Source organism: Bos javanicus, chromosome 15 (genome assembly GCF_032452875.1).
Source record: "Bos javanicus breed banteng chromosome 15, ARS-OSU_banteng_1.0, whole genome shotgun sequence".
NCBI classification, from domain to species: domain Eukaryota; kingdom Metazoa; phylum Chordata; class Mammalia; order Artiodactyla; family Bovidae; genus Bos; species Bos javanicus.
In genome coordinates, this window is record NC_083882.1 from 82817168 (window position 1) to 82876022 (window position 58855).

The 58855-nt window shown below is 43.2% G+C and overlaps 1 long non-coding RNA gene and 1 pseudogene across 1 annotated transcript; both read right to left on the bottom strand.

The window, feature by feature from the left end:
• Positions 1-372: 372 nt before the first annotated feature.
• Positions 373-24615, bottom strand: LOC133227145 (uncharacterized). Its single transcript, XR_009729733.1, has 3 exons — positions 24018-24615; positions 20631-20741; positions 373-10249 (listed from the first exon to the last, which is right to left on the bottom strand). It is a non-coding gene; the product is annotated as an uncharacterized LOC133227145 (long non-coding RNA).
• Positions 24616-41862: 17247 nt separating this feature from the next.
• LOC133227146 (olfactory receptor 5AN6-like) lies at positions 41863-42999 on the bottom strand (annotated as a pseudogene).
• Between the last annotated feature and the right edge of the window lie 15856 nt (positions 43000-58855).

The window sequence follows — 58855 nt, forward strand, 5'->3', positions numbered from 1 at the left end:
TACGGATTTTGTGCATGTTCTCAGTCACTCAGTCACGTCCGACTCTTTGCAACTGTGTGGCCTGTGGCCTGTCAGGCTCCCCTATCCGTGGGACTTTTCAGACAAGAATAGTGGACCGACCGGGTGGCCATTTCCTCCTCCAGCAGATCTTCCCAGTCCAGGGATCGAACTCACATCTCCTGCATTGGCAGGTGGATTCTTTACCACTGAGCCTCCTGGGAAGCCCATATAGATTTACATGTAATGGAATACCGTGTTTTAGTTGCTAAGTTGTGTCTGACTCTTTGCGACCCCATGGACTGTAGCACCGGGCTCCTCCGTCCATGAAATTCTCCAGGCACGAACACTGGAGTGGGTTGCCATTTCCTCCTCCATATTTCCTAGTCATAAAAAAATGAAATAATGCCATTTTGCAACAACACTGATGGATCTAGAGATTATAGGAAGTGAAGTAAGTCAGACAGAGAGAGACAAAGATCATATGATTTCACTTATTTGTATAATCTAAAGAAAATACAAATAAACTTAACAGACTTGTGGTTGGCAAGGGGGAAGGGGGGTGAGGGAGTGATGGATTGGGAGTCTGGAGTTAGCAGATGTGCACTATTATGTATAGGAAGGATAAACAGCAAAGCCCTACTGTACAGCACAGGGAACTAGAGCAGTATACTGTGGTAAATCATAACGGAAAAGATGTGAAAAAGAATACATATATATGTGTCTGAGTCATTTTGCTGTATAGTCGAGATTAACACACCATTGTAAATCAACTACACTTTAATAAAATAAAATTTAAAAAACCTTGATGGTGTTCTGTAAACCCAGAAATATCACATTCTGGCTCTATTGATGCCTCAGTTATCATGCTCTGGGGAATTCACTTACACTCAAGTTCAGTTCAGTTCAGTTCAGTTGTGTCTGACTCTTTGTGACCCCATGAATCGCAGCACATCAGGCCTCCCTTTCCATCACCAACTCCCGGAGTCCACCCAAACTCATGTCCATTGAGTCAGTGATGCCATGCAACCATCTCATTCTCTGTCATCCCCTTCTCCTCCAGCCTTCAATCTTTCCCAGCATCAGGGTCTTTTCCACTGAGTCAACTCTTCGCATGAGGTGGCCAAAGTATTGGAGTTTCAGCTTCAACATCAATCCCTCCAATGAACACCCAGGACTGATCACCTTTAGGATGGACTGGTTGGATCTCCTTGCAGTCCAAGGGACTCTCAAGAGTCTTCTCCAACACCACAGTTCAAAAGCATCAATTCTTTGGCGCTCAGCTTTCTTCGCAGTCCAACTCTCACATCCATACATGACCACTGGAAAAGCCATAGCCTTGACTAGATGGACCTTTGTTGGCAAAGTAATGTCTCTACTTTTTAATATGCTGTCTAGGTTCGTCATAACTTTCCTTCCAAGGAGTAAGCATCTTTTAAGGGTTTAGTTTATGAGTCAGTTTCTGGGCTTCCCAGGTGGCTCAGTGGTAAAGAATCTGCCTGCCAGTGCAGGAGACACAGGAGATGTGGGTTCAATCCCTGGGTCACGAAGATCCCCTGGAGGAGGAAATGGCAACCCACTCCAGTATTCTTGCCTGGAAAATTCCATGGACAGGGAAGGTTAGTGGGCTACAGTCCATGGGGTCACAAAGAGTGACTGAGCAAACACACACCTGGTTTCTACTTGGCTAGAGAAGCAAGCCTCTGACCAGGTTATAAATTAATAGCTCAGTAGAGTGATCACAGATTTAGAATTAGAAAAGTTAGAACTGAATGCCCTTGAGTACTTCCAATAAGTTTGCAGAAATATTCATATACTTTTCTTAAAACTATCTCAGGGCTAGTTCATCAGAATCAGAAAACTCACTTATCCTGTTTTGAAGACATGCTGACAATTTCTTATTTTTTCTTTTGGCTGTAGTAGATCCTAATGGAATCTCACTCTTCTTCAATGAGAATACAAGTAAGGTGAATATAGATAACTCTACATTTAGGTGTTCCTATATCTCTAAACACCTAGTCATTGTCATTTACTTTTGGACCACCTTCTTCTTCATTTTTATTACAGCAAGAAGAAAAAATGAAATAGCTAAAAGAGCCCAAAAGAGTGAAATTACATCGCATTCATATGACAAAATATTTTGCAGCCATCATAATTGTATTTTCAAACAGTTTTAATAACATAAGAAATTCTTATGCCATAATGTTAAGAGGAAAAGCCATGACAAGCATTCAATATGATCTCAACTATGTACAAATATAATGAGGAATATACACCAACTGACCCATTGACAGTAGTTATATCTAGTAGGTAGGTTTTATGAATTATTTACTTCTTTCCACTCTTCTACATATTTTGAGTTTTCAACAATGAGCATGTTTTTACTCATTTAACAAAACTTCATTGAGAATCTACCAAGTCCCAAACACAAGGATGAGTAATCATTACTTTCGTATTCAGAAAAATAAGCAACAAATATATATTTAAAAACCAAAAGAAACCAAGTAGTTCCGGAATTTCCATACACCTGAGATGATCCAAAGCCTATGACTGTGTTTGCTACGCTCAAGGAAGTTCTCTTTTCAATTCACGGAGAAACAATGAAAGAAGAAGTGCAAATTTGGGAATTTCGGCTCAACTGAAATTTGCATGCCACCAGCAGGAATTGCTGCTCATAATGGTCAGGCAGGAGGAGGTGACCTCCAAGAGTCTGACCAGAACATTTCACCCATTTCTTTCTTGCTTTACTCTACTCACCAGTGATTTCTTCCACTTTGCTTGTACTGAAAGGCCCAGGCACCCCCATAAACTCTCCAGAAGGCTGCTCTCAAGGGCTTGTGCCTAAAAGCCAAACTTTAGTTTCTAAAAAGAAAAACGCAACTTTTCTACAAAAGTTGGGCACCTGCTTTGCAGCAGAGTGGTTTCACTTCCTACAAAAAGAGGCAAGAGGGAAGTCCCAGGTCCGCTTTCTTTCTCAGTGTGAGCACGTGCTTTCTGACACCAGCTCACACAGAGCCACACCATGACTCACTGTCTGAGGTTCAGTTCTGTGTGGGCTTGGAGCGGATCCAGGTGTCCCCTATTTCTGCATTTCACCTGCAGTCTGACAAACATTTGGCTGCGTTTGGAGTGACGACCCCCTTTCTTAGTTTTAGCAGAAATCTATGGATTATCAGGAGTCTGAAATCTGACAGTCAAATAGTCTAAATGGATCAAAGAGCTGTGACTTCTAAAGACTCTGGAATAAACCTGTTTCTGGAAAATCCAGGAGGAATTAGTCACAACGTGACAGTGTTTTCTTTTCTGAGCAGTTGACGGCTAACCTGGTGTTTTGGTCCTTGCTTTGTCAGCTCCTTCTCCTCAGAGACCGTTCTTCCCATCAGGACTGTTTGTGACCTGACCACAGTGGTTTCTTGATTCTTTTTCGTCAAACTTAATGCTCTTTTAAGAGTCTAGCTGACCAGGTGAGCCCTTGGAATCACTGCTTCCTTCTTTCTACCCTCCAAGCTAAGATCCAAGCTAAGGATCCAACCAGTCCATCCCAAAGGAGATCAGTCCTGGGTGTTCATTGGAAGGACTGATGATGAAGCTGAAACTCCAATACTTTGGCCACCTCATGTGAAGAGTTGACTCATTGGAAAAGACTCTGATGCTGGGAGGGATTGGGGGCAGGAGGAGAAGGGGACGACAGAGGATGAGATGGCTGGATGGCATCACCGACTCAACGGACATGAGTTTGAGTGAACTCTGGGCATTGGTGATGGACAGGGAGGCCTGGCCTGCTGCAGCCATGGGGTTGCAAAGAGTCAGACACAACTGAGCGACTGAACTGAACTGAACTGAACTGAAGCTAAGCTCCACTGGATTGAGCAGTTAAGACCAACCTTACTCCCCCTCTGATCAGTCCTCAAGTTTCCTAATGACACCAGTGTAATATGAAGAGCGCCTCTTGCATTCTCGTTCAGCTGAAGACAAACAGAGAGCCTTGTCCATCACAAATCAGAAACACCTGGGATTCCTCTCATGCTCTTGTTTCTTAGTCCCAGAGTCTTGCCTGTCATGTAACTGCCTCTTGGAGGAAGATTTGAGTGAAAGAAATGACTGGGTGGCATCTGGCCTCTCTGGGTTAACTGCTGGCAGGAATTCATATTTCTATATTTTTTTATTTTTGAATAATACAAACCCCATCTAACATTCAGTCTTTCCCTCTTTAGCTGCAGGATCTTCAGACAGATGTTGAGCAGAGATGAAGTGAAAATCGCCACCATTTTTCTTCCTGCTTGAAATAACCATGAAAGCAAGTGAGCTAGGGGAGGTGGTTCTGCATCATGGAATCACACGGAATCAGGAGCTTGGGGTCCTCTGATGAAATATTCCCATTGTCGTGACTACTTTTCTGTGATCTAAATACAAGATTAAGCACATGGGCTGGGCTGGGACTCTATTCAGTCTCTAGATTTTGTTGTGCTTTGTACAGTCACTCAAAATATCTCAACAGCTGTATGATGTATGTATATGTGAAATAGAGGTTTCAGAATTGAAATATAAGCAGCATCCTGGCTCCATAGGTGACTCAGGGCAAGCTCTGGAGTCTCCCTAAGCCTCCATGTCCTCAGCTGTGACGTCCGTCTATGCAGTAAATGAAGTTGTTAAGAGGACTGACTGAAACTCTCCATGTAAAGCTCTGTACATCCCAGCTAGAAGCTCCATGTGTATCAGCTTTCAGCTTTGCTGAGCTTGTTGCTGCAGTCTTCAGGCTGACTCTGCAGCTCAATTCTCGCAGAAGGGGAGTGGAAGAAAAGCCACCGTATTAGAGCACCTCAGGAGCCTTTTTTTCTTCTCACCCATTTGATAGCATTGATAGGGAAGTTATACTGACTCAGAGGGAGCACCTGAATCTTTTTTGTTAATATCCTGAACAAAGACATGCGTATCTTTAAGGAAAACAATCAAGTAGCCTTGCCACATAGATTAACGGCAGAGGTAAATCGGAGACAGTTGGAGGTTTTATCAAAGACTTCATCCCAGGAGTCTCTCAGAATGAGGTTCACAAGCTTTTCCTATAAATGGCCACCAGCTAGTGAATGGCTTAGGCTTTGCAGCCAAACGGTGTCTGTGACAACTACTCAACTTTGCCATCAGAGTGCGAACTACATGTGGATGATGCACAAATGTAGAGTGTGACTGTGCTCCAGTAAATCTCTACAGAAACAGGCGGAGGCTGGGTTTTTCCTGGGCTCCATAGCTTACTGACGTCTAATTTAGAATCCAAGAATTATGGAATCTCATGATTGGAAGGGACAAGCGCTCTCAGCCCAAGGCTTGAGCCTCCTCCAGTACTGTCTTGCAAACTGGTTATCCATCCTTTGCTTGGATGCTTCCAAGGCAGGGTGGCTCCCTACATACTATCTCTGCACAGCTCTGATTCTTAAAAAGCTGTTGCTTCAGCTGAGGCCAAATTGTTTCTGTGATCTCTGTGGCTGAGGTCATACTTCTGTGCTGTGGCCATCTTTGCGGCAATGCTGTATTCCAGATGCAAGTGAGGGAAGGTGGCTGACTTACATACTCACCAGCCTAGAGGTCCTGGAGGGGGTGACTATTTCTACCTTGTTTAAATGACAAAATGAGAATGGATAAAGACCATGCTCAATGCAAGGGTCCTAGTAGCTTCCTTCATTGTTGGATTGTGGGGAATTTCCGGGATTTCCAGGGCAAGCATCAGGATGGAGAGGGTACTTGGTGAGCTTCAGTTCAGCTCAGTTCAGTCACTCAGTCGTGTCTGACTCTTTGCAACCCCATGGACTGCAGCACACCAGGCTTCCCTGTCCATCACCAACTCCTGGAGTTTACTCAAACTCATGTCCATTGAGTCAGTGATGCCATCCAACCATCTCATCCTCTGTCGTCCCCTTCTCCTGCCTTCAATCTTTCCCAGCAACAGGGTCATTTCCAATGAGTCAGTTCTTCACATCAGGTGGCCAAAGTATTGGAGTTTCAGCTTCAACATCAGTCTTTCCAATGAATATTCCAGACTGATTTCCTTTAAGATGGACTGGTTGAATCCCCTTGCAGTCCAAGGGACTCTCAAGAGTCTTCTCCAACACCACAGTTCAAAAGCACCACAGTTTGGTGAACTTGGAAAAGCACATTTAACTTATAAGGAGAAAATATTTCATTATTCTTGCAACTTGTCCCCATAAATACCAGCCTTCCCTAGAAAAGCATCTGGCACCCACTAGGTAGTCAACAGATATTTGTTGGAAAGATTAACTGAAGAAATGGATAAATGTAAAAACTCTGCAATCTTGGGACTCTGTTAGCAAGATTCAAAAATAGTCAATGGTGGCTTCAAGGCCTAAGGTAATAGGAACAAAAGGACAAGACGTTCCATTTAGGAAGGACACCTAGTTTATATTTGAAGCTGACAATCCACATTCCAGAAGTAATTTTCTGCCTGAGGCCTGTCAAGACTGGGGCTAGACAGATGCGAAAGGGCAAACACTATACGAGTCCCACTTACATGAGGCGCTAAAACCAAGTAAGACCCTGGGGGGTGGCTTCTGGGAACCCCAGCTCTTCTGTGTCCCCCCGTTTCTTGATTGTAGGAAATAGGCTTCGGCCTCCAAGACCTACCTTGAGTTACAAAGGAACAAACTGTCCAAACAGTTGCTAATCAAGGAAGAGAGGGGATGGAGAGACAGGGAAGGAGCAGCCAAGAAACAGCAGTGCAGTCTGGGGCAGGGCCCTGGCTCTGACTCAAGGGCTGCACGCAGCGGTGTCTGTGAGCTCCTCTGCAGAACTAAAGCCCCCAACACGCAGAAGATGTTGACTATTTGATGAAGGGTTCTTCATTCCAGAGAGAAGGTCACAGTTTGATAACCTCTAGAACCACAGTAGAACAAGCTGGAATCAAGATTTCTGGGAGAAATATCAATCACCTCAGATATGCAGATGACACCACCCTTATGGCAGAAAGTGAAGAGGAACTCAAAAGCCTCTTGATGAAAGTGAAAGAGGAGAGTGAAAAAGTTGGCTTAAAGCTCAACATTCAGAAAACGAAGATCATGGCATCTGGTCCCATCACTTCATAGGAAATAGATGGGGAAACAGTGTCAGACTTTATCTTTTGAGGCTCCAAAATCACTGCAGATGGTGACTACAGCCATGAAATTAAAAGACACTTACTCCTTGGAAGAAAAGTTATGACCAACCTAGATAGCATATTCAAAAGCAGAGACATTACTTTGCCAACAAAGGTCCATGTAGTCAAGGCTATGGTTTTTCCAGTGGTCATGTATAGATGTGAGAGTTGGACTGTGAAGAAAGCTGAGCACCAAAGAATTGATGCTTTTGAACTGTGGTGTTGGAGAAGACTCTTGAGAGTCCCTTGGACTGCAAGGAGATCCAACCAGTCCATTCTGAAGGAGATCAGCCCTGGGTGTTGTTTGGCAGGAATGATGCTAAAGCTGAAACTCCAGTACTTTGGCCACCTCATGCAAAGAGTTGACTCATTGGATAAGACTGATGCTGGGAAGGTTGGGGGCAGAAGGAGAAGGGGAAGACAGAGGATGAGATTGCTGGATGGCATCACTGACTTGATGGACGTGAGTTTGAGTGAAATCTGGGAGATGGTGATGGACAGGGAGGCCTGGCGTGCTGCAATTCATGGAGTCGCAGAGTCAGACACGACTGAGTGATTGAACTGAACTGAACTGAGAACCACAGAAGCTCATCAGGAGACCATCTGAGGCCAGATTACAGGAGTGCAGGCCCTGCACACACCGTGATCCTTATCAGCAATCTTGCCCTTAAATCATCGCCAAGAAAAAGAAATGCAAAAAAGCAAAATGACTGTCTGTGGAGGGCTTACAAATAGCTGTGAAAAGAAGTGAAGTGAAAAGCAAACGAGAAAATGAAAGTTATACCCATTTGAATGCAGAGTTCCAAAGAGATAAGAAAGCCTTCCTCAGTGATCAATGCAAAGAAATAGAGGAAAACAACAGAATGGGAAAGACTAGAGACCTCTTCAAGAAAATTAGAGATACCAAGGGAACATTTCATGCAAAGATGGGCTCGATAAAGGACAGAAATGATATGGACCTAACAGAAGCAGAAGATATTAAGAAGAGGTGGCAAGAATACACAAAAGAACTGTACAAAAAAGATCTTCACGACACAGATAATCACGATGCTGTGATCACTCACCTAGAGCCAGACATCCTGGAATGTGAAGTCAAGTGGGCCTTAGGAAGCATCACTACAAACAAAGCTAGTGGAGGTGATGGAATTCCAGTTGAGCTATTTCAAATCCTGAAAGATGATGCTGTGAAAGTGCTGCACTCAGTAGGCCAGCAAATTTGGAAACCTCAGCCGTGGCCACAGGAGGGGAAAGGTCAGTTTTCATTGCTGTAAAACTCCTCATCAGATCCCCAGGTTGGTCGCTCAGTCGACGGGGCATTGACACCCTGTAGTCCCTGTTGTTTTTCTTTTCTGCTTCACCCAAAACTCTGTCTCTGAGATGCAATTTGGCACCAGTGCTCAGCGTCAGTACACAGAAGCAGTAAATTCATAAAGACATAAAGTAGAAAGGGACTGGGGCAGAGAGGAAAGAGGATGTGAGGCCGCAAGAAAATGTTGATGATGCACACTTATTTATTTGGGCTGTTGCAGAGACAAACTCAAATAGAAGAGTTGCCTTTTGAGGTGCAGGCCAAACTACAGCTAAAGGCAGTTACACAAACTTGAAGTCCACTGTCTGGGTGCTGGACAGTTCAGTTCAGTTCAGTCGCTCAGTTGGGTCTGACTCCTTGCAACCCCGTGGACTGCAGCACGCCAGGCCTCCCTGTCCATCACCAACTCCCAGAGTTTACTCAAACTCACATCCACTGAGTCGGTGATGCCATCCAACCATCTCATCCTCTGTCGTCCCCTTCTCCTCCTGCCCCCAATCCCTCCCAGCATCAGAGTCTTTTCCAATGAGTCAGTTCTTCGCATGAGGTGGCCAAAGTATTGCAGTTTCAGCTTCAGCATCAGTCCTTCCAATGAACACCCAGGACTGATCTCCTTTAGGATGGACTGGTTGGACAGTGGATGCTGTTTATTCAGACGGAACTACTCCACAAATTCTCCGGGCGAATTCTTGCCAGTCCTTAATATTTCAGTTTAAACATAATTTCCTTCTAAAGGCCTCCCAGAACCCACAGGCTTAGGTTGTACTAGGTGAATTTATCGCCTCTCTAGATATCTCCAGCTGCGTCAGCCGCCCCAGCCCTCCACTGCTTCCTCTGTGAAGAGCACTGGGTGGTCCTCCAAGGGCACTCAACCTCTCCCAGGAGGGGGTCCAGACTCTGCTGTGGTCTCCACCCACCCCATAAGAGGAAGGTTGCATGACTTAGCAGATGAAAATACGGGATGCCCAATTGCATTTAAATTTCAGGTAAACAAAAATAATTTTTTAGTAGAAGTATGTCTCATGCAACATTGGGGGCATATTTATACCAAGAAAAATATTCACTGTTTATCTCACATTCAAATTTGGGAGTTCACTGGCCGTCCAGGAGTTAAGACCCGGTGCTTTCACTGCCATAAGCCTGGGCTTCGATTTCTGGTCAGGGAACAAAGATCCTACAAGCCACATGGCCAAATAAATAAATTACTTAAAAAAACAATAAATGACATCTGAATTTGACTGAGTACTCTATTGTGTCTGGAGACTCTAAACACTATGGAGGACTTCTCTGGTGGTCCAGCATTTAAGACTCCACCTGCCAATACAGGGGACACGGGTTCAGTCACTGGTCCGGGAAGATGCCACAGGCCGTGGGACAACTAAGCCCGTGGCCACAGCTACTGAGCCCGTTAACTCTAGAGCCGGTGAGCACAGCGAGAGAAACTCATGCGCCACAACTGGAGAGTCGGTCCCACCTACCGCAGCCAGAGAAAGTCCAAGAGCAGCTTCAAAGACCCAGGACAGCCAGAAGCAGATAAATACATATTTAAAAAAAAATAAACAGTACTGAACCGAAGAGACTTTGGCTCCTTCTTCACTGTTGAACTCAAGTGAAGCCCTAGGCCGCCAGATGTGGGCGTGGCTCCTCCAGTAGTTGGTCAGAGGATGCTGGCAAACACAACCCAGAAATACAGAGGACTTCTGCAGTAGTGAACACTGACAGACAGGAGGAGCCGGGCACGTGAGCGGTTCCTCCTTTCTCCCTCCAGCGGACGACAGTGAAGACTGGTGGTTTCCTAGGCTCTGTCGGAAGACACGTACATGACTCAGCAACTGTCTGTGTCTTTCCTCAGACTGTGATCAGCTCAGGAATCTGAGTCAGGAGATAGATGGGCTCCCGATCAGACATTTACAGCTGGCCTCCTGTCCACATTTCATGGGGCGCGCAGACGGGGACTTCAGCCTGGATACTTACAACCGTTAGCATTTCCTGAGACAAGAGTTAGGTGGGGTCCCGTTAAGGCATTGACCATCAGCCTCCTGTTTGCCCTCTGACTGGGAAGTAACAGACACAGGGTAATTAGCTAGTCTCTGTCTCTTGTCAGCACCTTAGGTTAATAGTCACGGCAACAGCCACGACAAGGACAAAGAGGCACAACCCCGTCTGAGTAAAGGGTTAGGGATCTCCAATCCCTGCCCCTCGTTGGGAAAAGGAGATGCTGCACTTGTGCAGAAAGGCTCCCTGTGGGTCTAACGTCAAGGGATAACACCAGGCCATAATCAGCCTTGCTCCTCCCAGAAGCTTTCACTCCAAGACCCATCTTGGCTGTGGGTGGGGTGGGGGGGTGGCGGTGGTTGTGCACACCCAGGGGAGGGTCCCAGGTAGGTCAGTGTGGAAAGAGAAACCAGATAATTGGCTAACGGTAAACAAAGGCCCAGAAGGACTGACCTATGAAAATGACATAGCCGCCTCTTTACTGCACTCCTCACTGGGGGACACCCAGACTCTTTCTCTCTGGGTGTATATCTCTGCCTTGCTTCTGTCTCAGCTAAACAAACCATTTATCTGTGCGCTCTCCCATTTGTTGTTATGCTATATTTCTAACAGCTTACAGTTTCTGCCTCTGTGATAAATGCATTTTTCCCCAGGGGCAAAGAATACTGGAGTGGGTTGCCATTTCCTTCTCCAGGGGATCTTCCTGACCCAGGGATCAAACCTGGGTCTCCTGCATTGCAGGCAGATTCTTTACCAACTGAGCTACAAGGGAGGCACAGGCTACCTGGGTTCAGTTCCTGGGCAGGGACTTAAGATCTCACTTCATGCCACTGCTCACAGCTGCCTCGCTGAGATCAAACTCACCCCTTGATTTGCTCTGTCTCTTCTGCTGCCTTATCTCCTTTTTTCTTTTGACATTTGCTTCACTGGGATTGTACCTCACAGGGAAACATTAGTGAATGCAGAAAATTGATGAATATTAATGAAAAGACACTTGCTCCCTGGAAGAAAAGCTATGACCAACCTAGAGAGCACATTAAAAAGCAGAGACATTACTTTGCCAACAAAGGTCCATCTAGTCAAAGCTACGGTTTTTCCAGTGGTCATGTATGGATGTGAGAGTTGGACTATAAAGAAAGCTGAGCACTGAAGAATTGATGCTTTTGAATTGTGGTGTTGGAGAAGACTCTTGAGAGTCCCTTGGACTGCAAGAAGATCCAACCAGTCCATCATAAAGGAAATCAGTCCTGAATATTCATTGGAAGGACTGATGCTGAAGCTGAAACTTCAACACTTTGGCCACCTGATGTGAAGAACTGACTCATTGGAAAAGACCCTGACACTGGGAAAGATTGAAGACAGGAGAAGGGGATAATAGAGGATTAGATGGTTGGATGTCATCACCGACTCGATGAACATGTGTTTAAGTAAACTCTGGGAGCTGGTGATGGACAGGGAGGCCTGGCATGTTGCATCCATGGGGTCACAAAGAATCGGACATGACTGAGAGGCTGAACTGACTGATTAATGAATATTATATTGTTCCTCTATATGCTCCACAGAATCCCTTGCATTTATCACTATTTGAATGGATGCTTGTTCTCTCCTCTAGGTTAAACTGTGGACTTCCGTGGTATCTCATATGGTAAAGAAACTGCTTGCAGTGTAGGAGACCCACGTTCAGACCCTGGGTCAAGGAGATCCCCTGGAGAATGGGATGGCAGCCCATTCCAGTATCCTTGCTTGGAGAATTCCACGGACAGAGGAGACTGCCAGCTACAGTCCATGGGGTCGCAAAGAGCTGGACAAGACTGAGCAACCAACACTTTCACTTTCTAGTAAACTGTAAGCTCCTTATGGGAAGAGCCTGGATTTTATCTGTTCATCACTGTATTACTCAAGGCGAATGCTACATGTGGTACGTAGCAAAAGCCTAATTAATATATGTTACTACTGGGAGAATAGACAAGTGAATAAAGCCAACAAAGCTGCTAATATTTTGAGAACATTTCCCTGGTAAATCAGATCTTTTTAAAAATTTTTATTGTGATAATAGTCACATAAAACCTTCATGTTAGCCATATTTAACTGTACAATTCAGTACTAAGTCCCTTCACTTCCTACTTTGCTGTGCAGCTCTCTTCACCATCCATCTCCTGAATCTTCACCCTCCTGAACTGAAACTCTGTCAGCATTAAACACCAACACCCCATTTCCCCTCACCACCCCATCCCCGGACCCTGACACCTACCAATGTACTTCTCACTCTGGGCCTTCCTGGTGGTTCAGACAGTAAGCAATCTGTCTGCAGTGCAGGAGACCCAGGTTCAATCCCTGGGTTGGGAAGATGCCCTGGAGATGAGAATGACAACCCACTCCAGTATGCTTGTCCAGAGAATTCCATGGACAGAAGAGTCTGGCAGGCTATAGTCCATAGTGTGACAAAGAGTCAAACATGACTGAGCGACCAACACACACACACACACACACGCACGCACACACACACACACACTTTCTGATTCTATGAATTTGACCATTCTAGGTATGTCGTAGAAGTGGAATCGAACAGTACTTATCTGCACCTAATGTATATTGCAATGCATTTTAAGGTTACTGAGTGGTTGATAATGAATTTTCAAGCTGAAGCCAAATGATTATAGGATTTTTGTTTCGATTTGCATCAGTATCTTTGAGCACTTACTCAGCCTAGCTTGTACTGCTTATATTTCTTACTGCAAAGTTTACTTTGGCTTTCTGGTCTATAATTGTATCTTAGTGAGTTGGGGAGAGTGTAAGCCTAGTGTCTTGTGTAACACATGAATTATAAGAGCCCAGAGGGGATGTCCCTGTATGAGCTTCTGTCTTATTTATATCTGATCTGGTATGTAAAGCTCAGATCCTGCAGGACTGAACTCATACCTATTTCCACACCCGCCTTGGTCCCCATCCCTGCCAAGTGTGTGCATCTATGGAAGGTGGCCTGGAGGTACTTGGTCCTCACTTGTTCCTTTAACCACTCCCTAACCCTCCTACACAGTGTGCGAGGAGGGCTTGCCCAGAGGGTGGGGCAGAGGTTGAGGAAGAAGGAGCCAGGATCACAGAGCTGACTTGCCCCATCTGATAACAGGTCCACCAGCTGACAGTCAAGAGAAGGACTAAGGAAAATAGGGGAAGAATAGGTGGGGGGGGGGGGGGAAGAAAGGTCAGTATAATGCAAAGTGGAGATAGGAGGGGCTTATTGAAAAATTCTCATTATGAAAACACCAAACTTGAGTTTTGCTAATATAGGTCAGAGCCCTGATTTGGGGTTTTCCTAGGTCTTTTTTTATTTTTTCTCACTGTATTTCATGAGGGATCTTAGTTCCCCAACCAGGGATTGAACCTGTGCCCACTGTAGCAGAAGTGTGGCACCATCCTGACCACTGGACCACCAGAGAATTCCCTTCCTTGGTCTTAAGTAGGCCTTTCTGTCCTCCTTTCCTCCTGGTCTTCTCTTAGAACTAGGATTTTAGTTATTTATTTATTTTTAAATTTTCGACCACTCTGGGTGTCTGTTGCTGTGCACGGACTTCCGCTGGTCGTGGCTGTGGCTTCTCCTCATGGCAGCATCTCTTAGAGGCAAAGCATGGACTCTAGGGAGCGTGGACTCAGTAGTTGGGGCTCACAGGCTTAGTTGCACAGCGGCATGTGGAATCTTCCCAGACCAGGGCTCAAACTTGTGTCCCCTGCATTGGCAGGTGGATTCCTAACACTAGACCCCTAGGGAGGTCCCTTCCATTTCTATCTTGGCAAATTAGGGCAACGTGGGGCAGTAAAAGTAACCCAGGGTTAGAAATCTGGAGACTTGGATTCTATTCCTCATTCCGATCTAACCTGCTGGTGACCACAGACAAGTCAGTTCCCCTCTCTGAGTCACTGTTTCCCAACCTGTAAAATAAGAGGGTGTGTTGAACTCCTTTCCAGAGTCTGCATGAGTCTGCAATCCAGTCCCAGCCTGCCTCAACTTGAAAGCCGTGGCTGTGATCTTCAACTGGAAAAGTTGAAGAAGATTCTGTTCCGTGCTGGTCGCGGCATGTACGCTCACCCACATGTTGCTCCTGCTGATGCTTCCTCCTGGTGACTTGTTTCCCTGTGCGGCTTGTCATTTGTGACTCCTGGGCTCCTTTTCCACCGGGGCTTGCTGTGGGAGGCTGGTTTGCCTTGGTTTGTTCAGCTGCCCCTCCAAGATGGTCTTAACTTTGTCTCTGCTGAGGCCTTACAACCCGTGAACCAGTGTTTGTGTTAATTGCTTGGTTCGGAGTCTCTGTGACCTCAGACCTCACACCTGTGTCAACATAAGCCTGTTGCCACAGATCAGTTCGTAGGTTCTCTGACCTCGGGGAAGAGGCAGGCAGCCTAGTCATTTTCCATGGGCATGTGAGTGGAGGTTTCCTCACCCACAGGTGCAGGCAACCCTTCTTGACCCCCATGAGCACTGCACTCAGGACCAGTGGCCGACATGACCTCCCATGGCAGGTCATGACCCCAAAGCCCTGCTCTGAGGTCCGCATCTGGCTCAGAGAGTCCCCAAGCCACGAGGCTTCCGCACGCCTCCTGCTCGGATTTTGAGTTCTCTTCCCAGCACCCGTGGCTCGCCCTTTCCGGGTTTTCAGCTTCAGTCTTCGTGTTTGCAGAACAGCGCCTGTGCCCGTGTGCCTCGGGGAAGGGGAGTCCCCCGGGCGGGCTCAGCCAGCCCAGACCCCTCTTGCTGTGCCCGTTCGGCCCAGCTGCCTTTTCCATAGATCCAGGGGGCGGTGGCATGTACATTGCGGCAGGAGGGCTTGGGAGGCAAACTCTCCTGCTCTCACACCCCTTCCCCCAGGAAGAGAGCCCCTTCCCTGAGCCTGAGACCCTTCTCCAGAGCTAGCTCTCCTTCACAGGGGGAGTTGGGGGCCCAGGGGGACCTGCTTTCTCTCTCCCTGTGGTCCTCGGAGAAAGATGGAAAACAGCTTGCTCATCAAGTAGACAGAATAGACTGTCTCCTGAGAGTGGGCAGGGGCTGGGGACAGGGGCTGGGGTGGCGGGCGCCCTGCTGACGTGGAGAGAGGGCGAGAGGGCGAAAGCTGAGGTCCTGGGGAGAAGGGTTAGGCCAGCTCACAGGCAGTGCGATGCTGCTGCCGTTCAGTTGCGTCCAGCTCTTCGTGACCCCAAGGACTGCAGCACGCCAGGCTGCCGTCCCAGCTTCCCCTTCATTTCCTTCACATTCCCCTTCCCCCTTCCCCTTCACACACAAACCTGGTGTGTGGTGTGTGTGTGAGAGAGAGTGTGTTTGTGATTGTGTATGCATGCGAGCTTGTCTATGCGCATGGGTGAGTTGTGTGTGCGTATGTGAGTGTTTGTGTAACTGTGTATGTGTTTGTGACTGTGTATCTATGTGTGTATGTATTTGTTAGTGTGTATGTGTGTGTGTGAGTGTGTATGTGAATGTGTATATGTTTGTGTATGTTTGTTACTGTGTATCTATGTGTGTATGTGTTAGTGTGTATGTGTGAGTATGTGTGAGTGCATATGTGTTAGTGTGTATGTATGTGAATGTGTATAAGCATTAGTGTGTGTGTGTGTTTGTTACTGTGTATCTATGTGTGTATGTGTATGTGTGAGTGTGTATATGTTAGTGTGTGAGTATGTATGTGAACATGTATATGTATTAGTGTGTGTGTGTTTGTGACTGTGTATCTATGTATGTGTGAGTATGTGTGAGTGTGTATGTGTTAGTGCATGCGTATGTTTGTATCTGTGCGTGTTTGTGAATGCATATATGTGTTAGTGTGTATGTGTGTTTGTGAGTGTGTATGTGAGTGTGTGTGTGCATGTGTAGAGAGAAGTTCACGGTCAAGTCACAGGGAGTCAGAAGAGCTCAGGTGGAATCCTCACCTCGTCTTCTTGCAAACTGATGCTCCTCTCTGGACTCCCATTTCCTAATTCTAATTCTCCAAGTTAGAGGACTGTATTAGGTTTGTAGATTGTAAACGTGATTTTAGCAGTGGAGCCCTTACTTCCCAATGCAGGCCTTCATGGAAACTAGTCCACAGAATGTGTAAGAGAGCCGCCACCTCTGACAAGCAAGGACCAGCCTCCACACCCAGCGGCTTCATTTCCTTCATGGGGTCCCTGGAACATAGTCTGAAAACTGCCAGTTTGTGTACAATGTCTACAGTTTCTCCCAGCTGAGGTTTTATAACTCTGATTAGAAGGGGAAAAGTTCACAAGGCAGAGCTGAAGCAGCATGATTTTCCTGAAAACAGGAAGTCAGAGCTACCAAACTGTGAAGCCAGGGCTTTTAGACCACACCGCATTCTTTCTTAAGGAACCTTTCACCTCCTTTTGGGTGAATTGTTGACAGCAACGGCCAGCTGCTGTGTAGACATGGGAAGATTGCTGGGCTGAAAGGGAGCATTCTCAATAGCCAGCTGTGACTCATTTGCAAATTATTTCACCGCTTAGAGCCTCAGTTCTTTGTGAAAAGAGGGGAGTGGAACAAGCTAGTCCTCAGAGGTTACTGATGGCTAAGAATGTTCTGAGATGGAGAAAGTTATTAGTGTGTTCACAAAAATTGTGTGTTCAAGTGCTATGTTTCAGGCACCACTTGCTCTGCATGGGGATTATAGCCTAACAGGAGGACAGACACCGAACAATGATGCATTATGTGAAAAAGAAAGTACTGGCTGACAAGTGACCAGAGAGGAACATCTCAAGTTGGACCAGAGGGTCCGGGTGGTCTTCCAAGACAGAGGGAGATAGAGACAGAGTCACAGTGAAACACGCAGGTAGAAAGAGATAGAGAGACAGACACAGAAGAGAAGCAGAGAGACAGAATGAGGACAATGATGCAAAGGGCATCTGAGATGACTGCAGATTAGGGAGAGAAATTTGATTTCAGCTGAGGTTAGAGATATGTGTGACCCAGAGAACCAAGCGAATTCACTGTCTAATGCACCAGCCTGTGGGCAGAGCAAACTCTTTGGTCATCTTTCTACTCAACTTGGCTCCAAAATGTTTGAGCAAGCAGCTTGCACAAAATAACCCGAAATAACGGATTAAAAGAACGGTGGAAGAAAAAAGGAGAGATCAGAGCCAGGAGTAAGAATAAAAGTGCTCATCACAGTGACCTAAATTCTGGCTACAGACGTCACAGATTTTACTCAAAACTTGTCAGCGATCAAAGTAGAAAGAATTTGTGTTTCCATGTTCAGTGGGACAATTCACAGTGTTAATGAAATTATTACAGTAAAACTGTTGATAGGAAAGCCGTCAGAGTGTAAAATTCCTCTGGGGTCCTCCAGTATAAACCATTCATTGTGGATGTTGATACAATGTTGTCTGCTAAACTCTTCTTTAATCACTCTCTTTTGTCTGGCTTAATCCAGTGGGAGACTTAAAAGCATCAACCACCACCCGCCTTGCAGTAATATTATGCCCCTAACCCTGATATCCTGATACACTGCTGTCTAGACTGTTCTCCTCCGGAGCCTGCAGCACAACTGGTCCTTTCTTCACCTGAGTACAGAAAGTTAAAGTCTTAATCACTGAGTCGTGTTTGAGTCTTTGTGACCTCATGCACTGCAGCCCGCCAGGCTCCTCTCTCCATGGAATCCTCCAGGCAAGGATATTGGAATGGGTTGCCATTTCCTTCTCCAGGGGAATCTTCCCAACCCAGGGATTGAACCTGGAGTTTCCTACATTGCAGGCAGATTCTTTACCTTCTGAACCACCAGGGACCTTGGGTTGAAGCTTCATTACTACTGTTACCTTTGAAGAGCGTTGTTCATTCATATTAATTTAATTAATTCAATTTTAACATTTTGGTTTCTCCTCGTTTCACAGTTATTTGGGAATAAAGCCATTTATAAGATTGTTGCATTAACAAATCCACTTTTGAATAATACTTTTTGAATTGCTGTTTTAAAAATAAAGTTCCTGGTCTAGAACTCCTCATACAGAACTTCATGGTGGTCTTATTGAAACTAGTCCTAACTATTTAACAGAAGCCAGTCAGTCCTCCTTTCTATCATGCCCTGAAATCATGCCTGACTTGAGAAATTAGTCTTTTCTTTTTTTTTTTTAACAGAATTTGTTTTAATATTTTCTTCATCTCTGGATGATGCCAAGCACACGTGTGAGAATATGTATTCAATTAATGGACTTGGTATCATGTAGACATACACTTAAGATCTTAGCTTGTGTGCCTTCGGATATGTTACGTAACTTCCTTCCTGAGGCTTACATACTTTATCTCTTAGATAAAGATGATTAAAACCCGTCTCATACTTTGGTTGTAAGAATTAAAAAAAAAAATTGTGTATATCAGAGACTTTCTGTAGTATGTAAATGAGGACAATAAACAATCCTGTCTAACAGGGTCATTTCAAGGATTAAAAGAGTACATTTGAAGAAATATTGGGGAGGAAAAAATCAGTTTGATATTGATAGTGGTCACACTTCATCCAGGGTACGATACAGCTGTCCTATTACATTGCTGTCAGGAGGCTCCATTTGTAGCCACTCTAGAGAGAACTTGGCAGTTCTATAAAAACTTTTAAATATGCATGTCCTGTAGGCAGCAATTCAACTTCTCGGTTTTACCATAAAAGTGCATATTAGCAGGAAGGGTGTATACAAATGTGTATGTTGCAACACTCTTTGTCATAAATTAGCCAAAACTGGAAACTCCCTAAATGTCCAGGGAGGAATAGGTATGTAGATTCTGGTGTGTCAGTTCTACAACAGTGGAAAAGACTGAGGGAGAATTATATGTATAACATGGAAAGAGGTCCAGGAAGTAATGATTAAGTTTTTAAAAAATCAGCATATAGAAAAACCAATCAATACGAATTTCACTTATGTGACTACATATAGAGCCACATAAAACAGCACTATATATTTTTGACTGGTACATATAAGAATATTATTAAGCAGAAAAAGTATAAACTTACATGCCAGTATAAACCATAATTGCCTCTTGGGGAGTGCAGGAAGGGGTTGAAATGGAGGGTTACTGTTCAAAAGAAACATCTGGGACTTTCCTGGTGATCCAGTGGTTAAGACTTTGCCTCCCATTGAAGGTGGTACCAGTGTGATCCCTGGCTGGGGAGCTGGGATCCCACATACCTCCTGGCCAAAAATCCAAAAAGCACAGAACAGAAACAATATTGTAATAGACTAAATAAAGACTCTACCAAAGAATGATCCAGATCAAAAATATTTCTTTAAAAATAAAAGAAATATTCCCTTCCCTATGGTGTTCCAATATTTTTAAATGGAGAATCTCCACATATGTTATAGAGTTGGAATACAATTTTTAAAAGCTTTGGGAACAATGCCTGGCATATAATAAGCTTCTAATAAGTGTTCATTCCTTCCTTTGACATAAAATTTTTAAATCATCTGCCAAATGAATTGAGATTTATTCATTAATTAAGCAAATACTTATTAACACAGAGTTTGTCCCAGTCATATCCTATGCTTCAGGGACACAGTAGAGAGATGTTTACAACTTGAGTAGAAGACACATAAGTAAAAAAGAAAAACCTGCAGTCTCACAGGAGCTGATAGATGAAATAGAGGATGCTACGGGAATATACCACAGTAATGCGGAACTTCCTCTGAAGGAGTCAGAGACCAAGGAAGGCTTCACAGATGAACTTCAAAGTCATAGCCCCTCCTGTACATGTTGTTGCTATTTAGTCATTAAGTTGTGTCTGACTCTTGTGACCCCTTGGACTGTAGCCCACCAGGCTCCTCCGTCCTTCGGATTTCCCAGGCAAGAATACTGGAGTGGGTTGCCACTTCCTTCTCCAGGGGGTCTTCTTGAACCAAGGATCAAATCCCTGTCTATTGTATTGACAGCCAGATTCTCTACTGCTGAGCACCCAGGGGGCTCGTAGGAGCCCCCTCCTACGTATAAACTGCCAATAACCCAAGTGGTCAGAGAATGGATCAAATCCCAGCATGAATTAAAAGGACTGAGGCAGAAGAGTTATAGCCAAAGTTAAAGGAGCTTAAGGATGACTGTCATGGTTCACCATGATCTGTACCCACAAGCACTAAAGAAGCAAGACTTCATAAGTTTTGCTCTTTGCTCGAGAACTATCTTGTAAAATAGGATCAGAGACAAATTAAAATCCACATTCAGTTCTGCTGCAGACTTACTGAGTTAGCTTTCCTATCTCAGACCATGTCATAGTGTGGGGCCCCTTCCGAAGCAATTCGTGAAAACGACGGGAGGGTTATCTGAATCATGTTCCGGGCTGCAGTCAAACTCTGGAGAAACAATAGAAAAGATACAAATTCTAGTACATGAAGGGAAATTCAACTGGACATGAAGTGAAAACAGAGGGTAAGCCAAACATCCGCGCAGGGCCAAGAGTGAGAAGTGGCTTAGGGAACAGACGTGGAGTCAGAGCTGCTGGAGGCAGTCTCTCTCCTCTGACTCTGTCTCTTAAGTCAGGTCCCACCCAGTCACTCGGTGGTTTCAGCCGTGAGCATTAGCCACATGGCACTCTGATCTCCTTCAGAGCTTCTGCATTATCTTTGCTCTTTGCTCACTGTGACTTGCTCACAGCTTTGGATCTGCTGGTTTAGGTCCCTATTTCTAGCCCCAAGGAACCCTATGACCCTGCAGATGGGACCTTAATCTCTTTTCTTTTTAGACACACAGTCTACATGTATCTTATTGCTTTGCTGGCTCTGAGTAACCATTTCTAAACCCAACTCAGTGAGGGCTCTCAGGTTCCTAGTCTAGAGTCAGCCTTCCTGGTAAGGATCAACCTTTGGATAGATCAGTACCCAAAGAAAGGGGAAGAAAATGTTTGTTCCAAGTCATGAATGGATTGATATGAGTGGTACTTTGTAAAGAGGTCTCTAATGAATGTTCGTGGTCATAAGGCCATGCTCCAGCTGGCTCTAAGGTATCAGCCACACAGCACCTAAGGCCATAAAGCTAAGGGGTGTCACCAAAAATACCTGAACACAACCTAATTGTCCATTGACAGAGAAATGGATAAAGAAGATGTGGTGCACATATACACTGGAATATTACTCAGCCATCAAAAAGAATGAAATCATGCCATTTGCATCCAGCCACATGGATACTGTCACCCTGCTTATTTAACTTATATGCAGAGTACATCATGAGAAAGGCTGGGCTGGAAGAAGCACAAGCTGGAATCAAGATTGCCAGGAGAAATACCAGTAACCTCAGATATGCAGATGACACCACCCTTATGGCAGAAAGTGAAGAGGAACTCAAAAGCCTCTTGATGAAAGTGAAAGAGGAGAATGAAAAAGTTGGCTTAAAGCTCAACATTCAGAAAATGAAGATCATGGCATCTGGTCCCATCACTTCATAGGAAATAGATGGGGAAACAGTGGAAACAGTGTCAGACTTTATTTTTGGGGGCTCCAAATTCACTGCAGATGGTGATTGCAGCCATGAAATTAAAAGACGCTTATTCCTTGGAAGGAAAGTTATGACCAACCTAGATAGCATATTGAAAAGCAGAGACATTACTATGCCAACAAAGGTCCGTTTAGTCAAGGCTATGGTTTTTCCAATAGTCATGTATGGATGTGAGAGTTGGACTGTAAAGAAAGCTGAGCACCGAAGAATTGATGCTTTTGAACTGTGATGTTGGAGAAGATTCTTGAGAGTCCCATGAACTACAAGGAGATCCAACCAGTCCATTCTAAAGGAGATCAGTCCTGAGTGTTCTTTGGAAAGAATGATGCTAAAGCTGAAACTCCAGTACTTTGGCCACCTCATGCGAAGAGTTGTCTCATTGGAAAAGACTCTGATGCTGGGAGGGACTGGGGGCAGGAGGAGAAGGGGACAACAGAGGATGAGATGGCTGGATGGCATCACCAACTTGACGGACGTGAGTCTGAGTGAACTCCAGGAGTTGGTGATGGACAGGAAGGCCTGGCGTGCTGCGATTCATGGGGTCGCAAAGAGTCAGACACGACTGAGCGACTGAACTGAACTGAACTAACATGGATGCACCCACAAAGTGTCCTACTGAGTGAAGTAAGTCAGACAGAGAAGGAGAAATATTGTATGACATTCTTTATATGCGGAATCTAAAAAGAAATGATATAAACAAACTTCCAAAGTAAAAAATACATTATTTTCTATCACAAATAATCAAATGGAAACCCCATCAGTCTATGACCAGAAGAGTAAAAGGAATAAGCAAATCTTTGTGGGGCCTAATTATGCAGTAGACATGTAGGTTGGGAGTCATATCTGAAATAGCTCCTTTAACTTATTACTCAAATTCCTATTATGACTAATAATAAGTGGGCCACTTATTTTTTATGCCAAGGTACATATAGGAAAATTTAAATTGTTTTTTAATTCAAGGAACTATAAGACACAGAGTGAACATTGGCTTCTTTCCTTGAGTTTTTTCAAGGCATCTTTTATCTCCTTGTTTCTCAAACTGTATATGATGGGGTTCAGCTTTGGGACTCACAACTCCACAGAACAAGGACACCACCATATCTTGGCCCGGCGAGTAGCCAACACCGGAGTGGAGATATGCAAAGAGACCAGGGCCATAGAAGAGAGTCACTGTGATCAAATGAGAGGCACAGGTATTGAAAGCTTTTGTCCACCCTGGGGTTGAGCGGATCCTTGTGACAGCAGAGATGATGTAGCCATAGGAAACCAAGACAACAAGAGCTGATGTCCCGAACGAGCGAGGTCACTCCCTGGCTGAGGAAGGGGCTGAAACAAGACAAGACCAGCAAGGGTGGCAGGTCACAGAAAAAGTGGTGAATGACCCGTAGCCCACAGAATTGGAGCCCGGATACAGATCTGGTCTGCACCAGTCAGGTGAGGAGGCCTCCAGTGTATGCTGCGACGGCCATCCGCACACAGACGGGGGCGTCACGAGGGCTGCGCAGAGCGGGGAGGGCTGCGCAGAGCAGAGGGGGCTGCGCAGAGCGGGGAGGGCTGCGCAGAGCGGGGAGGGCTGCGCAGAGCAGGGGGGGGCTGCGCAGAGCAGAGGGCTGCAGGGCTGCGCATGGCGGCGAACCGATCGTCCACCATGGCTGCCAGGAAGCGGCACTCCGCGTCCCCATCCCGATGAAGAAGAAAAACTGGGCGGCACAGCCCATGAGGGAGATGGTCTTCTGCTCCCTGAAGAAGTCACAGAGCGTCTTAGGGGCTATGGAGGAGGTATACGAGAGGTCAATGAAGGACAAGTTACCGAGGAAGAAATACATGGGGGAGTGGAGGTGTGACTCCACCGCGATCAGGACGATAAGGCCCAGCTTCCACACCAGAGTCATGAAGAAGATCCCCAGAAACAGACTGAAAAGGATGACCTGAAGCTCGGGATGCTCTGAAAATCCCAAAAGGATGAAATGTGTCATCAGGTTGATGTTCTGGCCCAGGGCCAACTCTTCTCTCTGCTGCCTTCAGAGCCCCATGCGATTTCTGAGGCAATGAAAATCCAGGTAAAGAAACCATTTGGTTCTGTCATGGAATCCTAGACCCTCAGAGCCCGAAGAGACAGTGAAAGGCAAATGTCTTACCTCCACCCAATGCAGAAATCCCCTCTACAGCATTTGTTGGGTTTTTCCAAAAGATTATCATCACCCTCATCTCATTTGTTTATGCAAAAGTGACCGGCCTCAGAATAGACTGCCATGTTTGCATTATCTGGATCATCACCTTCACTGTCCACATCACAGCTTTATCAAAGACAGTTATTCATAGCACTGGGATTAAATACCACCACCCCCCCCCCTTTTTTTTTTTCAGTTGTTCTGAGCAATGCTATGACAAATTTAGACAACACATTAAAAAGTAGAGACATTACTTTACAGACAAAGGTCAGTATACTCAAAGCTATGCTTTTTCCAGTAGTCATGTACAGATGTGAGAGTTGGACCATAAAGAAAGCTGAGCAGCAAAGAATTGATGCTTTTGAACTGCGGTGTTGGAGGAGACTCTTGAGAGTCCCTTGGACTGCAAGGAGATCCAACCAGTCCATTCTAAAGGAGATCAGCCCTGGGTATTCTTTGGAAGGACTGATGCTGAAGCTGAAACTCCAATACTTTGGCCATCTGATGTGAAGAGCTGACTTATTTGAAAAGACCCTGATGCTGGGAAAGATTGAGGGCAGGACGAGAAGGGGAAGACAGAGGATGAGATGATTGGATGGCATCACTGACTCAATGGACATGAGTTTGAGCAAGCTCCAGGAGTTGGTGAGGGACAGAGAAGCCTTGTGTGCTGCAGTCTATGGGGTCAGAAAGAGCTGGACACGACTGAGCGACTGAACAACAAGCTTTGTGATTCGATTAATGAGCCACTCAGATTTATACTAGATTTTTTCTTTTTCGAAAATAAATTCCTAGAGAGGCAATTTTGTGTTTCTTATCATCATTGTCTGTTCTGACCAGGCTTTATGGAGTCAAAATGTTCTTTTTCCTTAAAGCAGAGCAATGAAGCACTTAGAGATGTGAAAAACTGGCTTCCCCTTTAGAAATTAAAGAAAGGGTAAGGAAAAAAAGCTCCATGCTGTGAAATGTTTACACTCAACATTATCAACACCGTGTGTTTGACAGAGAAATGAAGATGATGTAGAAAGTAATAAAACATTGCTATTAAGTTCAAAATATTCAACATATTGCATGAGACAGTCAGGAAATAAATGAATCACACCCCCATGCTTCAGGTGCGCAGAGAGCAGTGTTTGTCCAGTGCCCTGGGTCTGGGGCACAGCATCTGAGAGGCAATGTGTTTGAGGACTCCAACAATGAGGAAAGAGTCACCAGAATGAAAATTTTGTGTGTGAGTGGTTGACAGGTGGTTCGTTCAAGATCTTTGTGTTAAAAATGAAAAAAGCATTTGCAAAAGCACAGAGACCATAGCATTTGAGGAACGCTTAAAGTGTTAGCATGGCTGGAGCACAGAGTAATCAGAATTTAGAGAAGATAATTAAGTCTACCTTTGAGAGATGGCAGGGGCTGAACAAACTGTGAAAGGGCTTCAAAAGTGAAGATGATGAGGACATACATTGAAATGTTTCATATATATAATTGCATTTATTGGCTATATAATGGTACCTATTGCATATATAATGGCACATACTGTGTGTGTGTGTGTATATATATATATATATATATATATATATATATATATAATTGTATATATGGATTTACATGCTCATATTTAATTTCAACCTTCTCTCCACTTCTGGACTTCTGTCCCCTTTGCCCTGCTGTGTTCTTTTGATAAGAATTATCTCCTCTTCTGGGCTTCCCTGGTAGTTCAGATGGTAAAGAATCCACCTGCAATGAGGGAAACCTAGGTTTGATCCTTGGGTCAGGAAGATCTCCTGGAGGAAGGCATGGCAACCCACTCCAGTATTCTTGCCTGGAGAATCCCCACAGACAGAGGAGCCTGGCCGGCTATGGGGTCTCGAAGAGTCGGACACGACTGAGAGACTAAGCACATACACACACCTCACCTTCTACATAGCATATAGTTCATTGCTTTATTGACTACCAATGGTCTCTCTCCCTCCACAAGAATGTAAACTCAATGAAGTTTATGATTTTTTGGCATTTTTGTCTCTTTTGTTCATTGAAGTATCACAAGCACCTAGACCAGTGCTTGGCACATAGTACGTATTCAATATGTATTTGTTGAATAAATATCATGATAAGGAGTTTGACCTTTCCCCTACGGCCAAAAGAGAAAGCAAGAACATTTTATTTTTGCTTGTTTTTTAAATTTAACTTTTTTCTGTAAACAGGTAACTAGATGTCAAATACTAATTAACAATATAACTGAGAGCAGAGCAGAAGCAGTGGAGAAGGTGGATGAAAGTGAAAGAGGCTGAGAAGGAAGACTAGAAAGTTGCCTCCCAGGCAGCAAGAAAGCTGATGATCATTTGAATTAAACAGGTAGATGGAGAAACAAACCCACCCTGGAGATGTAATGACATCATTCATTCTGCAGTAAGGAACCACATCTAGCCCGACAACCAGTCTCCCTGCTTCAAGTCTCACATTTACAGTCATTGTCAAATGTATGTTTTAGCAAGTTTCATCCTGATTCTTGCTACTTCAGCCTCAAGGTTCTAAGATATCTAGTCTATTACATTTTTAGAGTGGGATACATGTCGACTGCCAATTATTTTATATGATTACTATGTTGATAACTTGGTTTCTTTGACCTGAATTATCTGAAGGTGAAGATAAAGAAATAGAGTACCTGACATACATTAAATTGCCTTATAATTATTTAACTAATATGCATATATATACACACTTATACACACACACATTAGTTTGTGTGATCTGAGAGTGACTATGTAGTTGTTTGGTATCAGAGGTGAAATTAGAACCTAAATCTCATTTTCCAGGAATAGCCCTTTCTGCTTTACCTTATTCTAAAACCTGGAGCTTCAGTGATCCCTAGAGAGAATCCAAGGAAACTTGATGATATTTTTACATTGTGGGCATACACATGCACATATTCATGAGTCTAGAATAGGCTAGAAACAAAATTGCTCATTTGAGTCCTGTTGCTCCTACCTTTTGGCTGTGTGACCTTGGGGAAAGATATTTGCCTTTCTGGATCTTAATCTTCCTATCCCCTGCCTATACAAGAAATTAACTCAGATCATTGTCTTCTACTCCACTTCCCTTCCTTCTTTCTTTCCATCTTAATTTCCATTAGTAAGTAGCAGAAACTTTTAAAAAATGAGATCTTCTGTAGAATTCCAGATTTATAAAATAGGTCTAGTCCAGCTCCTCTAGTTAAAGCCAGAGCAGTAGGGAAGAGCACCTTGCCCATTTTCAAGGGTCTTTCCAACCCTCCTATTCTGACATTCAAGGATTCACTGTGAACTATTTCTCAAGTAAGGCAAAGAGCAGACTCACCTAAAACTCCTTAAACTCTGAGTTTCAGTCAGATATCAAAGACCAGAAGCTTGTAGCAAGGATAAAACTCATCTCTGCTGGCACCTGGAGCATTGTGGTGTTGGTCAAAAAGATAAATGAAATTTGAATGTAGCTACTTTAAATTGGCCAAGGGAAGGACTCAACAGGACTCTAAAGCAAGACCCATACTCTCCAAGGTACCACTGGGTCTCTAGTTCAGGGGTATGACAGGTCCCAGAGAGAACCGATTAGCAACTTGGCTGCCCATCTGGGCTCAGAGAGAAAAAGGATGCCAGCTTTGGTTGGGTGGAATTGATTTCCATTGGCCCTGCTGCCATTATATTTCTAGTCCCTGATCCGGGTCCAATAGGGTTTTCCTAGAGATAGGGAAGCCAAGAGTGGCTTTTGGCTTCAAAATAGGTAACTATATCATCAACCACAGTCACCTTTGTGTAGCACCAATGTTTTACAGAACTTCTTCAATGTAAAAATATCTTTTGGATGACTCCAAGGGTTGGAGTTAGGACTGAATGGGTAAAACTGAAGGAGAGAAAGAGACAGAGAGACTAAAATGAAACAAATAGGATAGTCCAAAGGCAGAATGGATGCTTTGGAATGGAGTAAATTCTCCATCACTAGAAGTGAGTGAGAAGTAAGTGAGGAGAAGGCAGTGATGATCTCAGTTACACGTGCAATCTAAAAACAAGCGAACTCATAGAAACACAAATCAGATTGGTGGCTGCCAGAGGCAATGGGTGAAGGTGACCAAGGGATACAGATTTCCAGCAATAAGAGAAATAATTTCTGGAGATGTACATCATGGTGACTAAAGTTAAAAAAATGCATCATATATTTAACAGTTGCTAGGACAGTACATCTTAAAAGTTCTCCTCGCGAGAAAAATTGTGTAACTATGTGAGGTGATGTATCTTAACTACATAAACCTACGTGGTAATCAATTCACAGTATATGCATATACTGACCCATTATGGTGTACACCTTAAACTAATGCAAAGTTATATGTTATTTGTATCTTAATAAAACTGGAAAAAAATAAAATGAATAGGCTATGAGAGAGAGTATATTCCAGGTTATTCATTGGAAGGACTGATGCTGAAGCTGAAGCTCCAATACTTTGGCCACCTGATGAGCCAACTCACTGGAAAAGACCCTGATGCTGGGAAAGACTGAAGGCAAAAGGAGAAGGGGCAACAGAGGATGAGATGGTTAGACAGCATCACTGACTCAAGGGACACGAATCTGAGCAAACTCCAGGAGATAATGGAGAACAGAGGAGCCTGGCATGCTGCAGTCCATGGGTTGCATGGAGTTAGACATGACTTAGGGACTGAACAATAACAGTGAGAGGGACAGAGTGGATCTGAATTAGTTGACCTTGTTGTTGCTATTGCTGTTGCTAAGTCGCTTCAGTAGTGTCTGACTCTGTGTGACCCCATAGACAGCAGCCTACTGGGCACCTCCGTCCCTGGGATTCTCCAGGCAAGAACACTGGAGTGGGTTGCTGTTTCCTTCTCCAATGCATGAAAGTGAAAAGTGAAAGTGTCCAACTCTTTGCGACCCCATGGACTGCAGCCTACCAGGCGCCTCCGTCCATGAGAGTTTCCAGGCAAGAGTACTGGAGTGGGGTGCCCTTGCCTTCTCCGTAGTTGACTTTATTGGTTCTTTAAAATTCTAAACTCTATGATTTTGTACAATAAGGAGGAAGAGGAAAGAAGACCAACAGGTACTACCATTTTTGGCTGTGTGGATCGCACCTTTCATATCCTTTATTTTGTAACATCCTCATAATAGCTCCTAGTGAAAAACATTCTTAAATGCACTTTCAGGTGTGAAAATGGAATTTTGGAGAAGTGCCTGACAAGGTCATGCAGAGAGGCTGTGGTAAAGCTGGAATTTGTACTAAAGTCTTCCAGAATCCAAAGTCCATGTTCAGTCCTCCATACCCCATGGCTGCGCACCACACCCCGCCCCCATCCCTGCCCTGCCAACATGAGGGCTTGAAAAAATGGATGGCAATGGGGAAAGTCACCTGATAGACTTCATTAAAAAAAAAAAAAATCTATGTGCAGGGAGTTTAATGCAAAAATGATAGTTTGGTGTTTGACTAAGACCAGATTTCCTTCATGTCCATGTTTTGTTTATGGTTTATGGAATGTCCCACTTGGAAAGACCTGAAGTCTATTTGCGTATTTGGTAAAAAGAACACGCGGAAAAAAAAAAAAACCAGAAGGAAGTGGGTACTGTGCAAACCCACAGGGCCCTGTGGCCTCATTCGAGGGTTTGTGCAAGATGGCAGCTGCACCGTTTTTGCTGGCAGCTCTTCAAGCTGCATCCAGATGAGAAAAATCTGCTCCCTTTTCCTGTCTCCACTCCCAGACCCCACCCTCTGCTCTTTCTTCAGGGTCAAAACCTCCCACTGTGAAACAAAAAAATCACATGCCTTCCTGACATTCCCAGCTCTTGGCCTACGACCTACATTCTTGGGGACCCTCTAAAGCTTAATACTGGGGCAATGCAGTAGTTTGTATGTAGTTACTCTTTTCTAGATTAAAAAAAATATGTGAATAAAATCCCCAAACCCCTCTAGCCTCTTACTCCTCATTGCAGAGTGAAGGGTATAAGGATGAAATACTGGAAGACTGGCATTTTTAAAAAAATCCCTGCCTATCTCCCTCCCTCCTTTTCAAGGCAAAATTTCAGAAAGGACTCTCTCTTTTTTTGATACTTGCAGAATAAGCAGATCATCAGTAGAATCAAATCCTTCTTTTAAGGCATCTCCGTACCAGCCCCCTTTTGTCAGGCCATTTGAACCTGATTGTTCATGGTCTACCAAAGTCTTCCAACTGCCTTCTTTTTCCCTTCAGACTGTCTCTAGTTCACCCTTTCCTCCTTAACCTGAAGAAGGGCCTCCATAAACACAGGTCCAATCATGTCATGCCTTGTCCATGGAATATTCATCAGTACTGCTGTTCATTAATAGCCTGATGACATTCAAGTTTCTTAGCCTGATCCTCAAAGCCCTTACTACCCAGCGATGCTTGGGGAACCTGTCCTGGAAGTCAAAGAAAAGTATGAATGAAAGGCCTTTGGATGGGGCAAGAAGAAAGTGGTGGTCTTCCAGCACAATCTCAGGAGCCTATCAATCCCAGATGGGGTGTCTAGAGTGGGGTTCCAGAGGGGCTATGAGTAAAGCCATGTGAGGAAACGAATGAGACCCCATTTTAGCAGCAAGAGAAGAGAAAGGAATGGGAAACAGGAGCCACAGCTGGCAATGTCAAGGGAAAGAATTCTCAAGGTGGGGAAACTGGAACAGATTTGCAGACTGAAGGAAAGACCTTCGAGAGGAATTCTCCACAGCAGTCGTCCTCAGTCAGGGCTGCTCACAGAACAGCTGTTCATGGGCAGAACCAAAATTTAAGCCTGTGCCTCCAATCATGAGAAACACAGAAAGGCTGGACGAGAACCACAGAGGCAAGCATGATGGGAGGAACAGGGAACCCAGAATCAGGAAGGGAGGGACTTAAACAGGGAAGAGGTGGCACAAAGGAGACTATGTAGGACTTTATGTTTTTGCTTAAAACTGGCCTTGTCTGCCTTTGCCCATAATTGTTTTAGCTCATTAAAAATAACATGCATGCACGCGTGTGTGCCTCCTCAGCTGTGTCCAACTCTTTGCATCCCCATGAACTACTGCCTGCCAGGCTCCTCTGTCCCTGGAAATTTCCAGGTAAGAACACTGGAGCAGGTTCCCATTTCCTTCTCTAGGGGCTCTTCTGGACCCAGGGATTGAGCCTGCAGTCTCATGCATCTCCTTCATTGGCAGGCAGGCTCTTTACAGCTGAGCCACCAGGAAGCCCCAAAAATAACATGCAAGTTTATTTTGGGGGGATCCAGGGTAAAGGGAGAAGGTATTCTCTGAAATCCATTATGCAGTCTTAGAATAGACCTATAAACCAGCATGGTAAAACCTAGAAAATAGTTGCCTAACTCCATGTGTCAGGCAGATGTGGCCCTTCAGACACACACAGCATCTATTGTCTATTCTTTTAGAGACTCTGATCCTGTTTGGAGCGCTGGCAAGGATGGAGGCTCTTCTGGGAAGCCACATTGCTGTGGTATCCCCTGCTGAGACAGCGCACCCCCAGACTTCCCTAAAGAAGTTTTTCTGGGACACAGAACTCACACAAGCATGGAGCCACTAGAAATCATGCATCCAATTAACTGTGTATTGCCACGTGGAGTTGTCCCTTAAAAACAGACCTTAAAATGACCCAGAGCTGATGTTGCTTGGCAAACGTACAACCTCTCTGAATTTGCTTGAGTTTAAAAGTAGCAGTTTGTCAGTGGGCTGAATTTCAAGGAGCAAAGACAGCTGGGATTGGATTCAGGCAGTCAGGTTGATAGATGTTCTCTGGAGAGGGCTCTCCAGCTGGAGCGCAGATGGTGGGAAAGGCCTCATCTATGAAGCCATAAAAAAGCCAGATGAATAAGGAACATTTTAGGCTACGTGGATGTTGATGGTTTGGAGAGGGGAGAGGAAAAGAGGAGACAGTAGGACATCAAGTATCTATTTATTTTACTGAATCATTCATTGATCTTGAAAATCTAAAATTGTTCTTCATTCTCTCTACCAGAACATAGAAAGCCTATTAAAAAGCAAAGACATCACTTTGCTGACAAAGATCCATCTAGTCAAAGCTATGGTTTTTCCAGTAGTCATGTACAGATGTGAGAGGTGGACCCTAAAAAAAGGCTAAGCACCAAAGAACTGATGCCTTCAAACTGTGGTGTTAGAGAAGACTCTTGAGAGTCCCTTGGACTGCAAGGAGATCCAACCAGTCCATCCTAAAGGAAATCACACCTGAATATTCACTGGAAGGACTGATGCTGTAGCTAAAGCTCCAACACTTTGACCATCTGATGCAAAGAGCTGACTCATTGGAAAAGACCCCAATGCTGGGAAAGATTGAAGGTGGGAGGAGAAGGGGATGACAAAGGATGAGATGGTTGGATGGCATCACTGACTGGATGGACATGAGTTTGAGCAAGCTCCAGGAAAATAGTGAAGGACGAGGGAGTTTGGTGTGCTGCAGTCCATGGGGTCGCAAAGAGTCGGACATGACTTAGCCACTGAACTACAGCAACTCTCCATCGGATGTGGCAGAGAGAAAGATAGAGAGAAATACCAACAGGCTGCCCCTGTGCACTGCCTCTATTATATTTTTGATTGAAGTCTCAAGATATCACTCTTCTCAAGCTGATCACTGATGTGTTTGGGCAGTCAGTTTAAGGGCAACCACACATGGCTAGGAATGGCAAGAAAGGACCTATTACTCACTCATTTGTTACCTCTTCTCAGGACCAAATTTTGAACTCAGTAGTGCTTGGAGTATTTCTGGATTGACTTCACCTCACTCTGATTCTTCCATTCTTCTGCACGCTCCTTAAGCCAACACTATGGTGCTGGACTCTTGTGAGTCCCTTGGACTGCAAGGAGATCAAACCAGTCCATCCTAAAGGAGATCAGTCCTGAATATTTGTTGGAAGGACTGATGCTGAAGCTGAAACTCCATTACTTTGGCCACCTGATGCGAAGAGCTGACTTATTGGAAAAGACCCTGATGCTGGGGAAGATTGAAGGCAGGAGGAGAAGGGAACGACAAAGGATGAGATGGTTGGATGGCATCACCGACTGGATGGACATGAGTTTGAGGAAGCTCTGGGAGTTGGTGATGGACAGGGAAGCCTGGCATGCTGCAGTCCATGGGGTCGCAAAGAGTCAGACAGGACTGAGTGACTGAACTGAGCTGATCAAGGACAACCAGAAAGATAAGTCAGATGGTTTTCAGGTTGATGCCTTGACATTGCCTAGCTGCACTCTGTCTTGACCTCTAGATCTCCACTGACTTCCACCTCTAGGCCACCCCAGTAGCACCATGTGGCAGCCCCAACCTAGACCTCACCATAATGGGAGACCACTAAGTTTTCTAATCTCAAAGCCTAAATTCCCCTTGACCAAAACTTCCTGTTTTCTACTGGGCAACTCTCAGCGAACCTATTCGTCGTGACTTCTTGTTCCTTAAACCCTGCCAGGTTCTTCAGTCCATCACTCTGGCTCTAAGATGTTCCTACGACCACTCCTTGTGGTTTCCTTCTTTTTTTTCCCCTGTACTATTCTCAGTCATAGGTTGCTGATGAGATCAGCTATCTAAATGAGTACAGTTCAGTTCAGTCACTAAGTTGTGTATGACTCTTTGTGACCCCATGGACTGCAGCATGCCAGGCCTCCCTGTCCATCACCAACTCCCAGAGTTTACTCAAACTCATGTCTACAGAGTCAGTGATGCCATCCAACCATCTCATCCTTTGTCATACCCTTCTCCTCTGGCCCTCAGTCTCTCCCAGCATCAGGGTCTTTTCCAATGAGTCAGCTCTTCACATCAGGTGGCCAAAGTATTGGAGTTTCAGCTTCATCATCAGTCTTTCCAATGAATATTCAGGGCTGATAGGATGGACTGGTTGGATCTCCTTGCAGTCCAAGGGACTCTCAAGAGTTTTCTCCAACACCACAGTTCAAAAGCATTCGGTGCTCAGCTTTCTTTAATGAGTACAGATGAACCTATTTGCAGGGCTGGAATAGAGTCTCAGATGTAGAGAACGAACATTTGGAAATGGGGGGGAGGGGGGGTTGGGACGAGTTGGGAGACTAGGACTGACGTGCATACACTGCCTTGTATAAAGTAGACAGCTGGTGGGGACCTTCTGAAAAGCTCAGGGGGCTCTGGTCAGTGCTTTGTGATGACCTACAGGGTGGGATGGCGGGTGGGGAGGAAAGCCAGGACTCATAGGAATACATAGAGCTGACTCACTTCATCGTACAGCAGAAGGGAACGCAACACTATAAAGCAATTAGACTCCAATAAAAATAAATCAAATCTAAAAATAAAAAATAAATGAGATCTACAACCCCACAAAGCTGTTCGCGGCTGCATAAAATCCTTCCCAAGTCTTTTGTTGACCCGCTGTCTTATTCCCCACAGCCAGCCCAGGGCAGCCTTTCTTGTTACCTTTGACTGGGTGTGGATTCTCCTTGTTCTAAACTTCCAGAGCTGCTACTTACTAATCCTGCATGGCACCGTCGCTTTCTGACTCAGATAACAGTTATGCGTCTACTTGTATTACTTCTGTTTGAGGTCCCTCAGGGTTTAAGCTCCTCTGCATCCCAGTGCCCGGCGCCAAACAAATGCTCAGTGACTGTTTTCTGAATTGAAAGGGACAATTTTTCTACACGGGAACTTTTAAAGCTTCATCAGGGTATCAGCTGCAAAGCTCAGAGGTGGGTAGTTTTCCAGAGAAGCAAACTAAAATGTAAATGAGGATGTTAGTTTCTCATTGTTGTGTAAATGAATTAACATAAATTTAGCAGCTTAAAATTATAGGCCTAGTATATTACCTCTCAGTTCTGTAGGTCAGAACCTGGGCACAATGTGCCTGGGTTCTTTGCTTATTGTCTTCCTCCTGAACAGGGTGGGAGAAGATATTGGATTTGTTTGTTTGTTTTTTTAGCTCTACCCACCAAATGGCAACCCACTCCAGTATTCTTGTCTAGAGAATCCCCATGGACAGAGGAGTCTGGGGGGCTAGAATCTATGGGGTCGCCAAGAGTTGAGCATGACTAAGCGACTGAGCAGGCACACACCTCTTCAAGTAGAGTGTCCCCGTTTCTTGCATCTTATGAAGGAGGGTGGGAGATGCTTCAACATCCCTTTTGCCGATGAGAGGTAATAGGTTGAAGTTGCTTAGAAAGGTTTTGTTGCTTTGTTCAAGGAGGAATTTTCTCATAGTGAGAATTTCTTACCTTCATTCACAGGTATAAGAGACTGAGAGGTTGTGGACCCTTGGGGTGAAGAAGAAGTATTCAAGAGAAGTATAAATGTCTCCTTTTCATACTTTCGAAAAGGAGACATTATGAAAAGAAATATCATATACTGGGAGAAATATCAATAACCTCAGATATGCAGATGACACCACCCTTATTGCAGAAAGTGAAGAGGAACTAAAAAAGCCTCTTGATGAAAGTGAAAGTGGAGAGTGAAAAAGTTGGCTTAAAGCTCAACATTCAGAAAACGAAGATCATGGCATCCGGTCCCATCACTTCATGGGAAATGGATGGGGAAACAGTGGAAATAGTGGCTGACTTTATTTTCTTGCGTTCCAAAATCACTGCAGATGGTGACTGCAGCCATGAAATTAAAAGATGTTTACTCCTTGGAAGGAAAGTTATGACCAACCTAGATAGCATATTCAAAAGCAGAGACATTACTTTGCCAACAAAGGTTCGTCTAGTCAAGACTATGGTTTCTCCTGTGGTCATGTATGGATGTGAGAGTTGGACTGTGAAGAAGGCTGAGTGCTGAAGAATTGATGCTTTTGAACTGTGGTGTTGGAGAAGACTCTTGAGAGTCCCTTGGACTGCAAGGAGATCCAACCAGTCCATTCTGAAGGAGATCAGCCCTGGGATTTCTTTGGAAGGAATGATGCTAAAGCTGAAACTCTAGTACTTTGGCCACCTCATGCGAAGAGTTGATTCATTGGAAAAGACTCTGATGCTGGGAGGGATTGGGGGCAGGAGGAGAAGGGGATGACAGAGGATGAGATGGCTGGATGGCATCACTGACTCGATGGATGTCAGTCTCAGTAAACTCCGGGAGTTGGTGATGGACGGGGAGGCCTGGTGTGCTGTGGTTCATGGGGTCGCAAAGAGTCAGACATGACTGAGCGACTGATCTGATCTGATAAATGTCTCCTAGACACAAAGCAGAGGTGGATGTGTTTAGCCTGTCTCAGACATGTGTGCCAAGATATTTGAAGAGATAATTCCAGCTAAAGTAGCAACTATTGGGAGACACAGTATCCTATTTGAACCACTGCAGGAGAAGGGGTAGTTTTCTGTCCCCTTGGGTATATACATATACATATATATATACTTACTTAGATGTTCCTATTTAGAAAGTGAAAGTTGCTCAGTGGTGTCCGACTCTTTGCGACTCCATGGATTATATAGTCAGTGGAATTCTCCAGGCCAGAATACTGGAGTGGGTAGCTGTTCCCTTCTCCAGGGGATCTTCCCAAAGCAGGGATCAAACCCAGGTTTCCCACATTGCAGGCGGATTCTCTAACAGCTGAACCAGCTAGGAAGCCCAAGAATACTGGAGTGGGTAGCTTATCCCTTCTCCAGGAGATCTTCCCAACCCAGGAATCGAACTGGGTCTCCTGCATTGCTGGCAGATTCTTTACCAGCTGTGCTACTAGGAAAGCCATATCGGATTCACGTAGCTGTACAGCAGAAGCTAACAAGACATTGCAAAGCAACTATACCCCAGTAAGAATTAATGAAAAATTCTGTTCCCTTGGATGATGTAGTTGCACACGCATGCCCTGTCCCTTGTCTGTTGCCCGTTTCCTGGGTCATCTTTACAAACATGTGCTGAGGTCCTGCTTTTTCATCTGTAAAATGAGGGCCTCAAAGCCAAGCTGTCATGAAGACAAACGTCTGTGGATACAAACTGTAAGCAGTTACACTGATGTCAGCATCCTCACTCTCTGCCCAGGTCAGTCTGCTGCTCTCCTGGTCTTACATTAAGACCTCCGTAACAGCAGAGTCTTGAGATGGATCGCCCTCTACTGGTTAATGACAGCCTAACAAGACATCTCGGCTGGTGGCTTAAGTAGTGAAGAATCCACCTGCCAATCAATTCGGAAAATAAGGGTTTGATCCCTGGGTAGGGAAGATCTCTTGGGGAAGCCTAGCCCTCCAGGCTACTCTGTCCATGGGATTCTCCAGACAAGAATTCTGGAGTGGGTAGCCATTTCCTTCTCCAGATCTTACTGACGGAGGAATCAAACCTCAGAAGGGCAATTTCTTTTGTATGGCCGCTTTACTCAGAAACAGAGGTAGGTTAGTATTTTGCTTGATTTTAAAATTTTTCTTAGGACCTTTAATTTCTCTGCCCACTCGCTTTTTCTCTTTCATTACCAAATCTTTAAGGAATACCCACCACAGAGTGTCTTCCCAAGAATGTCGCCTTTGGTCATGTGTACTTCCCAGCCTCTTTCTTCAAAAAACAAGCAAACAAAATACAGCCTTACTGAGGTTTATGGGAATAATTTCCCACATTATAAAATTCAGCCTTTTAAAGCATGCAGTTCAGTGACTTTCAGTATATCCACTGAGATTTCCAACCATCCCCACAATCTCATTTTAGAATATTTTCATCAAATATGTTCATGTATATTCACTAGGATTCACCTCCCATTCCTCTCCATCCCCTTATCCCTAGGCAACCACTAATCTGTTTTCCTTCTTATAGATCTGCTCGTTCTGAAAATTTCACTGAAGCAGAACCATACAGTACGCAATCCGTGGTAACGGTTCTTTCAACTTGTCAAGGTGTTTCCAAGGTCATCTACGTGGCAGCACGTTGTCAGTACCTCACTCCTTTTTGTGGCCAATTAATATTCCACTGCATGGATATATCAACCCCCTTTCGCTTTTTTTGAAACATCATTGACATAATATACTCGTTTCAGTGGTACAGCATAATGATTCAACATTTGTGGTGAAGGGCTCACCACAGCATCTAGTTAACATCGAAGACCACATAGCTACAGATTAATTTTCTTATGATGAAAACTTTTTTAATGTTTTTAATTTATTTCCCGTTGACTGTTTGGGGTGTTTGTTGCTGTGTGGGCTCTGTCCAGCTGCAGCAAGTGGATGCCACTCTCCAGTTGAGGTCCGCCGGCTTCCCACTGCAGTGGCTTCTCTCATTGCAGAGCAGGCTCTAGGGTTCGTGGACTTCAGTAGCTGTGGCACATGGGCTCAGTTGCCCCATGGCATGTGGCATCTTCCCGGACCAGGGATCAAACCCATGTCTGCTGCACTGGCAGGTGGATTCTTTACCACTGGGCCATCGGGGAAATCTATGATGAAAACTTTTAACATTTATTCTGTTAACAATACTTTCAAGCATACAGTGCAGTAATATAGTCACCATGCTGTGCTCTCTCCCCTCTCTTTCTCTCTCCAGTCGCTCAGTTGTGTCCGACTCTGCCACCCCATGGACTGAAGCCCGCCAGGCTCCTCTGTCCGTGGGATTCTGCAGGCAAGGAGACTGGAAAGGGTTGCCATTCCCTCCTCCAGATGCTGTGCTCTACATTCCCATAATTTATTTATTTTATAAGTGGAATTTCGTACTTTTCAATTCTCCTTACCCGTTTGCCTACTCCCCACCTCCTGGCTCAGCAACACCAATCTACTGTATGTTTCTGCAAGGTCACTTGTTTTTGAGTCCCCACAGTGAGACCACATGTGCTTGTCTTTCTCTGACTTACTCGCTCAGCACGTGCCTTCATGCTCCTCCCGTGTTGTGGCAAATGGCAATCCTCTGCCTTTTAATTCCCCAGTTTTCAGTGCTCAGAGTCACCGGGTCTCTGACCTGTTCTCAGTTATTTCTCTCTTTGAAGAGGGACTATCTCTTTTGAGGGTAGATTTAATCTGTGTCTCACGGTAGCTACTCCTAACTGCCTTATCTTCTTTACCAATAAGGCCAATATCTGTAGTCTGCCAGGCTGCCCTGTCCATACATTTTCCAGGCAAGAGTCCTTAAACGTGTTGCCATTTGCTCCTCAAGGGGATCTTCCTGACCCAGGGATCGAACTTGCATCTCTTGCACCTCCCGCATTGGCAGGCGGATTCTTTACCACTGCGCCACCTGGGAAGTCCGACTGATACTGAATCTGTGTTTCGCCATAGCTAGTCCTACCTGACTTATCCTCTTTACCCATAGTGCCAGCATCTGAAGATGCTGCAGATCTGTTTATAGGGACTATTCTCCCCCCTGCCAGCTCTCAGTGTTGGGGGTTTGACTCTATATAGAGGTCTGTGCTTGTGCTTTATTTTTCCCCTGAACTGCTCTCTTTGTTCTTGAACGTAACCTGTGGGATCCTTGCCAGTTTATCCTGAGGGTGTAGCCTTCCAGTTCACCCGGGACATGAGCTGAGTCTTCTGAACCCTCAGCAGCCACGCAGTCCACACGGCAGAAGTCAGGGCCCAGCTCTCAGCGGGCTCTCCAAGGTGAAAGCTATTTTTAGTGCTTGTTTACTTTCCTGGGTTCCTGGTTTCACTTCATCTGAGGGCTTAGCTTATTCCTCCTTTTCATTAAGTTAACTGGAAGTTCATTTAAAAGATGATTTTTATTTCAAATTCAGTGTTTCAGTTGTTTCACTTACAAGGGTAATTCAGCACATTGCCAGACACAGAAATCCTCAGTAAGCCTCATTCTCCTGATCTTTAAAGATATTTTCAGCTCCCCTTCCTATCCTTGACCAGCCGTGTATAATTTATCTTTGTATTGAGACAGTTGCCGTTCCTGACTTTGTCATAGTTTTGACATGACTGACCATTAGGTCTTATTTCTTTCTGTACTTTAAGATTTGTGCAACCTGCTTTTCTTCAGAAAGTTGTTTAGGAGAATTATCTGAGCTTGGGTTTCAGATTTTCTCCTAAGAATCTGGAGAGAATTTGCATTTGCTTTTGATTGGTACTTGGGGGTACTAACAAGCTGAGGTTGCTCTAAAATTAATTCTCAGGTAAGGCTGCTTTATCTACACTGGTTGTGTAAATTCAGACCACAAACCTCCCTGAGAGTCTGTGATTACAAAGCCTCAGAAAGTTAAGATCTCTTTTTCCTGAGATAGGATTTTTTTTTTCCCTTAATTTCCTCTCCTACCAAAGTCTAGTCTGCTGGACTCTCGTATGGATGTCTGGGTCTCCAATTAAATTCACCCTGAGAGTTTGGGCTTGGTCTCTCTCTCTCTCCCCAAGTCTCTCTTGTGTGCTTGTCAAAACACAGGCCAATTTGTAGTGACATGGATTGTCACACTAAATGAAGAAGTATGTCAGACAGAGAAGGAAAAATATCATATGACATTTCTTACATGCATAATCTAAAAAGAAATGATACAAATGAGCATGCTTACAAAACAGAAAGAGACTCACAGACTTAGATAAAGAATTCATGGTTGCCAAGGAAAGGGCAGATGGTGGGGGATAGTTAGGGAGTTTGGGATGGACATGTACATGCTGGGGTACGTATTTGAAAGGGATAACCAAGCACCTACCGTATAACACGGGAAACTGTGCTCAGTGTTATCTGGCAGCCTGGGTGGGAGGAGAGTTTGGGGGAGAATGGATACATGTGAATGTATGGCTGAGTCCCTTTGCTGTTCACCTGAAACTATCACCATCTTCTCAACTGGCTGGCTATACGCCAGTAAAAAGTAAAAGCAAACAAGCCAAATATTACTAGAGTTCAGCAAATTCCCCAATGTGAAAGTCATATTCAGGGCTGCCTTTACTCTCAGGATTCCTGATTGTTCTTTAGATTTGAAAGTTGGAGATTTCCTTTTCCTTCTTTGCCTGCTCATAAGTGTATTTAAAAATATTTTCTAAAACCATTCTGTCCAGTGTCTTTAGCTGTTTTACAGTGATGGGTACATCTATACCATCCAATCTGCCATAATAACAGAAATGCAATCTTTCAATTGGGCTTCCCTCGTGACTCAGTTGGTAAAGAATCAGCATGCATGTGGGAGACCTGGGTTCAATCCCTGGGTTGGGAGGATCCCCTGGAGAAGGGTAAGGTTATCCACTCCAGTATTCTGGCCTGGAGAATACCATGGACTGTATAGTCCATGGGGTGACAAAGAGTCGGACACGACTGAGCGACTTTCACTTTCAATCTTTTCAAGCTACTTCAGAATTCAAATGATCACTTCTTTTCTTTGTATTTTAGCTCTCCCAGGTCAGCATAAAGTGAAGTGAAGTCACTCAGTCGTGTCCGACTCTCAGCGACCCCATACACTGCAGCCTACCAGGCTCATCCGTCCATGGGATTTTCCAGGCAAGAGTACTGGAGTGGGTTGCCATTGCCTTCTCCGTCAGCATAGTAGCATGGAAATCCCCTTGTTCGTTCAACTGTTGACGTTAGGTGCTAAAAACAGAAACCCAGAAAACGAATTCTAGACTACACTGCGCATGGTGTTTTCCACAGCAGGCGAGTTATGTCAAAGCGTAGTCATGCTCCTCTCCACATCCGTGCTTTCTCCCTGGAATCGCCTAGGCACCTGGAGAGTTTGCAGTCTGTGACAAAGCGGTCATTGTTCTACTTGCAATGCTGTGTATGAGAAACATTTTTTCCTGACCTTGTATTTAGTCCCGTCCCCTCCAGCCTGCAGTCTGAAATTCTGAAAGAGTATGCAAGGGTCAAATACTGAGAAATTGAAGATTATATGGACATAAAAATTAACATATCAAGTGCTTTGTGAAGTCATTGCTGGTGTAAGAAAGGAGAGTCAACAATCAAGACTTAAAGAAACTGCAGGATTTGCAACGCACTGAGCCAAAGTGGATTTAGATGGACTGACTCACTTGAAACCCTATTGAATAATGTTAAATTCATTTCCCTTGCATAGTCTAGAAACTTCTAGTCAACAGGTCATGAGGCTCCCAGACCTTTAATTAACCATGACAATGGGAAAACATTCCCTTCTTCTTACACCTCTTAAGAGCATCTTTAATTTCCTTGTTCCTCAGACTGTAAATCAAAGGATTCAACATGGGGATCACCACTGTATAGAAGACTGACACTATCTTGTCATAGCCCAGAGAATTGCCAGCTCTTGGGTGCATGTTGATGAAGAGACCTGATCCAAAGAAAAAGATCACTGCTGTCAGGTGGGAAGCACAGGTGTTGAAGGCCTTGGCCCTGCCTTCAACAGGGCTGATCTTCAGGATGGTGGCAATGACATAACCATAGGCTATCATGATGATTAAGATGGAGATCGCACCAAAAATCACTGCTGTCACGAATTTTATCACTTGTAGGAAGAAGGTGTCGGAGCAGGAGAGGACTATTAATTGAGGCAGGTCGCAGAAGGAGTGATGGATAACATTTGGTCCACAGAAGTGGAGCTGAAGTAAGGCACACAACTGAATGAACGAGCCAAGGAATCCAGTTATAAAGATCCTGCCACCGTCTGCACGCAGAGAGAGGGGCACCTGGTGGCTGTGTAGAGCAGAGGACTGCAAATGGTGACGTAGCGATCGTAAGCCATGGCCGCCAGCAGACAACACTCAGTCAGACCCCGGCTAGAGAACGAGAAGTGCCGCACTGTACACCCGTAAAGGAGGTGAGTGCAGGCTTCCTGCAGAAGTCCGAGTGCATTCTGGGGGTTGTGGAAGTGACATAGCAGAACTCTAAGAAGGATAAGTTGCTGAGAAAGACAGACATGGGTGTATGTAGGTGGGAGTCCGTCTGAATCAGGATGGTGAGATTCAGGTTCCAGGGTGCTGTCAAGACGTAAGTCCCCATGAACACGGCAAAGAGAGCAATTCTGAACTTGAGAGAATCCGAAAATCCGAAGAGGATAAATTTGGTGACTGTTGTATTATTCCTTCCTGCAGCCATTGTCTTGAAGTTTCTTCAAACTGCAGAAAGATTCTTGGGTTGTAAAGATTGTCTATTTTAATATCATGAAACCTACTTGTTTTGGATAAAGTTTCATATTTTTGGACAAAAATTATTCATAGTCAATATAAGAAACTATAAAATTAGTTAAAATACATTGAGGATCCCATTTCTCAGCACACTTGATAGTTTGTGATATATTTTTGCAGTTTTTCTGCACATACATGTGTGCACACATAAACACACAGATGTTGCCAAACCGTTGTCTGAAAACTGGTACTGCTGCTGCTGCTGCTAAGTCACTTCAGTCATGTCCGACTCTGTGCGACCCCAGAGACGGCAGCCCACCAGGCTCCCCAGTCCATGGGATTTGCCAGGCAAGAACCCTGGAGTGGGTAGCCATTTCCTTACCCAAAGTATGAAAGTTAAAAGTGAAAGTGAAGTCGCTCAGTTGTGTCCAACTCCTAGCGACCCCATGTGTTGGAGTCATTAGTAAAAAGGAAAACATAAGGCGAGGGTAAACAAGCTAAAACAGAGTAAGTGGAATCGTTATCTGGGTGAGAGAAAGAAACAGGGGCAGTAGCAGCAAGGGCTCTCCAAATCTCAGGTTGCCAATAGGTTTTGCTTTTAGCTGTATGAGAGCACAAGGAGGAACAAATTGGTTAATATGCCATCTACTGGCTTGTGTAGGCCAAGGAAGAGGAATCCTATTCCAATTCTCAAATCTGCCTTTAAATGTTATCTTGATCAATGGATCCTCACCCGGATTAGGGTTGCTCCAGTCCTGAATAGTATAATTCCCACCACCTGGTATCCTATAATCGATCCTTGAACTATAAGTATAAGTTGTCCAAGTCGGATACCCAGTACGGCCATCTATGGTCTTCCACACTTCATCTGAAGGAGCAACCTTATAACACTTTGGATAACCGGGAGGGGGTGTAAAGCGCAGGGTCACATAAGGGTCACGGATCCCGGGCAAGCGGGCCACTAATACCCAAACTACCCGATGACGTAAAGACTGGGAATCTATTTTTGAGGAATCTGTTATAATTATTTTTGTAGAGGCCCCAATGCACCCTTCTTTAGTGGGTGTAATAAAACTCTTTGGATTACTGGGGAAGTTAAAGCAAACAGGAAGATCATCTATTAATCCCCTGAAGGTATAATTAAAATTAATAAGATATTTATCTTTAGTGTAAGAAGTATAGAATCCTCCCAAAAGCTGAGGTTGGTCTGTGTTGACCCGTATAGGCTCATTATTCCAGGAAACAACCTGGAAAGTTGGAGGATCTGGGAGATATGCCCAATACTTAGCTGGAATAGGAGAGGCACTTACCTGGCAGGAAAGCAAGGCAAGCATGGCAATAAACATTTTCTCAGGAGAAGCTGGAGATCCCTGCGAGGAAGTCATTCCTCGTGCCTGGTGACAGAGTGTTTTTATTTGTCCCCAAGTGGGTATGGGGGCATTCCGGGTCACCTGAGTTAGGCGGCCTGGGATGTTTCTGCGGCGCAGGGAATCAGGGGGAGTAGTGTCCCATTTGTGAAGCTGAGACATCTGTTTGGTCGGCGGATCCGTTCCTTGCTCATCCGAGGTCCCTGAAGTCAATTGTCTCGATGTCGGCGGCGTCTCCCGTGCTGGCGGGGGAAGCGGAGGCAGAGGGGGCCCCTTCCTCTTGCGGGGTCGCGGCAGCCGTGGAGTCCAGTATCCGAGGGGTTGAGACATGACGAATCAATCTGTCCGGAACCCAAACTGGAGAATCTGCGTCCTGTGGAAAAACACAAGCATATCCTCGACCGCTGGTTAACAATGGGTCAGAACCTTTCCATTGTCCGGAGAGGAGGTCCTTCCATTTGACTAATGGCTTTGCATTCAATTGCTCTGGGCACCAATGGCGAAGCATTGCAGTAGTTCTTGCCAAATCAGCATATAAAATATTTATTACAAAAAGAGCATGTTGCAAGATATGATGGGGAGAGCTATACTTAAACACTCCTTCTTTTAATTTTTGAATTTGGATTTTTAATGTTTTATGTGCTCTTTCCACAATGGCTTGTCCCTGTGGATTATAAGGGATGCCTGTATTATGTTTAATTTGAAACTTTATACAAAATTCCTGAAAAGACTTAGAAGTGTAAGCAGGAGCATTGTCAGAGCTTTTGGTAGGCCCAAATACGAAAAACAAGTAAAGAGATGTTGTATAACACCTTTAACTGCCTCTCCGGTACAAGCAGTTGCAATAATAACGTGATAAAAGGTATCTACAGTTACATGAACAAAAGACAGTTTTCCAAAAGAAGAGACATGAGTTACATCCGTCTGCCAGAGTACGTTAGGTTTGAGACCATGAGGATTAACTCCCGTAGCTACCTATTATAAACAGTGGGGCAGTGTAAGCAAGAACGCACAATCTCTCGAGCAGTCTCTCTGGGAATTTGGGATTGATATCTTAAGGCAGTAGCATATTGATGATGAAGTGAGTGAGAGGCTCTGGCCTCCTCAATTACAGTAGCCACTGTATTTCTGGTTAACAAGTCAGCCAAATCATTAAAGGCATTTAAAGGGCCGGGCAATCTGGAATGAGCCTGAATGTGTCCAATGAAAAATATTTTATTTCTTTTCCAAATTTGTTGCTGTAATTTAGTTAACAAATGAAATACGGTAGTTTTATTTTCAGACAAAAACCGCAGTTTCAATGTGTGGAAACAACCTGACAATATACTGAGAATCAGAATAAAGGTTAAATTCCTCATCTGCAAACAGCAAAAGCCTCTATGACTGCTGTTATTTCAGCTCTTTGAGCTGAAGTTTTTTGTGTTTTTAAAACTTTTTGGTGATTTTTAGTAACTATGGAGGCTTTACCATTTGTTGATCCGTCAGTAAAAACTATTTGAGTATTTGGAACAGGAGATTGTTTACATCTCACAGGAAAAATAACTGGATGTCTGGATATAAAATTTAGCAAAACATGTGAAGGTAAATGATGTAAAAATTTGACCAAAATAGCTTCCTATAGCAATCTGCCAATCCTCATCAAACAGAAGAGCATCAAGTTATTCCTTATTATATGGAATTACAATTTCTGATGGCTCTTTACCAACAAAGTAGTTATCAATCCTGGATAAGAAGCCGCTACTTTTTTGGTTTGAGCGGGAAGATGGACCCACTGTAGGGGGCCGTTTTGCCATAAAACCAATTTTTTGTCTGGCCACCCCAATTACACCTATGGGGGTTTTATGGCAAAGGAATTGTCAAGCAGTTGTCAATTTAATTTTTAAAATTTACATTTTAACAACATAAATTTAGGGATATGTTAATTTAGGTCTAATGTTTAGTTTAGGTCTCTGTAAATTTAAATAATAAATGTATAACCTCCTTATCTCATTTTGGTATACAGATATATCTAAATGCAAAATGTATTTATATATGTATTTATGTATGGCAACAAGTATAAACTTATTGACATAATCAATATACTTGAATTAATCTTTATAATTAATATGTTAATTAATATATATTACAGCAATACAACACGTACACAGCTAATACCAACCAACACAAACCAATGTACTACAATAATATATGTCACACATATATAATTATACAGTATATAGAACATGCATCATCACAGCACATCAATCCATACCAATTAATATCAGCCACACACATTATATTACTGCAATATATATTTAATTATATAGTATATATATAATATGCATATATAATATACATATTAATTTATATACAAATTAATTAAGTATAGATCTATAAATAGAATTAGGTATATACCTTTATTATATTTTATTTATACCCATATCTAATTAGGCAAACTATAATTAGGCAGATTTATTTATATTATGTATATATAAAGTATTGCTAATTGTACCGCCTGTTGATAACTAAGAAATTGAGAAAACCCTTCTCTGAGTATCTCCTATTTGAGACAGCACGTACCTCCCCCATAGGGTAAAGGGGAGCGTAGGAACTACATAGGGTTGGAAAGTTCCACAGGTATCCTCAAACTGCCAATCTAACATTTTTGAACTTTTAACTACTGTGGGGGCTTGAGGGCAAATGAAACAAAATTTGACCCCTGAAATCAATCAGGGCAACTTGCCAATTATCACTGTTTTGTGAAAGACTTGCAGTTGATCCTTATTGAATGGAATTACTATATTTGCTACTTCTTTTCTAAAAAGTTCCACATTTCTTTTTTCCTCCTTTTATAATTAATTGTGCCACCAAGCTGGGATAAGATAAAACTATTTTTCTTGGGGTCACTGGTAGATGGAACCAATGGGCCTTTTTGTCGCAAGCACCCTGTAGGTGTATGTTTTGTGGCAAGAATAATTTAATCTCATCTTTTGGTAATATTAATCCTAATTAACTGATCATTTAAAGTCTCATCTACTTTAACAAGAACCAACTCTGTCTCATTAGTCAACTTTCTCTTAGAACTGGAATTAGGATTGCTTTTAAAACAAAGGCTTTAAATCTGCAGTAGTCAGTTTCAAATGTGGGCATATCCAATTAATGTCCCCTAATAATTTTTGGAAACCATTTAAAGTTAGTAAAAAATCTCTCCACAGCTTCAACAGGGCATTGTCAGTTTTCAAAACTTTTGGCACCTAAATATGAGAAGCAAGTAAAGAGGTGTTGCACAACATCTTTATAGGCTTCTCCAGTTATTGTTTTGTAACCTAAATCTGGTCTATAGCTTTTTAGATGACAAGCAACCATATAATCTTTGCTTGAATACTTCCAGCAACAGGGAACTCACTACTCTTCAAGGTTTTAAACTTTCCCTCACCTCTTTCTCTACAGCATTCCCACCCCGCATACCACTTTCTCTAATCCCACCAACTCATTTTCAGTAGTATGTGTTGGCCAGGAACTGGGCCAGTCTTTCCCAGAAATGTTAAGAGACATCTGTTCCTGTGTCTAATAGCCCTGACATTTTTTTTTTCTTGAATTAAAATATCTTTTAAAGGCCTTGGAGCTGTAATTTTCTGCACCCAAAAGGCTAGGTCACTAAATCCAAATACTCTGTGGCTCCTAGCCTGAGAAGTCAAGTTTTTTTCCTGTCTGATACTAAGGTAAAAGCAAAAGCTGGGTTACTCTTTGACCTTTATTAATTTGCACAGTTTTAGTAGGTGGTGAGGTCAAAACTTTAATTTCTCAACATAATCAGAATCTACTACACCATGCACCAGAAATTTTCTTTTCTTTTTCTTTTCTTTTTTTTTTTTTAAGAAAGCGAGCTACACCCTAGCACAAGTCCTACAATGCCCTCAGGTAGGGGGCCAGCCACTCCCGTTGGAATTGGAGTAACCGGCTGGTCAGGGGTTAGAATTGTTGCTAAATCCCCTTACCATTTTGTTTTTCTCTTAGCCTGGGTGAGACCCCCCTGAGGGGGTTTTCTCCTAGGAGCACACTCTGCATATTGTGCATGCAGTCTGTTTTAAAAGCTCCACTGTTTAAAAAACTTTTTATCTTTTTCAGGCTTAGGCAAAACTTTGAGAGGCTTTGGGGGCAAAGTGGGGAACTTTTGGGCCCTGGAAGGCGCAAAGGGAGGCGGCTGAGATCGCCTTAAATCAGAAAGTGGTGGATAAGGTTTTTTTTGTTGTTTTTTTTAAGTTTGCGCAGAGGGGGAGGTAGCTCGCCAGGGCGTCTGGCCACAGTAAGTCCTGTAAGTCCTGTAAGTCCTCTCCTCTCTCCTCTGGTGATTTTTTCTTCCTTCTTCTCTTTAAATCTTTCTCAAGTTTTCTTTCCCTCACTCTATCTTCTTTCCTCCCTCTTCTCTTCTCTGTCACTTTCTATCATTTCCTTTTTGTTTACCTCTTTCATTCTCCCTTCTTCCTTCTTGCTTCCTTCTCTTTCGTTTCTTTTCCTTTACCCTCTTTCTCTATAACTTTTTCTTTCCTCCTCCCTCTCTTTCTCTCTGTATATCTTTTTCTAACTTCCTTTTTTCCTTTCTCTATCTTGCTGTGTTCCCTGATTCCTTCCTTCTCCGTTCCTCTCTCCTTTTCACTCTTTAGTTCTTTTTCTATCTTTAGATCTTTCTCTATTTTCTTCCCTTTTTTCTTTTTCACTTTTTTCTTTTTAATTTTCTCTTTTTTTTTCTTTTTCTTTTTTTTGAGCCTGTTCAGGCGCCACCTGCCGGGGTCCAGTCCCGGCTGATCCAGGGTATTCGAAGCAGGGACGGCGTCGGCGACCTATTTATTTAAATATTTTATCAAAGATATAAAGAGTAATAGGATGAGGATAGCTCAGTAGGAAAATTCAGTGGAGAAAAGAGGCTGAGTGGCTTGGTTTACGCGGGAGACCAATAAAACTTAGACAAGAAGTTTGCACCACTTACGTAGGCCGCAGGCGTCCTTCCGTTCTCCCGAAGGAGAGGAGACACTGAGGCCTCCCCGGGTCGGATCTTAGAAGCCCAGGCATAATTAGTAAGCATAGTGGGTTCCCCACTCCAGATGGAGACTCAGCCAGAGTGAGAGAGAGAGCGACATGGGGAGACCAGTATTTCGAGAAACTGATCCCAATTCTTTATTTTCCATGGTCTACTTTTATACACTGAGATGTTAGGCAAAAGTCACGCGGGGTCAGCAGTCCTGACTTTTATCAAAGTCAGGTGCTTCACACAAATGTATACAGAGGTCTTAGGGGTGTTACATCATCTTCTGGCCAGGGGGGCCTGCTGACAATTTATGACCCTCTCCTTGTGACAACAGTCAGTCAACCAGGACACTTATTTCTCCAGGGGTGATTATTCTTAAAACAGACGCCACCCAAATAAAGTTACATTCCTATAGGGTGAGGGTATAGTGGGTTTTAGTTAAGGAAAGAATTTACTTAGCCTAAGGTCTAACATGATTAATATCAAAGGTTAATACTTATTTCTTCTATATATTCATTAATGTGTGTAAGGGCAGGGGATGTGGAGACTTAGCAACAAACATTGGCTCAACAAATGAAAAACCCTTCACCAATACAATTTCTAATCAGCCCATTATACTTATACTAATAGTTTTCTAACTTTTCTAAGGAACCTGTTTTTAGAAGGTTTAAAGCATCTCGTGCCTCTCACAGTTGGGAGGCTGTGAGCGATCACATGTGGCCGGACAAGCCTGTCAGGCAGGCCAGAGAACCTTCAGAGGAGTTTGTAGGTTAAAACACTCTTGTTACACCCAGGAGTTTTTATTAACTGGAGCTCTAAGTTAACTCCTTCTCCGAAAGAGGTGGTGGGGGACAGCCCCCCATAAAGTCAGAGGTGTAGGTGAGAGCACAAAGTAGTAAAGTAGGCAGGCTCTGGTTATGGGGGTTGATGCTTGAGGAGTTCCAGGGACTCCTGAGGCTCGATCCCGCCTTTGCATATGTCGAGCCTCCTTCCTCATGACCTTTGCCACGGGCAGAGTGCCTCACTCTGGTCCCCAACACCCATGGACTGCAGCCCACCAGGCTCCTCCGTCCATGGGATTTGTCAGGCAAGAATACTGGAGTGGGTTGCCATTGCCTTCTCCAAAACTGGTACTAGTTTACACAAATTCAAGATTTTATGATAAAATATCTTACCATCCCGTTCAACACTGCCCATAATTATTTAGCTTTACTCTTTGACAATCTTGCAGGTTAGATTTAAAAACGTTTTCATTGTTTTCATTTGCATTTACTTTATTGACTTGCTTGTACATATGTTTTACCCATTTGTTTAGTAGGTTACTATTGATTTGTAGGAGCTTTTAACATATCAAGGATCATAATTCTTTCTCCCTCATATATTTTGCTAAATCTTTTCCAAGTGTATCATTTAATATCAATATTTTTTATGTTGGATTCTGCTATATGGATTTCTTTTATTTTTAGGTGCTCAACTGTGGCTCAGACAGTAAAGAATCAGCCTTCAATGCAGGGGATCTGGGTTCAACTTCTTGGTTGGGAAGACCCCCTGGAGGAGGAAATGGCAACCCACTCCAGTAGTCTTGCCAGGAAAATCCCATGGACAGAGGAGCCTGGTGGGCTACAATTCATGAAATCCCAGAGTCGAACACGACTGAGCGACTAACACTTTCACTTTTTTCACTCAATTTTCTGTGATATTTATGGTACCCTGGCTTTGGTATTACACACACACACACACACACACACACACACACACACAAACATTGCTCTACACAATCCAAAAGTCTTTTTAATATTTTCTTTGAATTCACTTGCATTTTATATTTACATTTAAAATTTCCAGAGTATTTTAGTACATAGTGTCAAGTATAATTATGGGATAATTTTGGTTTTGTTTTTCCAAACTCTCCCAACACAATTAACTGAATGGTTTCTCCGCTGCTTAAGTCACTTCCATCATGAAGTTGTTTATAGAGTTGCTGTTCTGCCCAGTTGTTAAGCTAATCGTCCATGTACTATGTGTCCAGTGCTGCACATTTTATAACTGCTTATGACTATATTTTATTTAAAATAATAGAATATTTTGATAAGTGGTAAGAAAAACATTCCTCACTTTTTCACTCTGAGATCGTTTTGATGGTCTTCATAGTTATGTCTTCAAAAGACCTTTATGATGAACTAAAAAAATAAAATTGACATTTTTACTGTGTTTCCTTATTACATTAACTTGGGAGAAAATAACCGATGATTTTTCTTTGCCAAGTTGTTTCTATAAATTACCAAAAAAACAGTGACAATCTTAATAAATATTATAATAGGAAGATTATTAAACTTGAGTGAAGCACTTGGGTCATTCCAAGCTCTGTCCCTACATTGTCACAGCTTCTCTGTGTCATCAGTTTCCTCATCATAAAACGAGGTAATTTTAGCTATTCTCCTTATATGATAGGGACCCTTTTTTTCCAAATAAGGGAGCAGTAGTCACAGTAGGAAAACACATGGAAAGAAAAGTAACTTAATATTCTAAGACATTGTTTTTATTCCTGAAAGAGGGTCATTTGAATACTAGGAAAGGGAAAATCGTATTGACTCAATACCGTCCATGAATGTCCCCAGTGAGATCACAAGATCCAGACCTTCTCCCTACAGTAAGACCTGAATCATAAGTTGATGTCTTTAGAACACCTTCAGTAGAGATCGAATGAGTGCATCAGCTGCATTGATAACATATTTATATCTCAAGCAGGTAAACAAAGATTTCTTTGGGAACTCTAGTTACTGCAGTATTTCTATGGTCTATTTTGCCATCTTTGTCCTGAAGGGACTTGTACTCTGGAGACCTCGAGGCCATAAGATTACGTTTGAAATTTTAGAAAATACTTTCAGTAAAGTTGATTGGTTTTTTTGTGTTGTTTTAATTTTATTTTTAATTAATTCCTATTGAAGCATAATTGCTTCACAGTGTTGTGTTAGTTTCTCCTGTGCAGCAAAGTGAATCAGTTATCCATGTACATATAGCCCCTCTTTTCCTTCCCATTGAGGTCACCCCAGAGCCATGAGTGGAGTTCCCTGTGCTGTGCAGGAGGTTCCCATTAGTTATATGTGTTTTTTACATAGCATCAATAATGTATATATGTCAAGCCCAATCTCCCAACTCATCCCATCCCTCCTTTCCTTCTTGGTATCCATACATTTGTTCTGTACATCTGTGTCTCCGTTTCTGCTTTGCAAATAAGATCATCTCTACCATTTTTCTAGATTCTGTGTATATGCATTAATGTAGGATATCTACTTTTCTCTTTTTGACTTACTTCACTCTGTGTAGTTTTTCATCCCTCTATTATTGACACATTTTAAATAAAAAGTTTTTTAATGACAAGGTAGAAATGATAAAGTGAAAGTCACTCACTTGCATCCAACTCTTTGCAACCCCATGAAATGTAGCCCACCAGGCTCCTCCATCCATGGAATTCTCCAGAAAAGAACACTAGAGTGGGTTGCCATTCCCTTCTCCAGGGGATCTTCCCAACCCAGGAATGAAACCCAGGTCTCCCACACTGCAGGCAGATTCCTTGCCATCTGAACCCAAAATGGCATTGGGTCCCAGGGGAGCCCAAAATGATAAAGTATTGTAATATACATTTTCTAATTCATTGGTAAAAGAAAACGAAGTAAAGTTGATGGTAATAATGATTAAAACTCCCAGAAGTAGAGAAAGCTTACATAACTAGAAAAATGAATAGAAAACTTCATATTTATTCAATTATTTTTATGTCACTTACATTTGTTATCTGCATTCTCTCCCCATTGTTAATTCAAGACCAAACATATAGCAATCAGAATCATTGGTTGTGATTAATCAGTTCTAATGAGATGGATGAAACTGGAGCCTATTATACAGAGTGAAGTAAGCCAGAAAGAAAAACACCAATACAGTATACTAATGCATATATATGGAATTTAGAAACATGGTAACAATAACCCTGTGTACGAGACAGCAAAAGAGACACTGATGTATAGATCAGTCTTATGGACTCTGTGGGAGAGGGAGAGGGTGGGGAGATTTGGGAGAATAGCATTGAAACATGTATAATATCATGTATGAAACAAGTCGCCAGTCCAGGTTCGATGCACGGTACTGGATGCTTGGGGCTGGTGCACTGGGACGACCCAGAGGGAGGATATGGGGAGGGAGGAGGGAGGAGGGTTCAGGATGGGGAACGCGGGTTTACCTGTGGTGGATTCATTTCGATATTTGGCAAAATTAATACAATATTGTAAAGTTTAAAAATAAAATAAAATTAAAAAAAAAAAGAGTTTCAGAATAGAATGAATACTGCTTCCTCACTTACCTTAAAGCCTGTGAAATGGGTGGACTGGCCAAGCAGCCCTAGTGCAATCCTGCCACCTGTGACGTCAAAGGTCGGCATTGACATCAGCAGAGTGAACCTTTTGAAGGGCAAGCTTACCATTCTTCCAGGCTTCTTTTATTATGGAAATTCACTGCATATACAATGTTTTCAGAATCCCATATAAAAATAAAATTTATGGGAAAACAGCTTAGAAGTTCAAAAATAAAAGTGGATGAGCAGTCACTTAACATGGAAATGCCATTTCTAAGATTTTGGAGAACAAATAGAATAATAAATTACTCATCTTCTTAGTATTAATACACTTACCAAGAGTAGCTAAACGTTCAGTCAAGAAACAAAGTCATTCTCTTATTCTTGCTTTCTTTCTCTCTTAATTTGATACAAGAAAATGTTATATTACCAAAATAAAGTTTACATCCCATGAAGTAGGTGTTTTACTTTTATTTCCTTTTAATAACAAAGCCCAAATTAAGTAACTGTTTATAAGTCACAGAAAATGTTTCTCTGTTCAGTAAATAATCTGATGTTACTGAATATCTAATGTCTTCCAGGCACCAAGTAAGGCTATCATTTGGGAAACAGTAGAAGGAAGATCAAATAAGTATTTCAAATGGCTCCTGGGCCAGTTCTCTATTGCTGTTCACATATTTTCAAGGAGGAAGGCAAAGAAAGTAGGTGATTTAATATGAAGAGGGAAATACACAATGTAAAAAGGTAAGCATATTTTTCCTGCCTCCCCTGGTAATCTGTCCCTCTTATGACTATGAAGCTCCTTCTTCTATACTCCCTCAGCCCCTTTATATTTTCCTAGTTCAATAAGAATCTCATTGTTCTTATTATTACAAGTTTTTCCATTACATCTTAAACTGTGCTTTTAGGCAAGATGAAATGTATTTTTAACATTCCTTTAACATCTAATATGGACTTCCTTGGTGGCTCAGTGGTAAAAGAATCCACCTGCAATGCAGGAGACATGGGTTCAATCCCTGGATCAGGAAGATCTGCTGGAGAAGGAATGACAATCCACTCTAGTATTCTTGCCTGGGAAGTCCTAGAGACAAAGGAGCCTGGGGGGCTACTGTCCACAGTGTTGCCAAAGGATCAGACAGGACTTACCTACTAAACAGCAACAAAGAATATCTAATGTATCAGTTATGTACTGATGTGTAACAAACCACTTCAAGCTTACTGACTTAGATCAGATCAGTTGCTCAGTTGTGTCCGACTCTTTGCAAGCCCATGAATTGCAGCATGCCAGGCCTCCCTGTCCATCACCAACTCCCAGAGTTCACTGAGACTCACGTCCATTGATTCAGTGATGCCATCCAGCCATCTCATCCTCTGTGGTCCCCTTCTCCTCCTGCCCCCAATCCCTCCCAGCATCAGAGTCTTTTCCAATGAGACAACTCTTCACATGAGGTGGCCAAAGTACTGGAGTTTCAGCTTTAGCATCATTCCTTCCAAAGAACACCCAGGGCTGATCTCCTTCAGAATGGACTGGTTGGATCTCCTTGCAGTCCAAGGGACTCTCAAGAGTCTTCTCCAACACCACAGTTCAAAAGCATCAATTCTTCGGTGCTCAGCCTTCTTCGCAGTCCAACTCTCATATCCATACATGACCACAGGAAAAAAAACAGCCTTGACTAGACGGACCTTTGTTGGCAAAGTAATGTCTCTGCTTTTGAATATGCTATCTAGGTTGGTCATAACTTTCCTTCCAAGGAGTAAGCGTCTTTTAATTTCATGGCTGCAGTCACCATCTGTAGTGATTTTGGAGCCCAGAAAAATAAACTCTGACACTGTTTCCACTGTTTCTCCATCTATTTCCCATGAAGTGATGGGACCGGATGCCATGATCTTCGTTTTCTGAATGTTGAGCTTTAAGCCAACTTTTTCACTCTCCACTTTCACTTTCATCAAGAGGCTTTTTAGTTCCTCTTCACTTTCTGCAATAAGGGTGGTGTCATCTGCATATCTGAGGTTATTGATATTTCTCCCATCAATCTTGATTCCAGCTTGTGTTTCTTCCAGTCCAGCGTTTCTCATGATGTACTCTGCATATAAGTTAAATAAACAGGGTGACAATATACAGCCTTGATGTACTCCTTTTCCTATTTGGAACCAGTCTGTTGTTCCATGTCCAGTTCTAACTGTTGCTTCCTGACCTGCATACAAATTTCTCAAGAGGCAGATCAGGTGGTCTGGTATTCCCATCTCTTTCAGAATTTTCCACAGTTTATTGTGATCCATACAGTCAAAGGCTTTGGCATAGTCAATAAAGCAGAAATAGATGTTTTTCTGAAACTCTCTTGCTTTTTCTATGATCCAGCGGATGTTGGCAATTTGATCTCTGGTTCCTCTGCCTTTTCTAAAACCAGCTTGAACATCAGGAAATTCACAGTTCACATATTGCTGAAGCCTGGCTTGGAGAATTTTAAGCATTGCTTTACTAGCATGTGAGATGAGTGCAATTGTGAGGTAGTTTGAGCATTCTTTGGCATTGCCTTTCTTTGGGATTGGAATGAAAACTGACATTTTCCAGTCCTGTGGCCACTGCTGAGTTTTCCAAATTTGCTGGCATATTGATTGCAGCACTTTCACAGCATCATCTTTCAGGATTTGGAATAGTTCAACTGGAATTCCATCACCTCCCCTAGCTTTGTTCATAGTGATGCTTTCTAAGGCCCACTTGACTTCACATTCCAGGATGTCTGGCTCTAGGTCTGTGATCACACCATTGTGATTATCTGGGTCGTGAAGATCTTTTTTGTACAGTTCTTCTGTGTATTCTTGCCATCTCTTCTTAATATCTTCTGCTTCTGTTAGGTCCATACCATTTCTGTCCTTTATCGAGCTCATCTTTGCATGAAATGTTCCTTGGGTAGCTCTGATTTTCTTGAAGAGATCCCTAGTCTTTCCCATTCTATTGTTTTCCTCTATTTCTTTGCATTGATTCCTGAAGAAGGCTTTCTTATCTCTTTTTGCTATTCTTTGGAACTCTGCATTCAGATGTTTATATCTTTCCTTTTCTCCTTTGCTTTTCACTTCTCTTCTTTTCACAGCTATTTGTAAGGCCTCCCCAGACAGCCATTTTGCTTTTTTGCATTTCTTTTCTATGGGAATGGTCTTGATCCCTGTCTCCTGTACAGTGTCATGAACCTCATTCCATAGTTGATCAGGCACTCTATCTATCAGATCTAGGCCCTTAAATCTATTTCTCACTTCCACTGTATAATCATAAGGGATTTGATTTCAGTCATACCTGAATGGTCTAGTGGTTTTCCCTACTTTCTTCAATTTAAGTCTGAATTTGGCAATAAGGAGTTCATGGTCTGAGCCACAGTCAGCTCCTGGTCTTGTTTTTGCTGACTGTATAGAGCTTCTCCATCTTTGGCTGCAAAGAATATAATCAAATCTGATTTCGGTGTTGACCATCTGGTGATGTCCATGTGTAGAGTCTTCTCTTGTGTTGTTGGAAGAGGGTGTTTGTTATGACCAGTGCATTTTCTTGGCAAAATTCTATTAGTCTTTGCCCTGCTTCATTCCATAGTCCAAGGCCAAATTTGCCTGTTACTCCAGGTGTTTCTTGACTTCCTACTTTTGCATTCCAGTCCCCTATAATGAAAAGGACATCTTTTTTGGGTGTTAGTTCTAAAAGGTCTTGTAGGTCTTCATAGAACCGTTCAACTTCAGCTTCTTCAGCATTACTGGTTGGGGCAGACTTGGATTACTGTGATATTGAATGGTTTGCCTTGGAAACAAACAGAGATCATTCTGTCATTTTTGAGATTGCATCCAAGTACTGCATTGACCTAAAACACCAACAATTCATCATCTCTCACGTTTTTTTCTTGGAGCATCTGTGGGTTTCACTTGGAACTCTAATGTGGCTGTATTCATCAATGGCTTGGATGGTCTGAGATGACCTCACCTGTTTTGGGGCTCACCTGGGATGATTGAATGGTTGAGATGGCTGAGATTCTCTCTCCACGTGCCTTTCACCCTAGACTCTTCTGAGTGTGACCTCAGGATTCCAAGAGAGCCAGTCCCAAGGACAAGCACTCATCAGGCCTCCTCTTGCATCAAATGTGGTGATGCTTCATTGATCAAAGTCAGTCACATGGCCAAGCAATGACTCACTGTGGAAGGGGACTGTACAAGGACATGGAAGTAAGGAATTGTGATTCACTGGTGTCCATTAACATAACAATGTACCACCCTGAGGTTTAGTTTAGTGGCTGAACCAAGCAATGTGAGTACATAACAAATATTTGTGGACCTGTAATTTATTCAACTATCCCTTCTGAAACTGTGTAGAAAAAGTGCTTACTCTCTGAAATGGGAATTATATTCTCCAAACAAAAAGCTAAGATGTGCCTTCAGTTAATGGGGAATGAGGAGATGTGTCTACAGTATATCAAAAGCTCCTAGTAACTAATGTGCATTCAAAAATTTACATGCTATGAAATCAATATGTCAATATGTTATATCAGTATATAAATATGCATTTCTAGAGACTGCCAGAATACATAAAAATCCAAATTAGAAATAAATACTATATTATACATATGTATTTGGTTTTTTCCTCATTTTATTTTTGATTCTCTAACCCATTGTAAGTTCGCAAAAGTTGTTTCCTATAATTATATCACAACAATGTACCTGAAAACACAGCTCCAGTATCCTGCATGGATATCATGATTGGTAGTAGGGTCACAGTAAAGATAGCATGAGTTCATATACCTGTAGTTCCCTACACAATTCCTGGAACAGGGTAGAAAATTGCTTTATTTTGGTTACCAGTATTATTATTAATTTATCTTGGACAGAATAGTCTTTCAATAAATGTTCCTTTATTTACCTCTTCTCCATGACTCAACTTATATTAAAACTCCAGGAAATTTTTATCTTGCCTTTTTTATGACAAATAGATAACATACAATGATTTCCCAAGCTAGGCTTTAATTTCCTGAAGACCACAGATATTTTCATGCACTTTTGCTCCCTAACCATGAATATTGGTCCCTAGACAACACTGAACATGCAGAAATTGATGTAGTTGAATTTTTCTATTATTTTATGATATAATGATCATATGTATTTTAAACTCATGTAATAGCCAGGACATGGAAGCAACCTAGATGTCCA